This window comes from Coenobita brevimanus, chromosome 68 (assembly GCF_032717465.1).
Source record: "Coenobita brevimanus isolate Jiangsu-jjx chromosome 68, ASM3271746v2, whole genome shotgun sequence".
In the NCBI taxonomy this organism is placed as follows: Eukaryota; Metazoa; Arthropoda; class Malacostraca; order Decapoda; family Coenobitidae; genus Coenobita; species Coenobita brevimanus.
In genome coordinates this window covers 26615165-26687253 of record NC_137021.1, presented here as the reverse complement: position 1 = coordinate 26687253, position 72089 = coordinate 26615165, and positions in this window count along the sequence as shown.

Here is a 72089-nt window from a genome sequence, read left to right as displayed (position 1 = left end):
TCTTGATTCACACTTACTCGGGATATTGGAGTGAGAGAGGGTGATAAACAAGATTTATGGGTAGCGTGGGGGAGGGAGAGAATACCATTAAAACTCCCTTTCACAATATTCCTTCACAGTAATGGGGGTATGTCATTATAGGGGAATCTCCAGGTGGCACAGGCTTACTACTTGGATAAAAGGGGATGTCACTCATAATCATTGTTCATCAGACCTTGTTTCACACTCTCGTCCTTTAGCTTCTCACTGAGATCTTATTTACCCCGATATTCACTATATGAAATCACTGCACAATACTTATATTAGGGGAAGTCACACTTAACCTAAATCACTTGTACTACAGTATCACACGTATTCATCAGGGGGATAGGCAGGAACATGTCGCTCGGCGATCCCTGCTTCGTGGGCCTCAGGGGCAACCGCCAATGCGAGGCGTGCCGAGAGGGCACAGGATAACTCGTAAGGGCGTCCTCTCGCATCCTGGGCTACCTGTAACTTCCGGGCTGGGCTCAGGCTTGTGGCCCTCAGGACTGGGGCCGAATAGCTCCAGGAACCTCTGTGATAAGTCCCACCCTGTCGTGAGGGCCTTACGGCGTCGTGGGGGCATAGGGAGATCATGCCCGGGTGTCCTGGGGAGAACCGAGAGAGACTGCGGGCTGCGGTCTCCAGCGTCTAGGGGCACCGACAGAGGAGAGCTGTGGCAGCGACTTCCACTGGGGTCTGTCACCTGCATCTGCTCTAGAGCCAGACATAGGGAACAGAGACCAGGGGAGGCTTGTAAGGCCTGGGCTCATGGGTCACTTCCTGGGACAGGAAGCCTGGGCTCTAGTCTCCTGCCGTAGGGACGTTCTCTCTCCTTACCTCTCCTCTGCAGCACCCTCGGAGGCCGACAATAGATCGTCTCACGAGGAAGTTGAGCGACAATAGGTCGTCTCTCTGCCAAGACACTCTCTGGAGCGACCATAGATCGCCCTCTTGCAGGAGGATGGGAGCAACCATCCAGATACGCTCTCCTACCGGTGCACTTCTGGAGCGACCATAGATCATCTCACGAGAATGGGAGTGACCATAGATCGTCTCTACCGGAGCACTTCCGGAGCAACCATAGATCGTCTCACAAGGATGGGAGCGACCATAGATAGTCTCTACCAGAGCACTTTCGGAGCGACCATAGATCGTCTCTACCGGAACACTTTCGGAGCGACCATAGATCGTCTCACGAGGATGGGAGCGACCATAGATCGTCTCTCACCGGAGCACTTTCAGAAGTTTCTGACCATAGATCAGCCTTCCCACAAGGATGGGAGCGCCCATAGATCGTCTCTACCAGAGGTGGGCGCCGGCTGGAGTGTCTTTTACAACTCCACCCCGATCTGACTCAACAATTTCACTCCGTGTATGTAGTGTCCTTCTTTTATATATATATATATATATATATATATATATATATATATATATATATATATATGTATAATATATATATATATATATATATATATATATATATAAAAATATACTGAAAGAATAATATATATATATATATGTATAATTATATATATATATATGTATATATATATATATATATGTATAATTATATATATATATATATATATACATATATATATATATATATATTTATATATACTGTATATATATATATATATATATATATATATATATATATATATATATATAACCATTTTGGGTGTTTTTAAAATACACAATCTTGAATGGTTATTGCAATCTCCCCAGACTGATGACTGCTGGTTCTAGAATTGCGAGCTGTTTGCGGAATCGTTTAATCTCACCCAGTTGGTAAAGCAAACCAATCAGAATCACCTGGTAATCCCCTGACCATAATGCCCATCTCTTGGATTTATTCTTGACAAATAATCCAGAGATCAATACAGGATAGATACTGTCACCTACTTGGATCCTCTGACCACAATCTCATCAAAGCCTCATTAGTTAGACCCTCCTAGCACCTCCCCATTCCGAACTCTGTCAGGGTGACCTGATTGCACTTTGACAGGGCAGACTGGGATGGATTTAGAAATTATCTTGCTGATGTTCCATGGCAGTCTTTCTTCTCTAGTGATCCCAATTCTACCCAGTCCCACATTTGCGTCTTAATACTAGCTGGTATGGATTTATTCATACCAAGTCAACAATTCACTAAAATATCAAACTCTCCAAAATTGTTTGATGGCAATTGTGCCAGAGCAACAGCCCAAAAGTCATGAGCATATAACTCTTACTTAAAATCAAAAACATCTGAATCACTCTCCCAATTTAAAATTGCTAGAAATCATGCAAAAGCTGTATTAAATCTATCTAAATCAAACTTTCTTCAAAAGCATACATCAAAACTACTTAACAACCCTAATGACAATAGAATATTCTGGTCAACTCTTAATTCTTTCAATAATAACTTTAACAAGTCATCTTCCATTCCCCCACTAAAATCTTCAGATGGCAATATTACAAATGACCCACGTGGGAAAGCAGATATCTTTGCTAGTACCTTTGCAAGAAACTCTACCATAGATGATACCAGCCAGAATGTCTCAGTACTGGAACTTGATTCTCCCGAAATTGCCACACTTAAAATACAGACAAGATTCGTAAAATCCATCCTAGACAATCACCTACCAACAAAGCTGCAGGCCCAGTTGGAATTCCGCCAATTGTTTTGAAAAAGTGTTCCCCCGAACTTGCCTCTGTCCTAGCTACATTATTCAGACTATGCATACGTACTTCTTTATTCCCAAATTCATGGAAAGAAGCCAATATCCACCCAGTTCCGAAGCAAGGAAGTTCGTCTGACCCCTCCAATTACACACTAATAGCTGTCACATCTTCTCTCGGTAAGGTATTTGAAACTTTAATTAATAATCATATTGTTAAACATCTTGAATCCAACAACTTAATTAGTGATAGACAATACGGTTTTCGCTGTGAAAGATCCACCATTGACATATTCAATCTCTTAACTCATACCATCCATCAATCAATTGATCTTTTAGAGAAACTCATGCAGTAGCTCTTGATATCTCTAAAGCTTTCGACAGAAGATGGCACCGTTCCCTGCTGTCCAAACTCCCTTGCTAAGGACTAACGTCTTTTGTTCCGTTGATTTCTTCTTATCTTAGTGACAGGAAAATTAGAGTAAAAGTAGATGATGTATATTCAAATTTCAACTCAATTAACGCCGGCGTGCCGCAGGGGTCAGTTCTGGCGCCAACCCTATTTCTGATTCATATTAATGATCTCTTATCTGTCACTCACAATCCCATTCACTCATATGCAGATGACTCAACACTACATAGTTCATTCACACTCAGACATACAATTACAAAGTCTAATATCTCTACCTCTCAACTCAGTACAGCCATCTCCATAAATCAAGATCTATCTACAATCAGTGAATGGGGACAAAACAACCTTGTCTCTTTTAATGCTAGTAAAACTAAATATATACAGTTTACTAATAGACAGATATTACCAGATTCGTACATTACCTTCAGTGCTACTAATATTCCCATCTCCAAAAGTATTGAAAGTCTTGGTGTCTCACTTAACAGTGCCTCAGCTGGACCTCTCATGTCAGATCACTTGCTAAAACCGCCTGAAAGAAACTTGGATTATTGTACAGAGTCCGTAACTTCGCCGATGAGCAGTTAGCAATAATTTATAAGAGTCATGTGCGCTCTCAGCTTGAATATTGCTCACCCTTGTGGAATGGTTGTGTAGAGGTTGCATTAAGACAACTACACAAAATTCAGAATAAAGCTGTTAGAATCATTAACAACCCTGCCATTACATATAAACTACCTCCCCTGCAAGTAAGAAGGAATGTTGCCTCCCTTGCATTATTTTACAGATATTTTTTTGGCAAATGCTCAGACGAAGTTGCGTCCATGGTGCCACCTCTCCATGCATTCCCTCGTGCTACACGGGCATCTGGTAGCGCTCATGACTGGAATGTCACTCAACCATATTGCAGAACTTCTGCCTATCAGAATTCTTTCATTCCCCGAACTGCATCTCTCTGGAACTCGCTTCCCCAGAGTTCTTTTCCTCCAAATTTCAACCTACAACTGTTCAAGTCTAACTGTTACTGATATTTTATGAACAGGAGGATCACCAGTAATCTGGTGTATGCAGATTTTTTTTCCCATTTGGTTTTTTCCTTCCCTCCGTTCTGTTAATTAAAATATATATATATATATATATATATATATATATATATATATATATATATATATATATATATATATAATATTTATATATATGTATTATATATATATATATATATATATATATATATATATATATATATATATATATATATAATATATATATATATATATATATATATATATATATATATATATAATATATATATATGTATTATATATATATATATATATATATATATATATATATATATATATATATATATATATATATATATATATATATATATATATTGTAATGCTAGGTGAAATTAGGCTCCACTTCTCGTTCCTATTACACCTAACGTGGAGCGGGGTCCTCTTTCGAGACCGGAGCTTGGCGCAATAAAGAGAGGCAGGACACAAAAACTCTAGGCAACAACCTTTACACTTATATTACCACAATCAGACACAGGACAAATCAGCAGATATTACAGCACCATACATAGGAATATAAAACCTTATCTAGGATATGTGTATCTCGCAGGATACTTGCTTCTCTGATAGTAATGACAACACAATCACTCCTAGTGTATCAAGGGTGCAATAAATATAGGCGTGCGCGGGGGCGCGGGAGGGGGGGTTGAGTCTCACGAGGAGATAGGGGAGGTGCGGGGAGTGACTTGTGACGGCTAGGGGAAAGTTATGGTAATACTGGAGAGTGGCAGATATTAGCCTTGAAGTTTATATGGTTTCCACTAGCCAAGGGACTTTGGTAATTGATTTTATTCTTGATTCACACTTACTCGGGATATTGGAGTGAGAGAGGGTGATAAACAAGATTTATGGGTAGCGTGGGGGAGGGAGAGAATACCATTAAAACTCCCTTTCACAATATTCCTTCACAGTAATGGGGGTATGTCATTATAGGGGAATCTCCAGGCGGCACAGGCTTACTACTTGGATAAAAGGGATGTCACTCATAATCATTGTTCATCAGACCTTGTTTCACACTCTCGTCCTTTAGCTTCTCACTGAGATCTTATTTACCCCGATATTCACTATATGAAATCACTGCACAATACTTATATTAGGGGAAGTCACACTTAACCTAAATCACTCGTACTACAGTATCACACGTATTCATCAGGGGGATAGGCAGGAACATGTCGTCGGCAATCCTGCCGGGGTAGGGGCACCGCCAATGCGAGGCGTGCCGAGAGGGCACAGGATAACTCGTAAGGGCGTCCTCTCGCATCCTGGGCTACCTGTAACTTCCGGGCTGGGCTCAGGCGTGTGGCCCTCGGGACTGGGGCCGAATAGCTCCAGGAACCTCTGTGATAAGTCCCGCCTTGTCGTGAGGGCCTTACGGCGTCGTTGGGGCTTAACGAGATCACACCCGGGTGTCCTGGGGAGAACCGAGAGAGACTGCGGGCTGCGGTCTCCAGCGTCTAGGGGCACTGACAGAGGAGAGCTGTGGCAGCGACTTCCACTGGGGTCTGTCACCTGCGTCTGCTCTAGAGCCAGACATAGGGAACAGAGACCAGGGGAGGCTGTGAGGCCTGTCTGGGTCACTCTGGGACAGGAAGCCTGGGCTCTAGTCTCCTGCCGTAGGGACGTCTCTCTCCTTACCTCTCTCTGCACACCCTCGGAGCCACAATAGATCGTCTCACGAGGAAGGGAGCGACAATAGGTCGTCTCTACCAAGACACTCTCGGAGCGACCATAGATCATCTCAGGAGGATGGGAGCAACCATAGATCGTCTCAGGAGGATGGGAGCAATCATAGATCGTCTCTACCAGAGCACTTCTGGAGCGACCATAGATCGTCTCACGAGAATGGGAGCGACCATAGATCGTCTCTACCGGAGCACTTCCGGAGCAACCATAGATCGTCTCACAAGGATGGGAGCGACCATAGATAGTCTCTACCCGAACACTTTCGGAGCGACCATAGATCGTCTCACGAGGATTGGAGTGACCATAGATCGTCTCTACCGGAGCACTTTCGGAGCGACCATAGATCGTCTCTACTGAAACACTTTCGGAGCGACCATAGATCATCTCACGAGGATGGGAGTGACCATAGATCGTCTCTACCGGAGCACTTTCGGAGCGACCATAGATCGTCTCACGAGGATGGGAGCGACCACAGATCATCTCTACCAGAGGGGCGCCGTCTGGAGTGTCTTTTACAACTCCACCCCTAGCTGACTCAACAATTCCACTCCGTGAAGGTAGTGTCCTTCTTCTACGGCGGCGATGGCGTGGTGGCTGCATGACACAGGGGCGCACGGCCCCGGCTGATATATGTCGCTGTTGCCAGGAGTGGTGGTGACTGGTGGCGGCTACCCCGTGGGGTCCGTGTGGGGGTGTCAGCGCATATATATATATATATATATATATATATATATACAGTATATATATATATATATATATATATATATATATATATATATATATATATATATATATATATGTATATACATACATATATATATATATATATATATATATATATATATATATATATATATATGGTGGAGCCTCTGTGATATGTGCATTTTCGTACATGAAAGAGCTTGGGTTCGTGCCTTGCCAGGGTAACAAACTTTGGGAGCGTTCTTCCGTCCACGTACTGCTTTGGCTGACGTAAGGGGTGCTGTGGTTGAACCAGTGTCATGGACTATAAAGTATGCGTGCACCCAGTCGGCTTGCGTGAGCCGATCTCACTTGGTTCACAGACTACCCACACATCCATAGCCACTCCAACACTACAATCACACTTACCGTACTAGCTCTTCTCACCTTACATACAATCTCTACCAGACAACCTAAGCCACTTAGTAGAGATACACAAGCTGTATTATCCCCACTTTGGTCAGGATAGGCCGATCCTGCAGTGGACACTCAAACGGCTGATGGTGATGATGATGATGATGTATATAAGATAAGAAGAATGTGGAAGGTGATAGGCAGAAAAACATCAGGTGTGAGACGGACATTAATTAGATAACAGTGGTAGCAAAAACAAACATACTCTGACTTCCCACCATCTTGGAGTAACTAATTATGCCACTAACACGCCACTTGAAAGACGTCTGTACAAATTATCGCAATCAACAATCATCACTAAGATAATATCAAATTCTGCTACTGAGTCACTGTTTAATAGCGTTACAAAAAAAAAAAAAAAAACGTGCTCATACCCCATACCCCCCCCTCCGAGACATTATTACCACTAAATCATCTTTTGGAAATACCCCAGTACCATTTCAATTGCAAAACAACCTTACTAGGGTTTAGACTTTAGATGCTGCAGAAGGTGAGGGGAGAGGCAATGAAGCACACAAGGATTCCAGGGCGTTGTGTGAGGCTAAGGGAGACCAGACTGTCGACAGTGATAAGAAAGGTCACAGGCAGGAAAGTGAGGCTGCAGGAGGTATGGGCGAAATGACGTCTGTTTGCAAGTTACTGCATCTGCTTTAGGGTGATTTCTTTCATCTGCAGCCTAGTAGAGCACTCCAAAGGTGTGATGAGGGTAATGAATTCTATATTTAATTCTTCAAATGAAAAAAAAAATCCCCCTTGTCTGAGGAAAGTAAGTAAAAGATCGCAAGAATACACTATACCAGACGTAAGAACATTGATAAAGTTAGCTGATGGATGTTTATAGACCATTAAAAAGACAATGCTAAAGTCCATTTGTTGCCAGCTCACGGAACTGTGTTGAACCTACAACTTGCATACCAAGTCAGGATTGTATTAAATTTTATGAGCCTTAGAAATAAGGTGGGAATGAATTTCCTTGGTTACTTGTCAAAACCACCCAATAAAAAGACTACAATTTGCTATCACCTGAACCAGAACGGGATATGGATAAACGTTTAGGCCAAAAAAAAAAAAAAAGAAAAAAAGAAAAAAATCAACAGTTTGCTTTCTAAAGCAAACTTCCATTTCTGCCTGATGATTAACCCTTCATCAAAATATAGATCAAATCATATGAAAACTTAAATGACCCTCGTATGAGACCATAGCTTTTAATAATAATCAAGGTCAGTACAGGATAGAAGTACTGTCACCACTTGGATACTTCGACCACAATCTCATCAAAGCCTTATTAGTCGGCTCACCCAAACCTCTCCATTCTGAAACTGTCAGGGTCACCCAATGGTACTTTGATAGAGAAAACTGGGATGGATTTATAAATTATCTTGCTGACATTCCATGGCAGTCTTTCTTCTCTAGTGCTGTCAGTTCTACCCAGTCCCACATTAATGACTTAACACTAGCTGGTATGGATTTTTTCATACCAAGTAAACAGTTCACCAAAATATCGAACTTTCCAAAATGGCTTGATAGCAAATGGGCAACAGTAATGGCCCAAGTCATTACCACATAACTCGATTAAAAAAAAAAAAACATCTGAATCATTCTGTCAATGTTAAATTGCTATATACTATTCAAAATCAGTAATAAAATCTCGCTAAATCAAACTTTCTTCAAAACCAAACATCAAGGCTATTTAACAGTCCTAATGACAATAGAATATTCTTTCAATAATAACTTTAACAAGTCATCACCAATTCCCCCACTAAAATCTTCAAATGGTAACATTACAAATGACCCGTATGGCAAAGTGAATATCCCTGCCAGTGCATTTGCCAGAAATTCTTTTGTAGAAGAAGTCAGCCAGAACGTCCTAGTATTAGAACTTCACTCTCCTGAATTTGTTTCACATAAAATACAGACTTGATACGTAAAATCCATCATAGACAATTGACCAACTAACAAAGTTCCAGGCCCAGTTGGAATTCCTCCAATTGTTCTGAAATAGTATTCCCACGAGCTTGCCTCTGTTCTAGCTAAATTATTCGGACTATACTTATGTACATCTCACATCCTAATTCATGGAGAGATGCTAATATCCTCTCAGTTCCAAAGAAAGGAAGTTCCTCTGAACCCTCTGATTACAGACCAATAGCTATCACATCTCTTGGTAATGCATATGAAATTTTAAATTATAAGCACATAGTTAAACATCTTGAATCCAACGACTTAATTAGTGATAAATGATATGGTTTTTGTCATGAAAGTTCCACCATTGATATACTCAATCTCCTGACTCATACCATCCATCGGTTAAGTAACCAACATAGAGAAACTCATGCAGTGTTCCTTGATATTTCTAAAGCTTTTAACAGAGTGTGGCACCGTTAGCTGCTATCCAAACTCCTTAGCTATGGACTAACGTCTTTTGTTCCCCTGGTTTCCTCATATCTCAGCGACAGGAAAAGAAGAGTAAAAGTAGATAATGTATATTCCAATTTCCACTCAACGCCAGCATGCCACAAGGATCAGTTCTGGCACCAACCCTATTCCTAGTTCATATTAATGATCTCTTATTTATCACCCACAATCCCATCCATTCATATACAGATGACTCAACGCTTCACAATTCATTGACACTCAAACACCCATTGACAAAGTTTAACATCTCTAACTCTCAACCCAGTGCAGCCGCTTCCATAAATCAATATTTATGTAATATCAGTGAATGGGGACCAAATAACCTTGTCACATTTAATGACAATAAACCCAAATATATACTAACAGATATTCCCAGATTCGTATATTACCTTCAATACTACTAACATTCCCACCTCCTAAAGCAATGAAATTCTCAGTGTTTCACTTAACAATGCCCTCAGTTGGACATCTTATGTCAGATCATTTGCTAAAACCGCCTCAAAGAAACATGGATTATTGTACAGAGTCCGTAACTTCTTCACTGACGAGCAGTTAGCTATAATTTATAAGTGTCATGAGCACTCTCACCTAGAATATTGCTCACGCTTGTGGAATGGATGAGGAGAGGTTGCACTAAAACAATTGGGCAAAATTCAGAACAAAAGGATTGAAATTAGTAATAACCTTGTTATTACAAATAAACTACCTCCCCTACAAGTAAGAAGGAATGTTGCCTCCCTTGCATTATTTTACAGATACTTTTATGGCAAATGCTCAGACAAAGTTGCTTCATTGTGCCACCTCTTCATGCCTTCCCTCGTGCTACATGGGCATCTGACAGAGCTCATGATTGGAATATCACACAGCCATATTGCAGAACCTGTGCCTACCAGAATCCTTTTATTCCCCAAACTGCATCTCTCTGGAACTCGCTTCCCCAGAGTTGTTTCTCCCCAAGCTTCAACCTACACCTGTTCGAGTCCAACTGTTACCAAGTTTTTATGAATGGAGGATGCCAGTAATCTGGTGTATGGATTATTATTTATTATTCGTTTGTTTTTCTTTCGTATGTTCTGTTATTAAAAAAAAAAAAAAAAACTTTCCATGTGCCCTTGAGCACTGATTGATCTGAAAATCGAATCACCTTTTCCATCCGTTTCCCTCAGCGCATCCACAATTCATATTGTAAATCGGATGAACGGGGTTTAAGTTCATACAGTAGTGCTATGTGATCTTGACCTTTGATTCATTATTCTCAAGAAACATGTGGTCATCCTGGCTTATCACAACCCTTCCAAAAGCTAGGTTCAGTTCAGATAATATGTTTTGTGCTATTGTTGTTCTTGTTCACAAACTGAAATGTAGGCCGAATTTTTCTTGTCCTGGGATATTGACTTTCCACTGATTTTCCTCAAAATTGCGCCCCTTAGTTTTTGCATTAACCTCAATATTTCCACGAAGTTTGGTCTAATGAAATAAATATACTTAAGCCAACTTTTTACATCAACACTTAACCTAGCCTTATAACCTTGACTTTTAACCTAATGTTCCTCAAAGCAATATGACGTCCCCTTCTTCATACCTCTACCTCTCAACTAAGTTTAGTTTAAAAAAAAATATATATATTTGGGTAGTTTTATATATACACACACACACACACACACACACACACACACACACACACACACACACACACACACATACACACGTACACGCGCGCACGTAGGAAACAACTCTGTTCTAGATTTTTCTTGATTGATCAAGGTAAAAATTTTTCAGTATCATTAATGTCGGTAAAGAAATGGAGTGAAAAAGTGTTCTGGTTTCCTTGGGAAACAAAACGTTTACAGCAATAACATCATCCTTTGCACTGCCAGCATCCATATTCCTTCCTTCACAATAAAAATTGAGTTTTCTCCTCGTAGTTCAACAGAAACAAGGAAATGCCAGATACACCTAATCCTGCAGAGAGAGAGAGAGAGAGAGAGAGAGAGAGAGAGACAGAGAGCACCCTCTTCTCATATCAGTAGAGACGCAATGCAAAAGAAACCAATGTATTCTTTACTTCCTAAACTTCTCTTTTTTTACCTTTTTTCCTCTCTCTCTCTCTATCTCTCTCTCTCTCTCTCTTGCCCTTTTTGCCCGTCCCTGCCCCGCAGAGGCTGGGAACGGGTTTAGTTTTCACTCGGTTTGTCTGTCTGTTTGTTAAAAACTTAACGCGAAAGCTACTGGTGCGATTTTGACTAAAATTACAGGGTGATGGGTTATGAGCTTATGATCACCTGATATATTTTGGGCCAAACTGAGCCAAGGCCCAGGCTGTAGGTCCCCCCCTCCCCCCCCCCCAAAAAAAAAAAATGCCATGACTCCTTTCAAATTCGTCATATCGACATGAAACTAAAACCTAAAGGTGCATCTTTCAAACCTGCATCCTACAACATGCCTCATTACATCAGGCGGGTCATCCCCTAGTTAGCGGTAGGGGGGGTCAATGTTAGGTGGGTCGGGCCTAAAATTTCAAATGGGCATAAAATCGTCAGGTTTCACCCCATTCACTCCAAATTTGGCTAGATATCCTGTTTTTAATATACGTCAGCACTAAACTGACTGCCGGGGACCGGTTTGCTGTGTCCGGCACCGTTTTTCGTCTATATATACATTTTGTGTTGTGAGTACCGGCGCTTCTTACTTTCTTGCTCTTGATGTTCGAAGATTCTATGATTTAATCCTTCGTCACCCCCATGCTATCTTACCTGCAAAGGTTGTCCTCACTGGCGCTACTTACCCTTCCCTGCCCTACTACCAACCATCTTCCGAGAACGTTCTTCCCACCTTTATCACTCTGTCACACTAACATTCCTGCAAATCAGAATACTTTTTTTTTTTTTTTAAATGTGTCCGACTCTGGGCAAAGGCTTCAGGGCCTATATCTCGGGGGCAGTAGCCAATTCCAAGGCCAAGTAGTCCTCCTACACCTCCACATGTCACCACTTCGGCGCTAACACCCACCGTCCATATTGAATACATGCTAGGGCTGTCTCATACAGGACTGGTGTATTGGTATTAGCGGGGTATTTTTACGACATGTCGGCGGGTCATCTGGTAGATCAGGAAAGTCTGCTTTTTTATGAAATTCAAATCCTTAAACTCTCCCCTGCCCCAGCCGGGATTCGAACCTGGGTCCATCAGGACTGCAGGCCGCCTCTCTACCGATTCAGCCACCGCCTCTGTGAACTTGATCTTTTACTTTTTATCACTGTGAAATTGGAGTTGCCCGAATGTATCGCCCATTAAGACGAGGACCGCACTTGAAGAGGGTTCATTTATCTTAGTTGTCAAAATCAGTACATAACTACAGCCTGTGATGTGTTTCCAAACGAACGAACAGACGGATGCACAGATAGAAAACTCTCATTCTGGTACAGCTGCCCAGTGTCCTTGTAGTCTTCGAGAATCATTATAACAGTGTAGTAGTTTTAACGAGTTAAAGAAGGGTGTAGACCGAGTGTGAGGTGGAAGGATGAGTGTATATGAGATAAGGAAGTATGTTACAGGAGTAGGAGACGTCACAGTAGGAAGAGAAGGCCTTTATACTGAGAACATCTCAGAGAATGGGGCATTATCTAGCTGGACAGAAAGACAGATGTATCAAGAGAAAACTATGTGAAGGCATGTGAATAGAGATATGGTATACATATGCGTGTATTTGTGCTAGTCAAATTGTTTACTGACCTTAGAGTGTGCTGTTCATTAATTCAGTTCAAACAGTAACATAAATCGCATAAGGAAGCACCCACCTGATGATGAGATTAAGGAATCCGAGGGAAACCGATGTGAAGACTTGAGAACAGTGTTTAGTCTCAAGGAGCGGACGCATCACCTGACGCTTCCTCGTTAAGACATATGCGGCCATTAATAAGTTACATCAGTTACACCTAGAGCAATATTTCCGATGATCTCAAAGGTAGGCAAGTGTTATGACAGTGGAGATAAAAGGGAGGGGAATTAAGGAGGAGGGCGCGGAAGTTAAGAATAGGAATAGGGTGAGAGGGAATGGAATGAACCAAGGGAGGGAGAGAATAGAGTGATGGTATCAACATGGGTGAGAAGAAATATAAAGGTGTGGCGGAAATGAAGATACAAGATGAGCAGGATACAATGAAGTTAAAAAGAGTGAAACTAGGAATCACAGATGAGGAGGGATCAGGGAAATGGAAGGACGATGGTAATGATGAAAGATGTAACATTTACAGAGGGCAGAAAAATGGATGTAAATATATATATATATATATATATATATATATATATATATATATATATATATATATATATATATATATATATAGAAGGGAATATATATATATATAGGAGGAATTCAGATTAGAATGCAGAAATAGGTTTTTTAGTGTTGGAAACGTTGGAAGAGGGGGAGAGAAGTGTAGATGAGATGTGGGAGGATGTGAACCAAGTTTTGCATGAGACTGCTGAATGTACGATTGGAATGAGACATAGATTCAGGAGAAAGAAATGGATATCAGAGGAAACGTGGGATATGATAAAAAAGAGAGGTGAGGCTAAATTGAGGAGTGAGATGCAATGCGTTGATGAACGAGAGATTGAATTAGCAAGAGCTGCGTACTGGAGTTTGAATTCAGAAGTAAGAAGGTTAGCTAGGAGAGATAAAAGAAGATGTGTGGATGAAAAGGTTGCAGAGACTGAAATCTTAATAAACAAAAATGATGGACAGAGTCAAAGAATAGCATATGAATCGATTAGAGAACTGAGTGGTAATGCAGGTAAACGCAAGGAAATACCAGTTAGAGACAGGGAAGGAAATTTATTGACCAAAGATGGAGATATTAAAAATAGATGGAAAGAGCATTTTGAGACAGTTCTTAATAGACCAATACCACCAGAAGAGGATATACCGTCTGCTCAGGAAGATTTAAATATAGAAACAGGAGAGTTGAGGCTTGCAGAAGTGGAGAAAGCAGTAAAACAGTTAAAGAATAATAAGGCACCAGGGGAGGATGGTTTATTTCCGGAAATGTTTAAAGTGAAGGGGGATAGATTAATAATGATCTTGACCAAGCTATTCAATAAGATATGGGTGACGGGGTTACTACCATCAGTTTGGAAGAATGGTGTAATTGTTAAAGTTCCGAAGAAGGGAGACCTGAGTGAATGTGGTAATTGGAGGGGAATCTCTTTGTCACCGATAGCTTTGAAAGTTTTCAGTAGAGTGTTGTTAAATAGGTTGGAGCCGGTGGTTGAGGGTATTCTGAGGGATGAACAGTCTGGTTTTAGAAAGGGACGTGGTTGCAATGATCAGATCTTTATAGTTAGGCATTTGATGCAGCAAGTTAATGAAATGAGAGTACCGTTAAGTCTTTGTTTTGTTGATTTTGAAAAGGCTTTTGATAGTGTTTCGAGAGAGACTATGGGGAAGATCATGAGACATTATGAGGAGTTTGTGAGGGTCATTATGAACATGCATGAGGACACATTTTGTAAAGTGATGGTTGATGGTTGTCTGAGTGATTCGTTTGAAGTCAAGTCCAGAGTAATTCAAGGTGGTGTTCTATCGCCTTTACTATTTATATTGGTCATTGATTACATTATGAAACGCGTTGGAACAGAAACCGGTGCAGGTATACTTTGGGGAGAGAACAGGAAACTTTTGGATTTAGATTATGCAGATGATATAATTTTGATTTGTGATGGGCCAGAAGAGATGCAGAGAGTGTTGGACTGTTTGGTGAGTGAAGGTCGCAAGGTGGGTTTGGTTATTAATTGTGGAAAAACCGAAATAATCAATATGAATATGGAAAATGCGCAGGAATGTGTAATTGGAGGTATGATTGTAAAGCAAGTTGATAGGTTTAAATATTTAGGTACTTATTTATCCAAGGATGGTTCTTTGAACTTTGAATTCGAGGAAAGTTTAAAGAAGGCTAATCAGGCAATGGGAATGCTTAAAAATATTTGGAATAATAACAATTTCTCTGTGCATACAAAAATCAAACTTTATAAGGTAATGGTTAGGAGTATCTTAATTTATGGACACGAGTCTTGGTACAGCACAGTGACTATGGAAAATAAATTCTTGGTGTTTGAAAATAAAGCACTTAGAAGAATATTAGGAGTTAAGTGGTGGGAAAGGATACCAAATAGTAGAATTAGAGAAATAACGGGAGTGCAGCTGATCGATGAATATGTTAGATTCTCACGATGGAAGTGGCTAGGACATGTGTATAGGAGACAGGGAATAGTATGAGGTACACCAGGATGGGTGGCACTTGGTAGGAGAGGTAGAGGAAGGCCAAAAGAGAAGTGGGTGAGGACAATGAGACGGGAAGCTGGAGATGAGTGTTGGAGAGATCTTGAGGAGTTAGCACAAGATAGGATGTGGTGGTGTGAGTTCATCGAGGCCCTATGCATCCCCGAGGGTGCCACAGGAAATGATTTATATATATATATATATATATATATATATATATATATATATATATATATATATATATATATTCTCGGGCATGGAAGTATCCATTCCTTTCTCATATCCTTTGACCAATGCAAGAAACCCTTGGTTAAATCACGCTTGTTCTAATGCTCTCCGCAACAAGGAGAGCGCCTCTAAAGGTACCGAAGCCAGGCCATCCCTGAATCACATCTTTTATACGTTTCTGCCCGGACTCGTGCTAAGTCTGTTCTTAATTTCATCCGTACTAAATGCTCTCAACTCTTCAACTCGAATTCTTCTCGCTTCTTCTGGCACCTTGCCATAAACCTTTCCAACAACTTTACCTCATCATCCTTCTCTCCTCTTTTCTACTCTGATGGCTCTGTAGATAAAACAAGGCATATGGGCCTGATGGGTCCCTCCCGTTGTTCTCAAGAACTGTGCTTCTGTGCTTACACCCTGCCTAGGCAAACTCGTTCGCCTTTGTCTATCAACTTGTACCGTTCCTTCTTGCTGCAAGTTTGCTCTCATTCAGCCAGTCCCAAAGAAGGGACTCTAACTATCGTCCAATTGCTTTAACATCCTGTTTCTCAAAAGTTTTCAAGTCAATTCTTAATAGAAGAATATTAAGGCATCTTTCCTATCACAACCTTCTTTCTGATCGCCAGTATGATTTCCGTCAGGGACGCATCCACTGGCGATCTTCTCACCTACCTTTCAGACTCCTGGTCATCCTCCTTTCGAGACTTTGGCGAAAGCTTTGCTATTACACTTGACATCTCAAAGGCTTTCGATCGAGTCTGGCATAAATCTTTAATTTCCAACTGCCCTCTTACGGTTTCTATCCTTCTATCTGTGCCTTCATCTCTAGCTTCCTTTCTGGTCGTTCTATAGCCACTGTTGTAGAAGGCCATCGTTCTTCTCCTAGATCTATCAACAGTGGTGTTCCTCAGGGCTCTATCCTATCACCAACTCTCTTCCTTTTATTCATCAATGACCTTCTAAGCTGTACATCTAACCCTATCCACTCATACGCTGATGACTCCACCCTTCACCTTTCCATTCGGTTCCTGCAACGCCCATCTCAGCATTTACTTCAACAAACAAAGGATGAGGCTTTCGCACACCTAATGGCTGACTTGGCTTCGTATCTCCGACTGGGGTAAAAATAATCTTGTTTTTAATGCATCAAAGACTCAGTTCTTACACCTATCAACCCAACAAAATCTTCCACAGGTATACCCACTAATGTTTAATAATATTCAGCTTAATCCTGCATCATCCTTGAATATACTTGGGGTTTCATTCACTCAGGACTTATTATCGAAAGATCATATTACATCTCTTGTAAAATCTGCTTCCAAGAGATTAGGTGTGCGAAGCCGACTCCATTCCTTCTTTACACTTGCACAATTGTTGACTCTGCACACAGGTTTTATCCGCCCCTGTGTGGAGTACAACTCTCATGTGTGAGGAGGTTCCCCACATACACCTCTTCTCAATAGGGTGGAGTGAAAGGCTTTTCGTCTCATTAACTCTCCTCCTCTTACTGGTTCCTTTCAACCGCTCTCTTCGCTGCACTGTTTCATCCTTATCTCTTTTCTATCGCTACTTCAATGGTCATTGCTCCTCTGAATTGTGCTTGCATCCCTCCACCTCTACGACGGGCACGAAGCACCCATCTAGCAGCAAACTCTCATCCCTTTTCTGTCCAACTCTTTAATGCAAGAGTTAACCGTTACTCCCAGTCCTTCATTTGTGCAACGGGTCAACTCTGGAACTGTCTCTCTCTGTCTGTATTTCCTGCTTCCTATGATCTCCAGTCTTTCAAACACAGTGTGTCCAGGCATCTAGAAATGATTGGATCTTGAATTTGGCTGTCTCTTGTATTTTGTTTTTCTCTTGGATGGAACAGTTATTGCAGGCTCGTGGCCTTTGGTTCCTTTTTCCTCACATTTTATATATATATATATATATATATATATATATATATATATATATATATATATATATATATACATAGATAGATAGATAGATAGATAGATAGATAGACAGATAGATAGATAGATAGATAGATAGATAGATTTGAGAGAGAGAGAGAGAGAGAGAGAGAGAGAGAGAGAGAGAGAGAGAGAGAGAGAGAGGTATCTTCGAGGGTAGGTGGACTGAGGAAACAGAGCTATCAGGAAGAAAATAATAAAAAAAAAGGGACAGACGGAAGAAAGAGGAGGTAAGAGGGATTCGTGAATTTGAACTGCAAGGCATGAGGTGTACGGCATGAAAGACTTAATAAATGGAAATATTTTGTTAGCAGTAAAGCAACCCCGGTTTGCATCACCCCTGCAATGCCATCCCGTGCAATAATGCCATGTCCCTTGCGGTGGACGTCGCTTTGCCACAGTGAGGAGCAAGGAAGGGTGTTAAGGCTTGGTTCCTGGATGAATGCTCCATTTGTTTCTCTTCATACAGTTTGCAGGGATACCAAATAATAGGTTTGACATTACCCTCCTATTTCGCTACATGGTTTTCACTTAGTACCGTAAGTGGTTTCATGGGTTACAAGAAACCGCTGGGCCTGTTATGTAGTGTCACCATCGGAAGAACTAAGTATCAATACATCAAGTAGGTGGGTGATGGGTCGCCACCACTTACCACTGGAAACAAGTAAAGAAGAGGAATAGAATACAGTGAGTCTGTGTCAGAGAAAGGACTGTATGGGGAATGGTCGACGGTTAACGGAAGGATGGGTAAAAGGGAGTGAGTAAATGTGGTCGTCACTTTGTTTTGCTTTACTCCAATGAAGACATCTGCAGATAGGAAAAATTTATTCTAACTTCCTTGCATACAGTATGAATGTATGTAACCTGAATAACATGAAGCATACCTGTGTGGCCAGAAAATAGATTCAGACAAACAAGAAGCGGTGGCAAGGCACAGCAAACACGTCTCCGGCAATTATTTTAATGCTGACGTGCAAACACAAAAGGGAACCTAGTCAAAGACGTCACATACCAGATATTGATTAAATCCAGAGACGATTTTATCTATCTATCTATTGCCAGACGCCTGAATCCCGTTTGGGGTGGCCACAAAGATATCGCCTCCAAGTCGCCCTGTCCCCCGCCATTTCGCTGCCCTGCTCCCAACTCACACCCCCCTCTCTCATATACCCCTCCACCCCATCCCTCCATCTCATCCTCGGCCTCCCCCTCCCTCTTCCCCCCTCCATCTCACTCACATACACTCTCTTCGTCAGTCTTTCACCCTCCATCCTCTCCACGTGGCCATACCACCTCAGTGTGTTCCTCATAACGCTTCCTATCACATCCACATCCACACCACAACGCTCCTTTATATCCTCATTCGTCAGCCTGTCTTTCCATATGACTCCACAGGCTCCTCTTAAATAACTCATTTCCACTGCTCTCACTCTTGACTTGTGTCCTTCCAACAACGTCCAAGCTTCACTTCCATATGTTAGATTTGGTATCACAATACTGTCATGTAGTAAATTTTTCACTTCCATACTCACTCCCTGTTTCTTATCACTGCTTTCAAAGAACCAGCAACCATTCTTCCCTGCTGTACCCTTTCAAGCACTTCACCCTCCAAACCTCCATCCTTACTCATCACACTACCCAAATACTTAAACGTACTCACATTTTCCAATTCCTCACCATCCAACCTCGCTGTACGTTCACTGACTTCACCTCTCTCAAAGACCATCACTTTACTCTTCCCTACATTCACCTTTAGATTCCATTTCTTACACACTCTCCCAAACTCATTCACCAAGCCTTGCAGCTCCCCTTCGTCTTCACTCAACAACACAGTATCATCTGCAAACAACAGTACAGGGAGTTTCCAAACACTATCCCCTCTCACCAGGGCCACTCCAACATCCACTACCCTACCTTGTACCTCTTTTATTCCATGTACAAATTGAACAACCATGGAGACATGACACATCCCTGTTTCAACCCAACTTTCAAAGAGAAAAATTCACTTAGTTCACCATCCACACGCACTGCAGCCTTCGCACCATCGTACATACTCTTCACAGCATTCAACAACTTCCCATCTACTCCATATATTCTTAATACTTTCCACAATCCTTGTCTATCCACCCTGTCATATGCTTTCTCCAAATCCATGAAAGCCGCATGCAACTTCTTTCTCTTCTCTAGAAACTTTTCCACTAAAGATCTAAGAATGAATATCTGATCTACACAACCTCTTCCCTTCCTAAAGCCTCCCTGTTCTTCTCCAACTAATTTCTCTGTTTTTTCTCTAACTCTGTCAATAAGTATCCTACCATACACTTTTCCTACTGTACTAAGAAGACAAATGTCTCTATGATTACCACACACTTCTTTTTCCCCTTTTCCTTTGCACAAGGGAATAATTATACCTGACTTCCAATCCTCCGGGACTCTACCTTCCTCCCAGGCCACTCTGCACATCTTCCACATCCATTCTACTACTATCTCTCCCCCATGCTTCAGCATTTCACCACACAATCCATCAATTCCTGGGGCTTTCCCCGATTTAACTTTCTTCATTGCTTCCACAACTTCTATCCTACTGATTTCTTCCTGTCGTCTCACCTCCCTCCTTCTCCCAGCCATTCCCCAGCCACTTATACTCGCATTACTTCCATCCTCTATGTTCAACAATTCCTTAAAGTGTTCTCTCCATCTGCTCACTTTTTCTCCCTTCTCCACTAGTAATCTACCATTTTTATCTTTCACTCCCCTGCTAACTTCGCTTCCACCCTGTCTTACTCTTTTCACCTCTTTCCAGAACATTTTCTTACAGTCCCTCCACTTTACACTCAAATTCCTTCCAAATTCCTCATCCACTCTCTTCTTACTCTCTCTTACTAATCTTTTCACCTCTCTCTTTCTTTCTACATATAACTCTCTCTTCCGCCTCTCAACTTCTTCCACGCCCCTATTTCTCATCCATTCATTGTATGCTTTCTTCTTTTGTGCCACAGCCTGTCTCACCTCTTCAGTTCACCACGCTGTTCCTTGCACCCCCCTCCGTCTTCTCTTCCTTCCACACACCACATCACATGCTGCACATATTTCTTCTGTAAATATCCTACACACACCTTCCACGTCTCCCATCTGCTCCAATTCATATTTACCCAATCGTTCCTCCACTTCTCTCTTATACTCTGCCTTTTTCTCATCCTCTTGTAACCTTTCCACTCTCCTTGCAACTACTCCTTCCTCTCGTCTTTCCCTTCTTCTATTCCTCCATCTTACGTGAATCCTAATTCTGGCCACCACCAAGTAGTGGTCAGAAAGTCCACTCCCCCAATCTCTATACACTCTTGCATCCATTACATATCTTCACATCCTTTCATCCACACACACATAAGCGAACACGTCTCCGGCAATTATTTTAATGCTGACGTGCAAACTAAACAGAGAACCTAGTCAAAGATGTCACATACCAGATTTTGATTAAATCCGGAGACGATTTTATGCCCATGTGAAATTTTACACCCGACCCACCTGACATTGATCCCCCTACCGTTAACTGGGAGGTGACGCCCCTGATGTAATGAGACATGTTATAGGATGCATATTTGATAGATGCACTTTTGTTTTTGGTTTCATGTCGATACGACGAATTTGAAAGGAGATATGGCGAAAATAAGATTTTATAACTTTTGTTTTACATTTTTTGAGCCTACAGCCTGGGCCTGGGCCCATTTTGGCCCCAGATTTAATCAGGAGATCAGAAGGTCATAGCCCACCATCCCTGTAATTTTAGTCTAAATCGCGCCAGTAGTTTTCACGTAATGTTGTGAAGTCAGACAGACAAACAAACAACCAGACAAAGCCAGTGAAAACAAACCCGTAATTAAAATAATATTAACGGAAGTGCCATAAGATGCACAGCTGAATAAACTATATGATATGACTCTCACATATTGGTTGACCTCGACAGTCTTAGGCTACCCCCATATACTGTTTATATATATATATATATATATTGTTACATAGCCTATGATTTCATCATCCTTTGTGTAATTTTAACGCACAGTGTGCTGCATGTTTGATCACGAGCATGTTCTGCCTTAGTCCCCCCCTTCTACCGTTTTAGTAGAGTAAGTCGTTCTTTCTGTTGTTCAGAGCGGGATTGTCAACTCTTTGTCCCCATGGCTTCATTTGCGCGTCCTTCTTACAAGTTGTGTCAAGCTCTGCTGGCCCCTATATAATGAGCTCAGTCTCTACATCATTGCCACTAAGATCTACTCCTCATTTTGTTCACATCTCTGTCCTCCCCTGTACCGTTATTATTGTTGTGAGTGCTCCGGAAGTCTCCAACCATCTAGCAGCTGTGTAATTTGAGTATAACTGTTGTTGCATTTTTTCTTGTGCTGTGTAGCATAGGGTTAATTTTTAGGCCTAGTGAGTTTTTTTTGTAATTTATGTAGGATTCATTTTGTCAGCCATAATTAATAATATTTCGTATCTGTAATAATTTATCTTGCATTAACTGAGCATTACCCAGTGTATTTTCATTTTATCAGGGCTGACTCAGGTAAATTTACTCTTGCTAATTTCATGTTAATAGAGGCTATTGCAGTTGACCATATATTTAACCTGTTTTTGGCCATTACATTATCCTTATGAGTCCTGAATGTTTTGTTGTTAGTTTGAGCATTAAACTTTAACTTGTAATTTTACCTAACTCTTTTGTTTTGAACCTGGAACTTTACGGGACAGTAGTGATTTTTAGTATTCTCTCTTAACCCTTTAACCGCGGGTATTGTTTTGGTCTGACTGTCCTCTCCCGCGGGGATTTCAGCCAAATGTAAACAAACCTTTAAACCTTAATAACTCTGCACAGAATAAAGCTAGAGAAAAAAATAAGGTACCATTAGAAAGTACTAACCTTCAGCTTTCCATTGATGTAGGTTTCATGACTTTGTTGACTTTCACAGGACGGGGAGAGCCGTTAGAAGTGAGGGGTGTGAAATCACTATTTTACGCCCCACACACCAGTACCAAATGCCAACCACTTTCTCATAATAGTAATATAAACATATATGAACACTGTACATACGATAAACACCCACTCTGTGTTCACTTGAGGTAGGTAAAAGGCACTTCCCTGCGGCTGCGCCCGCTCTTCACTGCGGCTGCGCCTCACTTCACTGCGGCGGCACCCGCTCGCTGACGTTTCATGCGATCTTTTCATTCTTTCTAACTTCTAATATTATTTTACATATAATATGGGCAATGTACATTATATTTACAATGCACTTATTACTATATTGCGTCACTGGCGGATCACAGAATTACATAAGTGCCGCAGAATTCCACAAGTGCCGCAGATTTTCTTATTACAATATCACTTATTATACTGGCCAATATTTCCTTTTTTTTCTAGGCAAAATATCCCTTATTACTACATTATCCATTATACAATTATTGGCAAAGCACGTCACTGTCGCATCACTATATATCACTGTCACTTTCAGTATTTACTCAGAGAGTGGTACTCGGCAAGGCACGGAGTTACACATAGAGAGACTTGGCATTCAAGGCACTGGTGTGTGCTCATTTTTCTCGTCCTAGGCCTCCGTGTGGTGGTAGAACATACTCTGCAGCGGCCCTGTGACAACCTGCCGCCTGCTGTAGGAGGCAATTTCACAAGCTGGTGCCGGCTCATGTAATTGCGGCACTCAAGACGGTCAGGTTGTGTGTCACAGTGTCGCCTCGGTATCAATGCCGTCACCTGACCAAATCGTGCAAGTAGCTGCTGCACGACAGTCTTGGAAAACTGTCTCAGTGATGGTTGCCTTATGCCCCCGACTTGTGTCTTGTAGAGAATGAAGGCGTTGAGCATGCACATATCGAGCATGTGCAGGCAAGCCTTCCTGTACCATCGGGTGTTTCTCCTGAGACAGTCGATTTCGCCAATCATCATATCAGACTTATCAACAAGTCTCATATTTACATTATAATCAATGACGGCATCAGGCTTCATGATTGGCTCTCCCGTCCTGTAGCTGACCTTCCCAGTTCTCTTCAATTCCCCCTTGTGGATGGTGCTGATCATATTCACGACCTTCTTGTCATGCCACCTGATTGCAAGAAGCTTGTCTGACTTCTTCAGGTGAACATCTCCCCTGGATGATGATGATGCTTCGGGGAAACTAGGCCACTCTTTCCTATAGCTCCGTACAGTGCCAACAGTGCCAATGCCGTGTTCAGCAAGGTATTTGGAGAGTTTCGGTGCTGTGTAATAATTGTCTGTGTACAGCACATGATTACCACCAAAATACCTCTCCATCAGCACTTTTACAACGGAGCCAGAGAAGCCAAGGGGGTCTTTCCTGTTCACATCCATTGTGCTAGCCGAGTAAATGACAAAATCAAGGATATACCCCGTCTCACAGTCACACAGCACAAAGAACTTTATCCCAAAGCGGTGGCGTTTGCTGGGGATGTACTGCATGAATTTGAGACGTCCTCTGAACAATACCAGGGATTCGTCTATGACGACTTTCTGCATAGGCCGGAAAAATCACATAAATCGATCCCTAATCCTGTTGAGAAAATCCCTCACTTTCCACAAAGGGTCAGTTTGGGACGGGTTGTCATTGTCAGCGAAGTGCAGGTATCCTAGCAGCTGTCGGAACCGATCCCGTGACATATACTTCCCGAATATTGGGATAGTAGTTATGACATCCACGAGCCAGTACTCCTCCAACTCATGTCTCTTGATATGGGGCATCAGAAACATTAGTGCAAAAAACACATACAGCTCTCTGATCCCGACAGGCAACCACGACACTTGCTTTGGTGAGCTAATAGGTCCCAGCCCTTCTGCTGCACACTGAGCTGCATACCTATTGGTCTCATCGCTGACATGCTGCACAATTTCATCATCAAGGAAGGCCAGGAAGTAATCAACAAACTCATCACCTGCGTTGCATGGGAAGGCTGGCTGTATTCCAGCATTTGTCATATCAAACAGTGGATTGTGTGGCTGGAAATCTCCAACGTCAGACCAAACAAATGCATCCACTTGCCCTGTGCGTGGTTCAGTGGCAGGGGCAGGTTGCATTCCACTCCTTTCCCCGTGAGAAGGAGCTGATGTGGAGGCAATGGGTGAGGCAGGAGGTGAGGCAGGAGGCAAGCAGGAGGTGGGTGAGGCAGGAGGCAACGGGGAGGGGGGTGAGTGCGGGGGCGGTGAGTGCGGGGGTGGCGCGGGTGAGGGAACTGAGCGGGGGGCAGGCGGGGGGGTTTCTGACCTCGTGCGTGGTGAAACTTGACCCTTTCTACCCCGCTTATCACCTCGCTTATCACCTCGCTTATCGCCCAGCTTTGCCCTCCAACTGCCATGCATCCCCTTTGTTGTAGGCCTGCCTGCACGGCCTGCACGGCCTGCCTTCCCTTGCTTTGCAGGCTTTGGTAATTCGTACTCCTCAGATGATGTAGACTGAGGAGAGGGCACGACAGATGATGATGATGATGATGTGAGGGCAATAGGGCTAGGGGAACGGGAAATTGATGGGAAATGCGTACTAGGGCCTGGTGTGGGAGACGTGAGCCTGCGCTTCACTCCCTTCCCACGTGCAATACCAGATTTGCCCATAGGAGCCTTTCCTTTCCCAGAGTAAGTTGGGGGTGATGGGGGGGAATCAACACGATCACTTTCATCACTGTCACTATCAATGGAAAATGGTTCACCACCAATCACTCCCAAATCATCACTGCTTGCTGTGAGTGTGTCACTTTCACTGGCACAATCAAGAGTAGTACTTACAGTTTTGTCCAGCTCAGTTCTAATTTCAGGAGTGCTCAACCACTTCTGCCTCGCCGTTGGCAGTTCCTTTACCGGTGTAGAGGTAGAGGGAACACTAGCACTAATCATTGTAGAGGAGGAAGCGAGCGACGATGAGTCAGGACGGAGCGCCATTATCACGCACAGAGCTGGACAGATACTGACTGATGCGGGTCAGGGCAGGGGTGGGGGGGGCCCCCTCGGGGTTGGAGGAGGGAGGTGTGGGATGGCTGGCGTGAAAGAACTCGACAGCTACTCTTGCGTGAGACAATTTGCGCGCCGGGAAAACGCGCGGTGTTCAAAATATTCATGATCATTCCAGAATGACACCCGCGGTTTGGTCCAGTTTTGTCACTGTCATTCTGGAATGACACCCGCGGTTAAATGGTTAAAGTGTACATTATCTTTCTCTGTTCCATAACAAATTTGGCGACCTCATATCAGGATATTCAGGATATTATCATAAGGATATTGTTTGATATTTTGTGATTGTTACTTATTCATGATGTCTACTATTACTACACTTGATGAAGCCAAAGATTTTTTGTCAAATGTGCAAACAGTGTTGGATGTAGAAAACAGAACAAAGAATGAACTTAAGCTTGTTGCTCAACAATTGGGAATTGCTGTTCGCTCTCATCATTCTAAAGATCAAATTGTTGACATGATTAATGAGAGCTTGTTTAACCCGTCACGTCCCGAGCCTTTCCTCACCTATGACATCCCCCAGTCCCGAGCCTTTTTGGAAAAAATTTTTTTCTTCTAAAACTTCCGCTTAGGTCGAGAAACGATGGAAAATCATGAAGAAAGTGGTCTCTGCGGTCTATAAGTGGTCTGTACAGGTGCGGTTTCCCCCCGCAGGTATCGTATTCTGTAATGGGCTGGATATGCGTTTACGTTTTCTATGGTAAGGAATAATGGGGCAAACAACACACAACACCTCTACATTTATTGAATTTGAACTAATAAACAATAACAGTAACAATATAATGGATTTCAGACACATATATAGGAAAAATAAGCATTGTACCATCGCGCGAGCATAGCGAGTTAGGTCCGAGTCGTAACATGCTATATGCTAAGTTTCTGGTATGAGTCAACCTATAATTTTTTCTACTTGTATACTTCTGTTTCAATGACAATTTACCAATTGCAATTGTTTGTAAGTGTTTTCAGATGTTTTCATTCATTATGATGACATGCAGCATAAGTTTAGCGCACATCAGCTTAGTAAGCGCACTCGCTATGACTCGTATTTCAACATACCAAATTGTTTTATCACTTTCCAATTATTTTCCCATTTACATAGAACCTTTCCTCCACCACTGTGAAGGTTTTCAATTATTTTCATTCATTACGAGGCCATTTAGCGATATGCTAGCGCCTATTCACGTAGCAACCACGATCTCAAACAATCGTGTTTCATCATCTACTTTATTTATTCACTCAAATTATATTTTCCCACTTACATTACACACGTTTACACCCCTAGAATGCACTGTACATACTTACTGCCATTATTTATTCAAGTGAGCGTGAGAATATCGCCTGAAAATACCTTCGCAAGGAATGTTTCGTCATACATAATACTCACACACTTATATACTAATTCACTCACACACTTATATACTAATTATTCACTTTATCACTTGCTGACTTTTATTTTGACTAATACGTGCCTTATTCATTCGACTAAGCGTCAGGAAATCTTATCTTTATTGACACGCTATGAATATTTGACTTAGAATATACATCATCATATACAATAATTTGAACTTATATTATACCCGTAAGAATGTCACATAATAAGAAATATATAATAAGGGGCCGTATTTATTGCACTGAGCGACAGAATATCGCATCAAACAACCCTCTCTACGTAAGTTTCAACTTAGGGCAGATTTATATACTTACACCCAATGTTTTCACTTATGTTCTACCCGTAGGCACTTTATACTAATATTTGGCGATCCACATGACTGATATTTTCACAGAGCGTCTGTCTGTCGCATTTACCTCATAATTTCAGCGTCCTTTCGCATTCACACCATGCTAAAAGTGCAGCAACGTGTGATATTCACTAAAACATGGGTGAATACACAGACCCACGTCACACTGCACGCACTCATAGCGGGTGTCCTTCCTCTGTGTCGTGAGTCTCACCTGGGAATTACTGCACACGTGACACCTGCGCTGGGGCCTAGGTCTGTTGGGCTGGGGAGGGATAGGAGTGGGGAAATGGCGGCCGGATATTCTCTGGGGAGTCTGGGTAATAGGGGCAGTGCGGGGGCGCTGTTGGGGCCTTTCAACAGCATACTTAGCAAAGATTTCTCGTGTGAGCTCCCTCACAAACCCTTCAAAGGTTTCCTGAACTCCTGTGGTCATGGCGTGAAGGTGGTGGCAATTCAGAGCAGTGATATCTAGCAAGTGAAAGAACAGTTTTATACCACTTCATCGTGGTCCTGGCACACTCTACCGTCGATATCATGGAGTCAGACTGGTCCACGAGGCGCATGTTTATATTGTAATCCATTACACACTCAGGTTTCCAAACACGACGCCTGCTCTCACTATGGTAATCAACAGAATCAGTACGGTGCATCAAGGGGCGGTGAACCGTGGACAAGAGGCTTACTTCTCTGTTGTGGTTCCACATTGTTGCAAGGATGTTGTTTGCTTTGAAGAAGACAACCTCACTCCTTGCAAGTTTCCGCCCTACCTTGACCATGTGACGCCGGTTCACCTTTACGGTTCCACAGACTCCCGTTTCATGTCTGTGAAGATAACGAGCGAGAAGAGGGCTAGTGTACCAGTTGTTGAGGTAGAGAACGTGACCACGATGAAGGTAGTCTTGTATCATCGTCTTTACCACTGCTCCCGAAAGTCCTATACTTCGATCTTCTATTATGTCTGTCTGTGCACCGGTGTACAAGACTATGTCTTGCACGTATCCAGTCCTACAGTCACACATAACAAAGATCTTGAACCCAAAACGGTGCCTTTTGCTGGGTATATACTGTCTGAATGAAATATTGCCTCTCCACAACACGAGACTCTCGTCCATGACGAGATCTCTATAGGGATAGAATGAGGATCGAAAGGTTTGCCTGAGGTGATCAAAGACCAGCCTAATTCGCCTCATTTTGTCAGTGTTATTTGCATTTGCAGGGTCATTAGCATCATAAAAATGGAGGCGACTTAGAATTTGTTGAAACCGATTACGGCTCATCACTTGACCAAATATGGGGGTAAACATAACAGGGTCCCTAGTCCAGTAAGCAGGAATTCTATTTTTTCTTATTATACCCATCAAAAGGACAAGGGCAAAAAATAAGAACATTTCTGGAATGGAGACAGGGTAATCATAAATCACAGAATGCCTACTCCTTGTTCCCAATCTTTCACTTTCTAGGCGCTGGGCGCTTGCAAACAGGTTTGTTTGAAAAACGATCTGATCTACGAAGGCCTCACTGAAAAACAGGTGGAAAAAATCCAACCTGCTTGAATTACAGTGAATACCTGGTGCAATGCGGCCAGATTGCCCTTGCTCAGTGAAGAGGTGAATGAGGGGAGAAAAATCACTCCCATCCTCCCAATCCCACGACACAAATCCCTCCTCCCCATCACCGCCTTCGTCTGGGTGGGGAGGAGATCCTGGTTGGGGAGGTTGGGGAGAAGGAGTACGGAGGGCTTCCCCACTGTCACTCCTCTTCCCTCTGCCTTTACCCTTTCCCTTTCCCTTACCCTTACGGCCTTGAGGATTATTAGGGGGCTGTGGGGATGAAATGGTTGAATATTGGGGAGCAGAAGACGTGCTGGGGAATGGTTCCTCCCCACCTTCCCCCTCCATTACCACACCACGTGCTCTTTCACGCAACCTTGCTCGACCACGTGTTAGGGGATATTGGGGAGCATAAGACGTGCTTTGGAGTGGTTCCTCCCCACCTTCCCCCTCCCTCACAACCCCAAGTGATAAGGAACGCTCCCGCACTGGCCCACGTGATCCACTCTGCCGCCTCACACTGCGTAGGGAGAGCAATGACTCACCCACCTCACTCTCACTTTCCCTAATCCCAGGAATGTTCATTTCACTCCCCACTCCCTCCACTTCACTTCCTACCTCCCCAAACAGAATGCTAGGCTCATACCTGCTTAGACGACGTGGTGTGCGCTCTGGGCCACGATGGGTAATCACCTCCCGTCCATACCACGTGGCAGCACGTCCCACGGCTCCGTCCTTGTCCTCGTCCTCGACCTCGAATTCTGCTTCCAAGGCACGCTGGGGATAGGGATATGATATACCACGTGCCTTCTTTGCCTCCTGCCCCTCTCTAGCAGCACGGTAAGTCACGTACTGCCGCTTCCTGGGTGACGGAACTTCCTCGTCACTGCTGGTGGTTTCTTCCTCCTCTGGCTGCACATAATCCTTGTCCATCTCCTCGTCATCCAGTGGGGAATCACTGTCGCTGGTAAAGGTGTCCAGGGCGACTTGAATTTCGCTCTCTGAGAGACCTCTCTTAGCCATGTCTGAGCAGGACCGTGGCTACCAGGTGAGTGGACGAGTGGCGGGCTAGCGCGGGTCGCGCGGGGTCGCCGAGTGTCCCCGCCTAGTGGCAGGTAGGGGAAGGTCAGGCGAGGGTACGTACCGCAAATCGAGCGCGAAATTTGAAAATTGTCGAAATTATGCACATTGCAATTGCACGACGTACTGGTACGTCGCCGGGACTGGCAAATGCAATTCGTTGCAATGTACCCATACATCGTCGGGACGGGGCAGGTTAATGTAACTCCTCCAAATGAGCAAACGCAGATTGAATTAGCTAAGTTACAGCTAGCCCTGCAGGAGGCTCGTGTGAAGGAAGCTGAATTTCAAGCACGTGCTAAGGAGGCTGAGTCTCAGGCTAAGGAGGCTTGTGTTAAGGAGGCTGAGTTTCCCGCACAAGTTGAGCTTGCTAGGATTCAGACACACCATGAGTATCGCATGAAACAAGGTGGAACTGGATCATCTAGCTCTGATGATTTTGATGTGGCTAAAAATGTTAAACTTGTCCCTCCTTTTAATGAATCTGATTTAACAAAGTATTTTCAGTTGTTTGAGAGGGTAGCTACAGGTTTTAATTGGCCTAAGGAGTATTGGTCAGTACTCCTTCAAACTGTTCTCACCGGTAAAGCTCAAGTAACTTATGCATCTTTGCCTCAGGATCAATCTGATAATTATGATGTAGTTAAGAGCTTGAATCTTAAGGCCTATGAGCTTGTTCCTGAAGCTTATTGAGTAAAATTTAGGACAACTTACAAGCAAGATAAGCAATCCCATGTTGAGTATGCAAAAATCAAAGAAGATCTGTTAGAGCAGTGGTTAAATTCTAAGAATGTGGATTCTGATTTTGGTAAATTTAAGCAGATGATTTTGCTGGAGGACTTCAAGAGGTGTGTTAATAAAGATGTAAGCCTATATCTTGATGAGAAAAGATTAGATAATTTGTCTGATGCTGCAGTTTTAGCTGATGAATATGTTCTCACTCACAAGAGATATTCTAAAGAAAAAAGGAAAGCTGAGAGTAAGTACGTTGCCTCTACTCAGAGTACAGGTAACAGGAAAGAGAATAAAGATGATGTTTCTCAGGAAGTAAATACCAGCTTCACCTCTAGATTTCAGAAACGTAAATGTACTTATTGTAGTAAGCTTGGTCATACTACGGAGAAATGTTTCAGGAGACAGCGTGATGTGAACAAAAAGGAGTCTTTAAATATTCAGTCAATTGGTCTAGTGTCCACTCTTGAGAGTTCCCAGAATTCTTTAACCGAGTTAACTGAACCTGCTTTGAGGGGTAACTTAAATTCTCATGAAGGAGCTCCTGTTTTGAGCAGTAATGTGGGTGACACTCTCAAGAGTTCATGTGCTAATTTCCTGTCTGAGGTTTTGTCAGTCCTCTGGACAGTAATGGCAGGAAATCAGTTAAAATATATCGTGATACAGGTGCTTGCCAATCCCTTATGCTGACCAGTGTTCTAGGCTCTAATGTTAATTCCTCTGATGAAACTGTAATCTTGCAGGGTGTAGGGAATAATTACTTCTCTGTCCCTCTGTGCAGAGTGAAATTAGAGTCTGGTTTTGTTAATGGTTCCGTTATGGTTGGGTTGGTTGAGACACTCCCAATGTCAGGTGTAACTTTCTTACTTGGAAATGATATTGGTGGAAGTCAAGTGTGTCCAGCTCCTCAGTTGTCTAGTGAGCCAGTGGCTGCGACCCAGGATTGTGATGTCCCTGATGTGTTCCATGCATGTGCTGTCACTAGGGCTAAGTCTAAAGTTACTGGTGATTTAGAGGATAATGATGATGATGATGATGTTATCCTAGCTGACACTTTTCTTGCTAGTTTGGATCACTCACCAGATGAGGCAGTACCCCGTAGTGTTGATAATTTGTCTCGTCAAGAGTTGGTTGAGTTGCAGGTTGCTGACCCTGAGTTGAAAGGTCTAGCTAACTCTGCTTACAGTGAAGAAGAGTCAGCCGGTGCTTCTACTTGTTATTATGTAAAGTCAGGAGTACTTATGAGGAAGTGGAGACCCCCAACAGCATCAGCCGACTGTGAATGGGAGGTTGTACATCAAGTTGTCATCCCTCGTGTTTGTAGGCAGGATATCATTAGAGTGGCTCATGATTCCAGTTTGGCAGGACACCTTGGAGTGAGGAAGACTGTGGCACACATTTTGAAACACTTCTACTGGCCAGGTATCTTCAGGGATGTTTCCTGGTATTGTAAGTCTTGTCACACCTGTCAAGTTGTGGGGAAGTGTAATCAGACCGAAAAGGTTGCACCTCTAGTTCCCATTCCTCCTTTTGAGGCGCCATTCACCCGTGTGTTGGTGGATATTGTGGGCCCTCTTCCTAAGACTTCTTCAGGATTTTCTTATGTGTTGACCCTGATTGATATGGCTACTCGTTATCCTGAAGCCCTTCCACTTAGAAATATCTCAGCAAAGAACGTACTTAAGGAAATGCTAGGGTTCTTCACAAAGTTTGGTCTGCCCAAAGAGGTACAATCAGACCGGGGAAGTAATTTCATGTCGAATGTTTTCAAGCAGTCTCTGAAAGAGTTGGGCATCACCCAGATCACGTCTTCAGCTTACCATCCCCAGACCCAAGGAGCGTTGGAGAGATATCATCAAACACTCAAATCGATGCTCAAGAAATACTGTTTGGAACATCAGAAAGACTGGGATAAAGGTCTTCCATTCGTTGTGTTTGCCGCAAGAGAATCTCCAAATGAATCACTGGGCTGCTCACCTTTTGAACTACTGTTTGGCCATGAAGTAAGAGGACCCCTTAAGCTACTCAAGGAATGCTGGCTGTCGGAGGAAGATGACGTCAACCTGCTGGAGTATGTGATGAAGTTCAAAGAACGGCTGTCCACTGCTTTACAGCTGGCGAGAAAGAATTTAGGAGCTGCTCAGGAGAAGATGAAGACTTGGTATGATAAGAAGTCCAGGTTACGCCACTTTCAGCCAGGAGATCAGGTTTTGATTCTGCTACCAGTGCATGGGCAACCTCTTCAAGCCAAGTTTAGTGGTCCTTATTTCGTGGAGAAGAAACTCAGTGATGTCAACTATGTCATCGCCACACCAGATCGTGGAAAGAACAAGCAACTTTGTCACATCAACATGATAAAGTTATATCACAGGCGGGACGAAAATAATCCAGTCTGCACTGTAGCTGTTCCACCCGAGTCTGCAAGTGAAGCTCTCCCATGCAGTATGAGCCAGAGTGATAGTTTGGGGAAGAATCCTGATATCATGAATGATCTCCAGACTAAGCTTTCTCATCTACCTCCCGAGGAAAGGCATGAGTTTTCGGCATTACTGCAGGAGTACCCGCAAGTGTTCCGTGCTACTCCAGGAAGAACCACTGTGCTGATGCATGATGTCGATGTTGGAGACGCAAAGCCAATTAAATTGCCTCCTTACCGTGTGAACCCAGTGAAAGTTCCTCTCATCCAGAAGGAGCTTGGCTACCTGTTGGACCACAAGATGATTGAGCCCTGTCAGAGCGAGTGGAGCTCTCCTGTCACTTTAGTCCCTAAGCCAGGTGGGTCACAGCGGCTTTGCATTGACTACAGACGTGTTAATCAGATAACCAAAACAGACACTTACCCTCTCCCTCGTGTGGAAGATTGCATAGACAAGATCGGAAAGGCTAGGTACATAAGTAAGTTTGATTTGTTAAAGTGATACTGGGAAGTACCTATGACTGAACGTGCTAGGGAGATCTCATGTTTTGTAACACTAGGAAAGACTTTTGCATGTTCCGTAATGCCATATGGTATGAAGAATGCACCAGCCACATTTCAGAAGCTCATGAATGTTGTAACAGAGGGTTTGGCAGGGTGTGTTGTTTATATTGATGATGTATTAATCTTCAGTGACAACTGGAAAGATCACCTATGCCATGTCAGTAAATTTCTTGAGCGTTTAGTTCAGGCTAATCTTGTAGCTAATTTATCAAAGTGTGAGTTTGGTCAAGCTAAAGTTCAGTACCTTGGGTATGTAATTGGTGATGGACATGTTGCACCACCAGGAGCTAAGGTTCAGGTTATAAGTGATCTTCCCAGACCTAAAAGTAGGAAAGAGCTACAAAGATTTTTGGGAATGGTAGGTTATTACCGGAGATTTGTTCTTAACTTTTCTATTCTTGTATCACCACTTACAGACCTACTGAAAAAGGGAGTTAAATTTGTCTGGACCGATAACTGTGAATCCTCTTTCAACAAACTTAAAGCTATCCTATTAAGTCAGCCAGCGCTCGCTACTCCAAATTTTGCTAAGCCTTTTAAGATGGCTGTTGACGCAAGTGATACAGGAGCTGGGGCTGTTTTGCTGCAAGAGGATGATCAGGGTATTGAACACCTTGTATCTTATTACAGTAAGAAGTTCACTCCACCTCAAAATAACTACTCAACTATTGAGAAAGAGCTTTAGGCCTTGATTTTGGGTTTACAGCATTTTTCATTTTATTTGTGTTCTGGTTTTGACCCCTTAGTCATTTATACCGATCACAACCCACTGAAATTCCTTAGCAAGTTTAAAGATAAAAATCAGAGATTGACAAGATGGAGTCTACTTCTTCAGGAGTATTCATTAGACATACAACATGTCAAGGGGAAAGAAAATGTCATTGCAGATTGCTTATCTAGACTTTAGACAGATTGTTTTAGAGTAATAAGAAATTTCCTTTGTAAATTTCTTTTTCTTTATGGGGAGGTGTTACATAGCCTATGATTTCATCATCCTTTGTGTAATTTTAACGCACAGTGTGCTGCATGTTTGATCACGAGCGTGTTCTGCCTCAGTCCCCCCCTTCTACCGTTATAGTAGAGTAAGTCGTTCTTTCTGTTGTTCAGAGCGGGATTGTCAACTCTTTGTCCCCATGGCTTCATTTGCGCGTCCTTCTTACAAGTTGTGTCAAGCTCTGCTGGCCCCTATATAATGAGCTCAGTCTCTGCATCATTGCCACTAAGATCTACTCCTCATTTTGTTCACATATCTGTCCTCCCCTGTACCGTTATTATTGTTGTGAGTGCTCCAGAAGTCTCCAACCATCTAGCAGCTGTGTAATTTGAGTATAACTGTTGTTGCATTTTTTCTTGTGCTGTGTAGCATAGGGTTAATTTTTAGGCCTAGTGAATTTTTTTTGTAATTTATGTAGGATTCATTTTGTCAGCCATAATTAATAATATTTCGTATCTGTAATAATTTATCTTGCATTAACTGAGCATTACCCAGTGTATTTTCATTTTTTCAGGGCTGACTCAGGTAAATTTACTCTTGCTAATTTCATGTTAATAGAGGCTATTGCAGTTAACCATATATTTAACCTGTTTTTGGCCATTACATTATGCTTATGAGTCCTGAATGTTTTGTTGTTAGTTTGAGCATTAAACTTTAACTTGTAATTTTACCTAACTCTTTTGTTTTGAACCTGGAACTTTACGGGACAGTAGTGATTTTTAGTATTCTCACTTAAAGTATACATTATCTTTCTCTGTTCCGTAACAATATATATATATATATATATATATATATATATATATATATATATATATATATATATATATATATATATATATATATATATATATATATATCATCCATAACTAGTCCACTGCTGAATAAAGGCCTCCCCCAATCTTTTCCACGAATTCCTTGACTGAGCCAATCTTTGCCACGTTTTCCCTGCAAATTTCTCTATCTCATCTCTCCTTCTCATGTCTGGCCTTTATCTGCTACGCTTACATTCTTTTGGTGTCCAGTCAGTAACCCTCTTGATCCATCGGTTATCCCTTATTCTTGCTATATGGCCTGCCCACCTCCATTTCTGTTCCTTTATAACCCCCACAATATCTTTGAATTTAGTCTGCTCTCTCACCCAAGTTGATCTTTTCCTGTCTCTTAAATATATTCCCAACATTGACGTTTCCATTGCTCTCTAAGAACGGATTAATTTATTTTCCATTGATTTTGTCAGTTTTCAGGTCTCACAACCATACGTCATAGCTGGAATTATGCATTCGTTATTTACTTTTCGTTTCATACAAACCGGCAATCTACTTTTCATAATGTCTCTATGTTTACCGAAAGCTTTCCATCCAATTGTAATGCGTCTTTTTATTTCGCTATCAAGATCTTTCGTTAATTTTTGTACTTGTCCCAAGTAGTTGTACTCCTCAACTTCTTCAAGAATTTCATCGCTTATTCTAATGACGCTCTTTGGTGTTTGTGGATTAAACATTACTTTAGTTTTACTTCGGTTCATCTTCAGTTCTACTTTTAGACTTTCTCTGTTCAGGTCATTTAACATTTCTTGCAATGCCTCCGCTGTTTCTGAGATTAGGACAATGTCATCTGCAAATCTTAAATGGTTTAGCTTTTCTCCATCAATGTTCACTCTGTTTTCCCAGTCTAGCTTTCTGAAAATACTTTCTAGGCATGCTGTAAATAATTTTGGTGAAATTGTATCTCCCTGACGCACGCCTTTCTCAATCTTAATTATTTCTGAGTCCTTATGTAATTTAACTGTGGCAGTTCCCTCTTTATATATGTTTTCGAGCAGGTTTACAATGTTCTCATTCACTCCTTGTTCTCGCAATGAATTAATAATTGCTATGTGCTCCACTGAGTCGAAAGCCTTTTCGTAGTCAACAAAACCTAAGCACAGTGGTTTATTATATTCTGTAGTTTTCTCAATTAGCTGGTTCATTGTATATAGATTATCAATGGTCGAATACCCGCTTCGGAATCCTGCCTGTTCACGAGGTTGGTTTTCCTCCAATATTGTTGTTCTGTTCGTATATATAAATGGAAATAAAAATACATATTTGTAAAACTGTGAATACTTTGTAAGAAGTTTAGTTACATTTCAAGCATTCTGGGAAAAAATAGAGCTACAATGAATTATAATGAAGTACATATTCCCATGTCAAACAGTATCCCAAATTCATTCAGATGGATGTGAATAAACCATGCAGCATAACTTTATTTAAATTTTCACTGGTTCCCAATAAAAGAGGAAGTGGGAGAGGTGGGTGAAGATGGTGGTAGTGAAAGATATATCTTCTGTCTAGCTATGACTAGACGCCTTACTCCCGTAAGTGGTGAACACAAGCGAATTGCCTGTCACCCAGTTCCCCACAAATAGGCTGCCCTCTCTCAAACTCACACACACATCTCTCATATATTCCTCCACCCTAACCTTCGTCTAATAATTAGTCTCCCCCTCCCCTCCACCTCCACCGTACATATATACACTCTTTCAGACAGGTTCTCATTCTTCATCCTCTCCACATGGCCAAAATCATATCACAATATTTACCCTAATGTATTATGCGTGTTCACTTCAAGACCACAAAACATTTTTTCGTTTCTTCAATTGCCTGGCTGCCTCTCCACACAACTGAACATGCCTCTCTCTCTCTCTCTCTCTCTCTCTCTCTGGTTTAACCCTGAGTATATTCAAAGATGATGCAGAATTTGGTTGGAGAATGTTAAAAATTGTAGGATACTTCTGCGGAACATTTTGACGTCAAAACATGTACGAATTGAGTTTTTGATACATTATAAACAACACAGTTTTTTTTTACTCCAATATGAGATATGAGCCAAATGAGACATTACGTGTGCATTAGCATAATCCCTTGTTTGTTGAAATAACTGCTGAGATGTACGTTGTGAGAATCGAATGGAAAGGTGAAGGAAGGAGTCATCAGCGTACAAGTGGATAAGGTTAGATATAGAGCTTAGAAGGTCATTGATGAATTGTAGAGAGTTGGTGATAGGACAGATACCTGAGGAACGCATCTACTGATAGTTCCAGAAGAAGAACGGTGGCCGTCTACAAAAGCAGCTATAGAACGACCATAAAGGAAGTCCGAGATGAAGGCACTGCTAGAAGAACAGAAACTGGAAGAGAACAATTTGAAAATTAAAATATTTATGTCAGACTCGATCGAAAGTCTTTGATATGTCAAATGCAATGGCAATGCTTTCGCCAAAGATCCAAAAGGAGGATGACCAAGAGTTTCAAAGAAAGGTGAGAAGATTACCATTGGAACGTCCCTGGCAGAACGTATACCGATGACTAGAATGAAGGTTCTGAGAGGAAAGGTTGATGGATTAATTGATTGGTCGATTAGCTTCTTGGCCCCGCAAGAGCGAGGTCATATGGCGCCATATGAAATGTGCAAATGAAAAAAAAGGGATACATTATGACCTATAGCATATGGAGGTCAGCTTTCTCTATAAAGAGAAGTACCTCATGTCCCAGGGAGGGACACATCTCTCCCAGGATCAAGGAGAGACTGAACGTTCTGTCTTCCTCCCAACACCGGGACAGGTATGGCCCTCGCAAGCCCCTGAAAATATGGCACTTGACCAGCAAGTGTCGTACAGTTGGGAGACCAAGCAGTCATCAAAATAAGGCTGTACTTCCCTGGACATGTGGTAAGCATGTGTTAGACACGTATGTCCCATCCACAGATGTGTTATAGCTGTTTCGTTGTTGTGGCCTCGCACACAGATGTATGACCATAACTCTGGCTGTGATCTCCTCTATCTTGGTGGTGGCCATTAAAACCTCCCATCTTTATTGCCAAGCAACGTGAATGGCAGAGTGGACTGAGGGAAAAAGGTCTCTAAAGGGGAGAGGACAAACAGAAGCAGGACTAGAAGAGGCAGCTTTAGCCACCCAATCTGCCCACTCATTTCCCTCAGCAGAGACGTGTGCAGGAACCCGGCAAAATTGGAATATATGGCCACGTCTATGACATAAAATGATCCATATAAATAAATTTGTGACAGGTGGGTGAAGAAAATAAATGTTCTCAAGTGCAGAGAGAGCCACAGTGAAATCACAATAAATAACATACATTCCCACCTGTAGGGGATACAGCATATGAAGAGCTAGCAAGATGGCAGACAGCTCAGCGGCAGTTAACTCAGCGGTAAAAGTTGAGACTGCCACAGTTGGTGACACATCCTAGAAACTCAGCCCTAGGTGCTGATAGCAACTGACAGAAGTCCACTGCCGGGAACTGCACCTGCGCCATGGACAGGAGTTTCGTGCTGCAATGGAAGCTCGAGGAAGGGACAGTTGACCAAGAGGCAACCTTACTCAAAAACTGGGAGGTTGCAGAAACCCTATGCAGGCAGAAAAAACATGGTCAAGAGAGGTGTTTGATAGGGTGGGACAAATTGGATTACCTGGAGGCACTGTGCCCTGTACCAAAATCAGGCAGTCAAAGACTGTGTAAGTCAAGCAGCAATACTCCTGCATCAACAAAGAGACTGGGAATGGGGCATGATAGAAAAGCTTCCACTACCAACTGGACTTCAGCATGGTGGATGGAATCAATAATCTGGAGGCTAGGTGGAGTTGCAGTGGAATTCAATTGGCAGCCATAATCCAACTTAGACAGTGTCAGAGACCGATGTAACCGGAGAAGAACCATATGATCCACTCCCTAAGAGCAAGAGAAAGCACACGAAGAAGAGACAGGCATTTTGTGCGGTGACCTTCAGGTTTCTTCGATGAGGAACCCGTGTGTGATGACAGTCAAAAACTATGGCCAGAAAGAAAGTCTGCTCAACTACTGGAAGTCTTCTTACTATAGAGGGAAAAGTCTGGATCACAAGAGGAACCCCTCACCCACGGAAAGTGCATAGAACAGTTTTCATGAGAGGAAAGCGAAATATGTGAGAGTCCGCCTATCAAATGATGTGAGCAAATGCTAATTGGATGTGATGCTCAGGAACATCAAGGTGAAGAAAAGCATAGGATAAAGAGAAATCATCCACATAAAGTGTGCAGTGGATAGCCCTGGGAAGACTGTTTGCTATGTCATTAATGGCCAGGCCAAACAGAGTGATGCTGAGAATACTGCCTTGCAGGACACCCTCTTCTTGTGAAAAGGGATGTGATAGGGCACTACTCACTCTGACCCTGAGGGTGCAGTCTCGGAGGAAGGAACGGATGGAAAGGGGAAGTTTACCTTTAAGGCCAAGTGAGTGGAAAGCACGATGTATGCCAAACCTCGATGTTGTGTCATCAACCTTTCCAAGGTCGAAGAAGACAAGTACCATGTGCTGGCTCTTTGCAAAAGCTTGACAGATGGTGGCTTCCATCTGTGCCAGAGTGTCAACGGCAGAATGTGAACATCGAAAGCCTCATTGAGTAGGGGAAAGATAACCCCCTTTTTGAGAAACCAGACTAGGTAGGCATTGACCATCTTTTCAAATAACTTCATCATGCACATCATTAGAGCAATGAAGGGGTCCTTACCAGGCTTAAGGACAGTTATATTTTGAGTGAGGGAAAAGGCAATGCACAGATCCTTCATGGTAAAAGGCACATTATAGTCTTCGGTACCAAAGGACATAAAGTCCACTTTGTTACACTCTTGCAGTTCCAGTACATGCTGAACAGCAAGGGGACTTCTAGGCATGTCTAGAGACTCCTCTGAATGTCTTTGCATTGCTGTTGGCAACGGCAGTACTATCAGCTACAGTATCCTCATTTTCGCCAAGAACAGGTGGGGGAGTAGAGGTGTAGGTCCCTGATATCTTGCGGACACGCTTCCATACCTGCAAAATGGGTGGCTGGGCATTAAGGGAGGACATGTAGGATGCAAATGACGTGCGTCATGCCTCCCTAAGGACTTGCGTGCCTGAATCCTGGGTCACTTATACTCACCTCTATAAAAGCCCATCTTGTGATGACAGTATCATCCAAAGACCCAGTGTCATTCTCCTACAGCTTGACTGCATTCCTCGGACCATCAGGAGACCAGCCAGCGGTTAAGAATCCTAGCAGTCTGAGGAATCGAATGCTCAGCAGACCACTGTATGAGGGTAAAATTGGCAACGGCTTCCTCTACTCCCTCAAACTCCTCTTTGCTGTGCTCTACCCTAGAAAGACTACGATATAAATCCCAGTCTGCACTGTCCACTTGCCAGTCAGGGACATGAGGTGATGGAATAGCTTCTGAAGAAACCATGAAATGAGGTAGTGGTCACTCCAACACAAATCTTCCACATCTCTCCAAATAAAGTTCATAAATGCATCTGATGACCATACAGACAAGTCCAATACAGAAGGCAAATTAATAGGTGAGTGGTAGTGCATCACTTCACCACTATTAAGATTGCAGAGGTCCAAGTCTTCAACAGCAGCTGCCAGCATACTCCCTCTGTGGTTAGTCAAAAGGTCACCCCACAGAGGGTGCCATCAATTAAAATCACCCAGAACTAAGAAAGGAGAGGGAAGCTGGTGGAAAAGAGCATTGATATCCCCCTCTCTCAATAGACTAGTTACGAGGAAAATAGACAGAGAACAGTATGAGAGCAGTGAAGGTGGGTACGACCAGTGATCACTTCCAAAGGGGCGTTAACACTGAAAGGTTAAAGAGCACGCCTTGTGAGGTAGAAATAAAAATTGTAGACCCCCAGTGACGACCCTCGGCAGGATCATGGCGGGAATAAAAGGTACAGTAACTTGTAGGAGGACTGGAGAGTCCTACCATCGTCTCCTTCTAGCACACACATGTTGGCTGGAACCTCCATGTGAGGAATGATAATTCCTCCAAAATGGCTTGCAGAACTCTGCAATTCTACTGCAAGATGGTGAAGGTGACTTTCTTAGGAAAGGTTCTTCCCAGCACCTGCAGCACCTTCAGTGACAGGAGGGGCACGTTACTGTCACTTTTTCCTTATGTACCCTCATATAGCAGCCAACCACTGTGGCTTAATGCTCAGAGGTAAAGAATACTGGGAAGTGCTCCCAGTCCTCCTCACAGAATTGTACACCAGCCTCTTTTCCTAGGCATTATGATTCCGGGGGGAGGATGGTGTGGACTCCGGCAGGCTGCCAACCACAACTGAGGTCACAGAGGGTATCAGCCACTGTAAGGTCAAGGTCTCTGGGAGAGTGGTGATGCCCAAAGCTGACACCTCTGGAACCTCCAAGGGTCCTTCAAGAGGGCCCTGAGGGCTGAACTTCAGGAGGAAGACTCTCATTGAGGGATTTCTTGCTGCGAGTGTGCTTCTGCCTAGTAGCAGAAGTCTCCTTAACCTCTGGTTGTGTTATTGATGATGAAAAAGAGGAGGGAGGATGTATAGAAGCAATAGTACATTCAAACCTCTGCGATGGATTTCAGTGAGTAATAAATTTTGACTGGACCAATGTGTAAGTAGTCCCTGGTTGAAGAGATTTAGTCATCACTTGCTTTTCGGCCTCAGGAAAGGAGACTCTCCCGAGAGTGCATCAGGAGAATCTTCTTTTTATAATTATATCTAACACAGCCATTGGCAGTTTGTTACTGAATCCAATGGAAGAACCTCTCAAGATCACCGAAAATGTACATTCAGAGGTGTAGATGGGTTCTTGTGAGTTATAAAGCAGCTGTTGGATTAGTGGAGCATTTGTCTGTTCCAGGTGTGACTCTATCGTTAGCGAATGATGTAGCTGGAGCAAAGATCATTCTTAACCCTTTTTGTATCTGAGGTTCTGTGAGTGTAAATGGTACAGCTGAGTTGGAGGGTAGGCACCCAGAAGTGATTACGGTGTGTGCGGTAACTAGGTCTATGAAACAGGCAGCTGAGTGTGATTCTGATGTAATCAGTAATGTAAATTAGAGCATGAAGAGTAAAAAGGTTCTCTCTGTTAAGAGAAAGCAAAAGGCTAATGTTGAAACTGACCCCCTAGTTCTTGAAGGTGCCTTTATGGCTTACTTGTGTAATGATGACCCCTTGCCTTCCTTTGGTGAGATTTGACCAGAAAGACTAAAGCAATTACTGGAAAATGATCCTATTGTCAGCTCATTTCAAAAGGTTGCAGTGTCAGTGATCGAGAGTTAAAAGAAGTGTGAATCTTCTGTATGAAGGATGGAATATTGTGGAGAATATGGGGACCCTTATAAGATACTGTTGAGGATGAGACATGGCACTTTCAACAGATTGTTGTACCTGATCAGTGTTGTCAACAGATTATCCAGATGGCCCGTGATGTACAAATGGCTGGTCACCTGGGAGTACGCAAGATCCTGCACTGGCCTTGCATGGCGCAGATGTGGCATCAGCCATTAGCACATGTCACTTGTGTCAAGTCGCTCTGAAACCCAGCCATGCCATCACCATGAGTGCTCTTGTGCCCATATCAGTCTTTACCTTCCCCATCAAGAGGATCATCACTGACCTCTTCCTAAGACTTCCACAGGGTGTAGTTACATTATGACCCTGATGGACACAGCCACACATTACCCCTAGGCAATTCCCCTCCGAAAGATCCATGAAAAAGCAGTAGTGGAGGAACTGCTGCCTTTCTTCATGAAGTTTGGTCTCCCCTGTGAAGTGCAAATCAACCAAGGCTGCAATTTCCAGTCTAAGATCTTTGAGCAGAGTTTGAAGAAGTTAGGCATCATTCAAATCACTTCTAGTGCCTACCACCCCCAGTCCCAAGGCACACTTGAATGTTACCATCAGACTCTGAGGAGTATGCTCCTAAAGTACTATGAAGAAACTGGTCAAGACTGGGACAGAGGTATACCGTTCCCGCTCTTTGTAACACGATAATTTCAAACAGGGTTGCTTGGATTCTCCCCAGATGAGTTGGTGTTTGGACATCAAGTGAGAGGACTCCTGATGTTGGTAAAGAATCTATCTATAGTGCAAGCCCCTAATCCTGCAAAGCATGGCCACAATCAAAACGCCTCCAAGTCATTCTGTCATCAACCGTTTGGCTGCCCTCCCCCCAACTCACTCCTCCCTCCCTCATATACCTCTTAACTACATCCCTTCACCTCATCTTCGGTCTCCCCCTCCCTCTCCCTCCATCCACTTCACCTACATACACCTTCATAGTCAGTCTTTCATTCTCCATTCTCTCCACATGTCCAAACCACCTCAGTGCATTTCTCCTAATTTTCTCAGTCACATCCACATCCACCCCACAGCATTCTTTCACTTCTTCATTCGTCAACCTGTCCCTCCATGTCACTCCACAGGTATCTCATTTCCATTGCTCTCACTCTTGATTTGTTCCCCTCTTGCAAGGTCCATGCCTCGCTTCTATACATCAGGGTATGGATCACAGTACTATCATGCAGTGACATCTTAACTTCCATGCTCACCTCCCTGTTTCTCATCACCACTTCCAGTGAACTAACAACCTTCCTTCCCTACTGTACCCTTCCAAGCACCGCTTCCTCAAAACTTCCATCCTGACTCATCACTCTACCCAAGTAATTGAATGTAAACATACCCCTATGGATATACTGTGCTGTGTCATGGAGATCAAGGAGAGACTTTCCCGCTGCATGCAAATTGCCCAGAAGCTTAAGGAGACCCAGTGTTCTATGAAGGAGTGGTATGACAAGGACGCCCAGGAGAGAACTAGCAGAAGATGATGAAGTTCTGGTACTCTTGCCCTTACCCAGCCACCCTCTTTCTGCCAAGTTTTTGGGTTGTTACTGAGTTTGCAGAAAGACCAACTCCACTGACTACTTGATCGAGGCGCCAGATCGACACAAGAGACATCAACTCTGTCATGTGTACATGTTGGAGCCCTATTATCGACCCTAGCCCCTGCCCAGTGTTGTTTGCAGCCTGGTTGCGGAGCCTGGTGCTGCTGAACCTGCTGAACAGCCCATTTGTCCTATCAGCTTGTAGACTGCAGTGCAGTAGCAGAGCAATCTGAAGGCCAGGAAGGAGCTCCCAAGTAAGTTTTCTCATCCAATTTCGCACACGCATAAGTTTAATAAGTTTTGTGTTCTGTGACACATCAGCGTTTCTCCCCTCCCCCCCATGCCTGCCACGTGCTCAAAAAAATCGTATTCTCGGCTTATTTTCACCACACAAACATATTTATTTTGCCACAAAACCCACATATTCCTATTCGTCGATGTTTGTTCTAAACAATAAGAAAAAAAAAAAACACACACAATATACGAACATTATGTACCCGAGAACAAACATTCATGAGCAAACATCTCACTTCCCAACATCACAAGTCGAATGTTTACTAATCAATCTCTACATGTTATACCATTATTAGAAAGAGGATTTTATTAGCTTTCGAAAGCTGGAAGTCCCAGTTTGATACGAGGTATGGTGTTCGAGTAATAAGCGAAAAACTAAATCCCATTTCTGACAGGCAACGGCTTTTTTGGGGGGGAGCTCTACTGAAAAACTTTTCTCGCATCTGTTATGTTTTTATTATATCATCCTATGCAGAATTTCATTGGTTTCATTTGAGCTAAAATGGTGAATCTAGGCCTCATAGTTTTCGAGAAAAATGCGAAAAACTATGGTGTACCCACATCGTGTCGTGACTAGGGCGGTTTCCTGCCTTCCTCTGAGCTCCTTTCAGGTATTTCACCAGTTCCTTGTACACTAGATATGCACACTACATTCTCATTATTCACTGTCATTATTATTATAGTTGAATACTCATATTTGGTGCAAGGTAGAGGCAGTGTAATTGATTAGAAACAGTAGCACAATCTTTGTTGGGCCAATGGCTGATAACGACCAGGAACACCAAATTTCCTGTCGCAAACACCAAATCTAATCACAACAGTGGCCAACAACTATACATAAGTATTATTGGTACAGTGAAATATGTTGCACGGCCGGGATGTGGGTAAGAGTGGCATTTTAAAGTGCCAAACTGCACAGTACCTCCCCCACTCACAGCTCATTTGGTACTGAATAACCTGTCTGCTCTCTTCCCGGCATCAGGACCCACTGTTGCCAATTTAATACTTTTAAAAAGCACTAATCAAGCAATGAAGCCTCCAGAAATGATGCTGATCGGCTGAAAACTTTTTCCCTGATGAAAGTTTTTACACTTTACAGACGACAAATGCATCAACGAGTTGGGGTCACCCCCATACCCAAAAGAAGACAAGTGTGTTAACGCGGGTGAAGGGGTTAATCCAGAACAGAAGGAGGAGCAACTGAATTTAATGCAGTCGTTCCCCAGTGTATTCAGTGATTGTCCAAGGCATTCAACCGTCATGTGCCACGACACTGACATCGGAAATGCTTCCTCTATTAAACTACCCTCATATCGTGTCTACCCAAGACGACAAACAGTACTGCAGCAGGAACTAGATTGCTTGTTAGAAAAGAAAATAATTAGTCCATGTATTAGTGAAAGCAGTTCCCCAGTAACTCTAGTGCCGAAATCTGATAATACCTATAGGTTTTTTGTTGACTATAGGAATGTGAATGCCTTCAGTAAGTCAGACGCTTATCCACTTCCCTGTATAGATGCATGTATTGATAGTACTGGAAACTTAAAATTTATCACTAAACTTGACATGCCTCGTGGTTAATGACAAGTACCTCTGACTGAGCGAGCCAGAGACATCTCTAAATTTGTAACAGCTGAGGGTACGTTCCAATTTGAAATAATGGCTTTCATGATGAAGAATGCCCCAGTTAGCTACCACAGACTCATGAACTACGTAATGAGTGGTGAAGCTGGTGTTACAGTTTACACTGATGACATCGTCATATACAGTACTACCTGGCATGAACATGCATCACAGTTGAAGGTCGAGTTGACCAGATTATCTGAAGCCTCTCTTGTTCATAATTTGGCCACATGTGAGTTTCTTAGAGCCCATGATCAGTGCCTTGGACATAATGTTGGTCATGCCAAGGTTTGCCTTCCTTTCAGTAACGTAGAGGCTATCTGAAAATTTGCACAGCCGACAAATATAAGAGGGGTTCAGAGATTTCTTGGTATGATGGGATGCTACAGGAGATTAGTGTTAAATTCTTCTCATGTGGTAGCACCCCTTACTGATCTTTTGAAGAGGGATTGTAAATATGTTTGGTCGCAATAGTGCCAAGATTCCATTGAGACCATTAGGCAGCTTTTAATTACCTAACGAATTTTCGTTGCACTCAATTTTGACCTTCCTTTCAAGTTACCTGTCGATGAAAGCAATCTTGGCACTGGTACTGTACAAAGATAATGCAGACCGATTAAGATGGTATAGATAATCCAGTCAGTTATATCAGTGAGAAATTTAATTCTGCTCAGTGCAACTACTCAGCCATTTAAAAGGAACATTTAGCCCTGATCATTGCTCTCCAGTTCATCTCTGTGTATTTGCCACAGTCTGGCACAGTTGTAGTCATTTATACTGATCATCACCCTTGGAAGTTTCTTGATAAATTTAAGAATAAGAACCGGCGACTAACTTACTGGAGTCTGTTTTTGAAAGGGTATGACTTGTCAGTCCAGATTATCAATGGTGTTTACAGTGTATTGATAGATGGATTATCCAGAACGCAGTCAGAATTTCCGTAGAAGTTCTGTTTTTCTGGGTGGCCGTGTTACGAGAGGTGAAGGATAATGGTGATATTTGTCTCTATGTCTGATTGTATGATGCTCGCTCGCCTAGCTAACCGCGCATCAGTGTGTTTGTTCAGCAATGAGCTGTTTCTTTACTTTTCCGTTCCTACATGAGCCGTGCGTTGAATTTAGTGTCCATATGATGTTCTTACTATATTATACTCTCGCGTATTTCTCACGTGTATTGCCGTAAGTTGCGTAATAACCACTTATTACACCATGCTATGTTTCCCTACGACCATCCCACACCATTTCATCATTTAGTATTTATAACAGTTGCTTCATTATATCATGTTGCGTCACCCCGTCACTCGCAAATAAGCCGTCAGAAAGTGCGTTCCCCACACTGCTCCCGACTGGAACTAGACACTCCGTCCTGTCCCCCTCCCTCACCCCTTGAATTTCGGTATGTTCTGAGCAGAACTGACTCCCTTAGCGTTCTGAAAACTGGACATTGTAGACCTTTGGCATAAGTAGACCATCTGGCTTTTTCTCTCCTTGTGTATTAATATGCTATTGGTAATATCACCCTTGTGAATTGGAATAATACCCTCAGTGTCCTTTCCTCAGTATTTTGCCTTGTCCTGTGGCTTGGTATTAATCTCTGCAGTGTGATTCCCCCAGTATTTTATTCCAGTGCATTACAAGCATTATCCAATGAACCCCAGTGTTGAGGTTGGAGCTTACTTCTGTTTGTTTGCTTATAACATTTTTAGTTTTAAAATTAGAGTACTTATCATATCCATCACATCCATCACCCCTCGCCTCCTTTTTGAACCTGCACAGTGTATTAACTGGTGTTTTTCTCCACCATATGCATTGCCTTGTAATGTGGCATTCCATTTCCCTCCCCTGTGATCATAATTCCCCTGATTTTGTCCTCGTTTATGACTCTGACGGTACTTGTGCGCACGGTCAATTGCTTAGTTGTGTGTTGTACTTTTCTGAATTATAACCATATATATATATATATATATATATATATATATATATATATATATATATATATATATATATATATATATATATATATATATATATATATATATATATATATATATATATATATATATAAAGATAGATAGATAGATATTATATATATATATATATATATATATATATATATATGTATAAGTATATTTAGCCAGAATGTTTTCTTTTATACAAAAATCATTAAAGACCAAGGCGTAGTCATTGTTCACTATTTTTCTGTTGATCTTTTCGAGTTTTCTTACACATTGTTTTACACTATGATTCAGGTTGTAGATAATATGTCCAAGATCCATGTCGTAACTATATTTTATTAATTATTTATTTTCATTTTTCGTAGGACGTTTCGTGTGTCCTTACACATCATCAGCGACTGTAATATAGATACAATACACTATAAAACATGACATATACAACATAAACCTATACAATATATATACTGAAATGTACAACAACGACTAATAAAAGTGTAGAGTTACAAGAGTATGGATAAAAGAGACAAACCCTTTAGGTGAAGTCAAGTATGAGCTACAGTTAAAAGTGTATGGATAAAAGAGACAAACCTTATAGGTGTAGTCAGCTATGAGCTACGTGGTTGACTGCGAAGGTTGTATGGGTGAGTGGGTGTTTGTGGCTGTGTAGTGTTGCCAGTTGTGTTATTGTGTGTGTAATGTTCATTTGTAATTGTCGCTGCTTGTGGTCGGGCCTTTGTGTATTTAAACAGTTTGAGGGTACGATCTAGTCCGGTAGTTTGGTTGTTTATGGCCGGCGTGTTTTCACGTATGAGAAGTGCTTCTGCCAGTTGTAGTCTAATGTGGTCATGACATTTTTTTATTATATTAGTATTTTCTATTAGAACTTGTCTGTTTATTGATGTGTGATGTTGAGTCATATGATCTTTTATAGAACCGGATTGTAGGTGCATGGTTAAACGTCTGCTTAGTGTGGTTGTGATCATACCAATATATTTCATGTGACGAAGTTTACAACCTTCGTGTGGGCAAGTGAATTCATAAACTACATTGGTATGTTGAAGTTTGTTGGTTTGTTGAGCTGTGTTGTTTTTCATAATCATGTTGCTAACTTTCCTGTTTTTATAGTAAATAATTAAACTGAGCTTGTCTGAGGGGATAACACATGATGTGTTAGGTGTCACAATCTCTCTAAGTACACGTTCATCCGTTTTATAAGCAGGGGACATCTGATTACCATAATACACATTGTGGGTAACAGTATGGGGAAGCGGTTGGACATTTGTGGTTGAGACTTGTTTTGAAATAAATTGACATATTTCTCTGTCAACTATTTGATTGGAATAACCATTGTTAATTAAGATCTGCTTTAATTTAGTTACTTCTGAGTGGAAGAGTTCCCACGATGAGCAGTTCCTATGAGCACGACGTAAGTATGACCTGATAACTGACAATTGGTACCGCTGCGGACACTCACTCACAGCATTAAGGCATCTACCCTGCGGACACTCACTCACAGCATCAGATGTCCCCTGCTTATAAAACGGATGAACGTGTACTTAGAGAGATTGTGACACGTAACACATCATGTGTTATCCCCTCAGACAAGCTCAGTTTAATTATTTACTATAAAAACAGGAAAGTTAGCAACATGATTATGAAAAACAACACAGCTCAACAAACCAACAAACTTCAACATACCAATGTAGTTTATGAATTCACTTGCCCACACGAAGGTTGTAAACTTCGTCACATGAAATATATTGGTATGACCACAACCACACTAAGCAGACGTTTAACCATGCACCTACAATCCGGTTCTATAAAAGATCATATGACTCAACATCACACATCAATAAACAGACAAGTTCTAATAGAAAATACTAATATAATAAAAAAAATGTCATGACCACATTAGACTACAACTGGCAGAAGCACTTCTCATACGTGAAAACACGCCGGCCATAAACAACCAAACTACCGGACTAGATCGTACCCTCAAACTGTTTAAATACACAAAGGCCCAACCACAAGCAGCGACAATTACAAATGAACATTACACACACAGTAACACAACTGGCAACACCACACAGCCACAAACACCCACTCACCCATACAACCTTCGCAGTCAACCACGTAGCTCATAGCTGACTACACCTATAAGGTTTGTCTCTTTTATCCATACACTTTTAACTGTAGCTCATACTTGACTTCACCTAAAGGGTTTGTCTCTTTTATCCATACTCTTGTAACTCTACACTTTTATTAGTCGTTGTTGTACATTTCAGTATATATATTGTATAGGTTTATGTTGTATATGTCATGTTTTATAGTGTATTGTATCTATATTACAGTCGCTGATGATGTGTAAGGATACACGAAACGTCCTACGAAAAATGAAAATAAATAATTAATAAAATATAGTTACGACATGGATCTTGGACATATTATCTACAACCTGAATCATAGTGTAAAACAATGTGTAAGAAAACTCGAAAAGATCAACAGAAAAATAGTGAACAATGACTACTCCTTGGGGGTAGGGGGGTTTGTCAAGAATACTCCCCCAGTATCCCTGCTTGTCGTAAAAGGCGACTAAAAGGGTTGGCGGAGGGTTAGTGCCCCTCCCCAGAAAACAACTAACTAAAAAAAACAAACAATAAGCCTCGGACAAGGACTGACCAAACGTTGACGACCAAGGACCGGACAAAGGACATTGCAATTGGAACGTGGAATATAAGGGGAGCAAATGATGAGGTGAAAGAGAGAGAGATTGTCCAGGTGCTTGAGGATGCGAAAGTGGATGTATGTGGAATAACTGAAACAAAATGGAGAGGAGAAAGTGTGAGAGAATGGGAGTATGGATGGGGTATATGTGCAGGAGTAGGTGAGAATGAGAGGGCAAAGGAAGGAGTATGTATAGTTGTGAGTAAAAGATGGAAGAGGAGCATAAGACAGTATGGATCAATTGGATCAAGGATTGTGTGGGTAAAGTTGAAAGTTGGAATACAAATGTGGGCGATTGTGTGTGTGTATGCGCCAACGCAAGATCGTGCTAGAAGAGTGAGAGAAGAGTTCTGGACAAATGTAGAAGTGTGCATGGAAAAGTTTGGAAGGAATGATAGAGTGTTTTTGATTGGTGATATGAATGGTAAAGTTGGGAATGTGAAGGTGGATGGAATAGTTGGTGAGTGGGGTGTGCCTGCTGAGATAGATGAGAATGGGAGTGCGTTAGTGGACATTTGTGCTGGGAGGGGGTTGGTGATAGCCAATACCATCTTCAGGCATAAAATGATCCACAGGTATACATGGCGAGTGTTGAGAAGGGTGGGTGGTGAATTGAATGAAAGGAAGGCAATGATTGATTATGTGTGTGTGGATGAAAGGATGCGAAGATGTATATTGGATGCAAGAGTTTATAGAGGTTGGGGGAGTGGACTTTCTGACCACTACTTGGTGGTGGCCAGAGTTAAAGTTCAAGTAAGATGGAGGAATAGAAGAAGGGAAAGACGAGAGGAAGGAGTAGTTGCAAGGAGAGTGGAAAGGTTACAAGAGGATGAGAAAAAGGCAGAGTATAAGAGAGAAGTGGAGGAACGATTGGGCAAATATGAGTTGGAGCAGATGGGGGACGTGGAAGGTGTGTGTAGAATATTTACAGAAGAAATATGTGCAGCATGTGATGTGGTGTGTGGAAGGAAGAGAAGACGGAGGGGGGTGCAAGGAACAGCGTGGTGGACTGAAGAGGTGAAACGGGCTGTGGCACAAAAGAAGAAAGCATACAATGAATGGATGAGAAATAGGGGGGTGGAAGAAGTTGAGAGGCGGAAGAGAGAGTTATATGTAGAAAGAAAGAGAGAGGTGAAAAGATTAGTAAGAGAGAGTAAGAAGAGAGTGGATGAGGAATTTGGAAGGAATTTGAGTGTAAAGTGGAGGGACTGTAAGAAAATGTTCTGGAAAGAGGTGAAAAGAGTAAGACAGGGTGGAAGTGGAGTTAGCAGGGGAGTGAAAGATAAAAATGGTAGATTACTAGTGGAGAAGGGAGAAAAAGTGAGCAGATGGAGAGAACACTTTAAGGAATTGTTGAACGAGGAGGATGGAAGTAATGCGAGTATAAGTGGCTGGGGAATGGCTGGAAGAAGGAGGGAGGTGAGAAGACAGGAAGAAATCAGTAGGATAGAAGTTGTGGAAGCAATGAAGAAAGTTAAATCAGGGAAAGCCCCAGGAATTGATGCAGTGTGTGGTGAAATGCTGAAGCATGGGGGACAGATAGTAGTAGAATGGATGTGGAAGATGTGCAGATTGGCCTGGGAGGAAGGTAGAGTCCCGGAGGATTGGAAGTCAGGTACAATTATTCCCTTGTACAAAGGAAAAGGGGAAAAAGAAGTGTGTGGTAATCATAGGGGCATTTGTCTTCTTAGTATAATAGGAAAAGTATATGGTAGGATACTTATTGACAGAGTTAGAGAAAGAACAGAGAAATTAGTTGGAGAAGAACAGGGAGGCTTTAGAAAGGGAAGAGGTTGTGTAGATCAGATATTCATTCTCAGATCTTTAGTGGAAAAGTTTCTAGAGAAGGGAAAGAAGTTGTATGCGGCTTTCATGGATTTGGAGAAAGCATATGACAGGGTGGATAGACTAGGATTGTGGAAAGTGTTAAGAATATATGGAATAGATGGGAAGTTGTTGAATGCTGTGAAGAGTATGTACGATGGTGCGAAGGCTGCAGTGCGTGTGGATGGTGAACTACAGTAAGTGAATTTTTCTCTTTGAAAGTTGGGTTGAAACAGGGATGTGTCATGTCTTCATGGTTGTTCAATCTGTACATGGATGGGGTAATAAAAGAGGTACAAGGTAGGGTAGTGGATGTTGGAGTGGCCCTGGTGAGAGAGGATAGTGTTTGGAAACTCCCTGTACTGTTGTTTGCAGATGATACCGTGTTGTTGAGTGAAGACGAAGGGGAGCTGCAAGGCTTGGTGGATGAGTTTGAGAGAGTGTGTAAGAAACGGAATCTAAAGGTGAATGTAGGGAAGAGTAAAGTGATGGTCTTTGAGAGAGGTGAAGTCAGTGAATGTACAGCGAGGTTGGATGGTGAGGAATTGGAAAATGTGAGTACGTTAAAGTACTTGGGTAGTGTGATGAGTAAGGATGGAGGTTTGGAGGGTGAAGTGCTTGAAAGGGTACAGCAGGGAAGAAAGGTTGCTGGTTCTTTGAAAGCAGTGATAAGAAACAGGGAAGTGAGCATGGAAGTGAAAAAGTTACTACATGACAGTATTGTGATACCAAGTCTAACGTACGGAAGTGAAGCTTGGACGTTGTTGGAAGGACACAAGTCAAGAGTGAGAGCCGTGGAAATGAGTTATTTAAGAGGAGCCTGTGGAGTCACATGGAGAGACAGGCTGACGAATGAGGATATAAAGGAGCGTTGTGGTGTTGATGTGGATGTGATAGGAAGTGTTATGAGGAACACACTGAGGTGGTTTGGCCATGTGGAGAGGATGGAGGGTGAAAGACTGACGAAGAGAGTGTATGTGAGTGAGGTGGAGGGGGAAAGAGGGAGCGGGAGGCCGAGGATGAGATGGAGAGATGGGGTGGAGAGGTATATGAGAGAGGGGGGTGTGAGTTGGGAGCAGGGGAGTGAAATGGCGGGGGACAGGGCGACTTGGAGGCGATTTGTTTGTGGCCACCCCAAACGGGATTGAGGCGTCTGGCAATAGATAGATAGATAGATATAGATAGATAGATAGATATACAACTGCTTGCTTACAAAAGTTGGCAGGACAAACTAGTAGCCTGTCCATCACAAAATGTTTCCAAATACCATCATCATTGTTTCCATACAGTTATTGATCCTGCAGTGGCCAGATTCTGACCAAAAAATTGAAAAAGGTATTTATGCATATTTTCGTGTGTCGCGACTCTCAACAATTTTGCGCCCTCTCATTGCGCACTATTCCAAAAAATTTTCTTTGACATATTTCTGACAGTCCCTGGACTTACTTCGGGCTAATCTAAAAAGAATTAATATCTACTACCATTCTCATGAAAGAAACGAAGAAACGGACAGATCGACATTATCGCGTGTCGCAGTTTCCAACAATTTAGCGCAGTCGCCCCGAGCTCAATCAACAAACTTTATTTCGCATTCTTCTGAGTCTTCCTGGACCTACTCCGACCTAATGCAGAAAGAATTCGGCCGATACAAACGGACAGACAAGCACACACATATACAACTTGTTTTATTTTCTATCTATCTATCTATCTATCTATCTACTGGTAGATATATCCACAGACATATACTTATAAATAGTTATAGCTCAGTCGGCTCCCGCCGAAAGAATAATGTGGTCTCGGTCAACCTGCCATCAGATTGGTCTTAAAATGTTTCCAGGAAGGAGCGAGACGTTACCAATGCGCCACCATCTGGACGGCAACTAAGAAGTCTAAATGAAAATCAGTATAGTTTAGCCTGACGCATAAGAAGCATTGAGCAGAAATTAAGTAATGGACAAGCAGCAGTTGCATTCAGCCTCGCTGACTTACACACACACACACACACACACACACATAGTTCTTCCTTAGCTTTTATCATTCTTTTTCTGTGCCTGCCCTCCTCTCTTCCTATTTCTCCCATCTTTCTTGTCACTTCTTATTGCTTTTCTTTCCTTTACCGGTGGCTTTACACTGAGTGACAAGCCAAATGGTTTCCTGTAAGCCAAGAAACCATTTACAACACTAGGTGGTAACCATATTACCAAACCATACGTGCTCCCTACGTGTCAAGTGGGTTGGTGGAGGGTTAGTGCCCCTCCCCATAAAACAACTAACTCAAAGTCAAATGGCCACCCCTTACGGGATTATGGCGTCTGTATATATATATATATATATATATATATATATATATATATACCTAGGCTGCTTCCCCTAAGGAAAGGGAGGTAGCCGAGACAGGACGACACACTCCCCATTTACTCATCCATTCAAACACATTCATTCGCATCTTAGCCCCAAAGGGGAGAACGGACAGATCCTCACCGCACCACACCGCACAAGGGTCAACTGCGCACTGCAATATATATATATATATATATATATATATATATATATATATATATATATATATATATATAGATAGATAGATAGATAGATAGATAGATAAATAGATATAAAACTGTGTGCGTGTGTGTGTGTGTGTGTTTGTGCTTCCCGCTGAGATTAAGTACAGAAAACGGCGCCAGATTGACGGGATTACAACACATAGGAAATAATGAAAAAGAACAGGCTAAATAAAGAAGACATTTGCCCCATACAATTTTACCAAACTTCGCGCCTTAGTGACTGGCATCTAGTTTAAGCTGTTTTGGATGACCTTATATTACAAGGAATGACTAGGTTACTCTCTTATTAATGTTTAAAATCTGAATCGATATGATTTGAGCCAAATATACATTTCAGCTGGGTATGTCGAGCTATAGCATGCAACTATTTTCGAAACCCCTTTTAGTTTAATTATGTCGTTGACTGTGAATAACAGAACACAAAATATGTCACTAAACTGCAGGAGTTATGATGGGGAAAATGGGAACGTATAAACAAGGGCAGCAGTGTTCAAGATATCATTATTAAGCTACATTTCTCGTAGCCAGTCATGTGGCGAAATCATGGCATATTTCTCCTGTTTTTCTTCTGACGGTTGTAAATGCTGAAGCTTTGTTTGGCTGAATTATGCTGGCATGACGCAGATGAGCAATTGACCCACGAATTCTCTTCCTCCTCCTCCTCCTCCTCCTCCTCCTCCCTTTCTTCTTCTTCTTCTTCTTCCTTTCTTTGTAAGACCAGGTTCTTGATAAGGTTTGGACACCCATCACCACACTAGGTCATTCAGTTTAAGTGAGATACCATACCTGGTGATACTTTAACTAGGTAGCCAGTTTGTACAGCTTCCAGAAAATTATTCGAAGACTGTACCTTATTTGCTGTAGCGGCCATTTCCGGCGTACTTGTATTATATCTTGCCGCCTAAAGAATTATTTGTTCACACCCAAATCAAGCTTCAGATTCTGAATCGATCGTATACGAGTCAAACTGCCGATGCATCTTTTCATGTCGTCCTCATTTTACACTAAGCAAACACATTGGTAAACTCGGCTAAACAGCTGTGACAGATATTCGAAGGCCTCATATGCACCACGCTTAAATGTATATCTGGAAGCGTTTGCAGATGCATACTAGTAGGTTATCACCGTGCAGATGCGAGAGCAATAAATACAGGCATTATGTCCAGCTTCATTGGTGTATGTTTGTAGACTGTATTCAAAGTGGCTTTGAGAATTTCATAGCTTATCTTCTTAGCGATTTATTGTGGGCATCGCGTGTTTATATAGTCTTCAGTTTAGTTGGTGCAAACTATGTCTATATACAAGTTACATAATTTACGTACAAGAGATTGTTAAGGTGCAACAAGTTAGATTTATCACTAAAGACGAGGTTTTATTTATGCTTGCTCGAGTCAGTGACAGAAACTGAGAAGGTTTGGTGACTTATATAATAATGGTGTAAATCTGACTTATAACTAAACTACACCCTACATTTGCAATTAATACATAGAACGAAAATAGATATTGCACTGGTTTAATTATCACCAGGAAACAAGCAATTAAAGGTTGATGTTCAGCAAATATTACGAAAGAAAAAATATAGTTTCCTGGGTTTAATAATTATGAAAAGTCTAACTTCTTCCTTGATTTATTGAAAACAGTACCGATGACTGAAAGAATTGGATTTGCGGCTAATATTATGGGTGGTACTGTTTTCTGATGACACACAGAATGCAGATGGGTATTAGGATGGTGGTAGGAAAATGCATGGGAGGAAAGTGGTAATGTGATGGGACAGAAGGGATAAAATGATCAGGAAGCAATAGTGAGGTGGTAGAGTGGTGTTTGGAAAGTGGACGGGGAAAGAAAGTGGTAAGGAGATGGTAGGACTGTGGTAAGGTGTGCTGTAAGTTATGCTTGGATGGTAGTAAGACGGTGGTGTGGTGTTGGTGGGGTGGGAGTAAGATGGCAGGAAGGAACTGTAAGTGGTTTATTGTAAGATGGTGGCAGGATGGTGTTAGAGTAGTTTTGAGGTGGTGGAGATGGCAGGAAGGTGATAGAGTAATGGTAGGTTGGTAGGTGCAATGTTAAAATATTGCTTCAGATGGTTAAAATAATGAGTGCTAAAATATTTAACTGAAAGGAGTATATAAATGTTTGCGTGGTGAAAAGTTACACAAACACTTGCAAATGATTCAAACAAACAGTACTGCAACATACCAACATAGTGTACTGAAAATGGTGGTGGGATGGTGACAAGTTGTTGTTATTGTTGATTTTGTTGTTGTTCCAAAACCCAAACTCATCTGAATGTGAACGCTGCATGAAATCGGATACTTCAACTAGTTGGTCGAAGAGATCTTTAACTGAGGCTAAGTAGATGGATTGTCATTGTTCTGTGGGGGGCTTCATTACGATGTAATCGTGAGTGTCATTTTTTGATGGACATGTGTGTGTGTGTGTGTGTGTGTGTGTGTGTGTGTGTGTGTGTGTGTGTGTGTGTGTGTGTGTGTGTGTGTGTGTGTGTGTGTGTGTGTGTGTGTCTGTGTGTGATCAAAATACATCAAAGAGTTTTATCAGCTTTTAACCAAAGTTGAAGACTCGAAAATCATGACTATATCTAGTTATTTTAATACCAATAGTTTCAAGGTTAAGGCCAAAAGTCTAGGTCGAAAGCTTAACGAAAATCGACATAGACAGCTCCATTTCAGTCTAAAGCAGTCGTGGGGGCAGGCGGCAGGGTTCAAGGTAAACCAATAATGAAGTGATGTAATTTTGAAAACAGTCAAATCCTAAGTTCACAGGACGATTGCAAAGTTCGCTCCATGAGTGTGGGAGTTAACAAACCACCTCGAGCAGTTTTTATGCGATTTTAACCAAACGTGAAGGAGAAGTTGCCAGGTCTTTTAAAACAGTTTTTATCCGATTCAGACCCAACATTGTGGAAGGGTTGAGGGTAATGCAAAATTAAAATGATCTGACTTTGAGAACAATCAACCAAGGTACGTTCTCTCTCTCTCTCTCTCTCTCTCTCTCTCTCTCTCTCTCTCTCTCTCTCTCTCTCTCTCACACACACAATCACACACACACACACACATATACACACACACACATGGACACACACCCGCACATGCATGCATACACACACATAGTAACTCAGCCATACATTCACACACTCAAATTCACTCAATCAATCACTCACATATGCTTACATTCACACTCCTAGTTACTCACACACACATTCACTAAAACACACACACACACACACACACACACACACACACACACACACACATACTCTCTCAGGCACTCACATTCACTCACTCATTCACCCTCGCACACACTCACTCATTCCCTCACTCACATTTACTCCACCACTGACTTCTTCACTCACACCCTAACTCACTCTCTCAGTTACCCTCTCACCCCTATTCACTCAGACGCTCTTTTTGACTAGGGAGATAGATGACACTCCTTCTCGGCCTGTTCCACATTCACATTCTGGTTCCTATAATTCTCTCTTATCTGAATACGTCACTAGAGTTATCCCAGTCATGATATAATTAGTTGTGACAATACCCTCCTGTCGGTTACTCCTGGCTAGATAAGGCTGTCTGGTTTTACAACGGTAACTATAGCTGTCCTCTGACTCTTTCTCTTGCATACAATGATGATATTGAAAAGATCAGTAGCATATAAGAAATTGATGAGTGTAATATGCGAAATAAAGCGCTAGGAAAGAATTGCTACCATGTCTTCTGTACCGAGGCTAATGCATGTTACTGACCATGATTGATGTAACTTAACAAAGGCCTTTATTATCCTTATGTTCTGTTATTGTAATACATTTTACTTAGTCATATGGCTTAAACGGACTTGTATACCTCTGAGAACTTTGAGTCTCTCTTTGTGCAGTGTTCATGGCTTTTACTTTTGTCTGTTCGGACACTAACTGTAACTGACCTAATTGCCCCTGTTCGCCAATTCCTTTCCCCCACAAAAAATATTCATGCTTTGTGTTTCTGTTCATTCACACCCAGTGGTTCTAATACCTCCTAACTCTTTGAATATGATACTTTTATTTTGCTAACTTCACACGCTGCTAAGCAGTATAGAGAAGACTTCTCGATTTGCAGAGGTTAAGTACAGCCATCTTGAACTTGAATGTAGTCGACTGAAAGTAGAAAGAATAAAATGTATAAATATGTCCCCGTACTGAAAGAGTTCAGTAAGTGACAAGAGAACTGAAACTTGTCGAATTGCAATATGCCTCATAATCCATTACATTCCCAGTCAGGTTATTCGTTCTTCGAATCATGGTCCTTGTTTCACTGAACATTTAGACAATGACGATATGTCGATCAGTAAAATTTGCAGCCTATAACCTGGACTCCACTGTAAATATAATATATAAAATGAAGTATAAGTTGATATATGTGTTGATATAAGTAAGGATAATGGTGAAGGCTGTGGTAGATGATATGAGGCGCTTAGCTGCACTGTTCATCTCCTTAACTTAGTATTTTGAGCCTGTGACTAGTTTTCACACACAATTCTCGGGAAAAAAGCTAGTGCATCATTCAGGTGACCATATTTACCTCTTCTAGGTGCTATCCTAGGTACACATTCATCTACTAATTTATAAAGAGTGGTCTCAGATGCTCGCTCCATGATTCGAATCCTGTCGCTATTAAGCTAGCTGTTGCTTAGCTAGCAACGTTAACCTCTCGGCTACTATGACAGAAAAAGGGGACCGGATATAACGTGCTGGCGGTCAGCTGGTTGGGCATCCCTTGGTTAGGAGGTATTGCGCCCTCCGTTCTTAGGTACTTATTTTGCATTTTGCCTGTTAATATTTGATTATCTTTTATTTTTGTTTCTTTCATTAAAAATTACTTTGCATAAAAACATAGAAAAGAGTATTAGCGTTCCGTATGTGTAAAAAAGAGGGAAAGTGTAGGTGCTTGGGAGACAACTTTTCCGGCCGAGAATGATCTTTTCATTTGATTCTTGCCATCCAGATAATTTCATTCAAGTTAGGAAGGACTTGCAGTAAGTATGTGGTATGATGCTTGCATTTATCTTCTCTCGATCGAAATGCCTCGCTAAATTGAATGAAATCATATGGAGGTGTCAGGAATTAGCTTAAAAGTGCAGTGCCGTATTCACAGGGTTAATTACACCACTTCCACTTTAACTTAGCCTAAAACTACCATCCTTTCATCGCCATTACTAAGATGCAACAGTTGTTTATCACTATAATAGGCTGCTAATCGCGACGAAGTGCTATGGAAGTGAGTCAAAGCCATAGTTCTGTACTATTTTTCGTTGCCATTGAGCTGCGTGAAATACTCTGCATACGGCCAATTTAAGGTGAAAAGGGTATGATCAAGTGTATGACCCAGAGAGCGGTATTTTCGCTGTAAATTTGGTAGACTTTTGCTGAACTTTTTCAGTGTCTCAGTAACACAGAGAGTAGACCACCATGCTCTCAAATACAAGTTTCTCTAACTATCAACACCAAACTACATGCACAGTACACACTTCACTTCCTTTCCCAAAATTTAAAAAATCATTGCAGCATTACACGTGGCCTCGGAGTTCCCAGGGGGGGGAGACCATAAATGCCCCTACATTCCGCCCCTTTCCCGGTGACGACTCGAGCTGCCTGGAACCACTGTCTGACTCGCTTCTTCTTCATTTCTGCAACATGCACGGCCTTTCCTCAAATTTTCGCTCTGTTGAGCACCACCTCTCCATCTCTAAACCTCACTGTCTTTTTCTAACTGAGACTCGCTGTCTGAGGCAACTGAGAGCAAACCCTTTTCTGTATCCTCCTACTTTCTTTATACTCATTTCAAAGCCAAAGTGGATGTTGCGTATTTGTACACAACAACCTATCTTGTTTTCGTGTTCCTGAACTCGATTCTTCTGAATTCTCTACACTCTGGCTTCGGCTTTCCTGTCACTCTGTGACTAAATATATCTGCACTGTTTACTTATCTCCTAATTCTACTGACTATCAAAAATTCTTTGACTATCTTACTTTTCCGATGGAACACATTCTATCCATTTCTCCTTTCTCTGAAATCTCCATTCTAGGAGATTTCAATGTTCACCACCATCTTTGGCTCTCCTCTCCTTTCACTGATCCACCTGGTGAACTAGCCTACACCTTTTCTATCCTTAATGAACTAGAGCAGCTTGTACAGCACCCTACCCGTATCCCTCACCGTCATGGAGAGAGCTCCAACACACTTAACTTCTTCCTTACTACAAATCCCTCTGCTTACACTGTTAATCTTTTCTCTCCGTTGGGCTCCTCTGATCACAACCTTATCACTTTAACCTGTCCTATCGCTCCGGTACGGCCTGTGGACCCTCCAAAGAAACGTCGTCTGTGGCACTTTGGAGCTGCAGACTGGGAGGCCCTCAGGCAATACTTCTTTGATTTTCCCTGGAATGATTATTGCTTCCATGGCCGAGAACCATCTGAGTGTGCCTTGCGCATTATGGAGGTTATTCTCTCGGGCATGGATGCATACATTCCCTTCTCATATCCTCTGACTAATGCAAGAAAGCCTTGGTAAAATCACGCTTGTTCTAATGCTGTCTGCAACAAGGAGAGGGCCAATGAAAGGTACCAGAGCCAACCCACCAGTGAATCACATCTTTTATACGTTTCTGCCCAGAATCGTGCTAAGACTGTTCTTCACTCTGCTAAAAATACTTTCATCTGTACTAAATGCTCTCAACTTTCCTACTTGAATTCTTCCCGCTCCTTCTGGCACCTTGCCAAAGACCTTTCTAACAACTTTATCTCATCATCTTCCCTCCTCTTTTCTACTCTGATGGCTCTGTAGCTATTTCTTATACTAATAAAGGAGATCTCTTCGCTCAGACTTTCTCCTCCAATTCCACCTTAGATGATTCCGGTGCTGTTTCTCCATCACTTCCGCCCTCTGACTTCCTCATGGCTGACATTAAAATTTCTTCAGCTGATGTATTTTCTACCATCGCTGGCCTCAATACTAATAAGGCATATGGGCCTGATGGAGTCCCTCCTGTTGTTCCCAAGAACTCTGCTTCTGTGCTTACACCCTGCCTAGGCAAACTCTTTCGCCTTTGTCTATCAACTTGTACCTTTCTTGCTGGAAGTTTGCTCTCATTCAGCCAGCCCCAATGAAAGGTGACCATTCCCAACCCTCTAACTATCGTCCAACTGCTTTAACATCCTCTACCTCAAAAGTTTTCAAGTCAATTCTTAATACAAAAATTTTAAAGCATCTTTCCTGCCACAACCTTCTTTCTGATCGTCAGTATGGGTTCCGTCAGGGATGCTCCACTGGCGATCTTCTCACCTACCTTTCAGACTCATGGTCATCCTCCTTTCGGGACATTGGCGAAAGCTTTGTTATTGCACTTGACATCTCAAAGGTTTTCGATCAAGTCTGGCATAAATCTTTTATTTCCAAAGTGCCCTCTTACGGTTTCTATCCTTCTATCTGTGCCTTCATCTCTAGCTTCCTTTCTGGTCGTTCTATAGCCGCTGTTGTAGACGGCCATCGTCTTCTCCTAGATCTATCAATAGTGGTGTTCCTCAGAGCTCTGTCCTATCACCAACTCTCTTCCTTTTATTCATCAATGCCCTTCTAAGCAGTACATCTAACCCTATCCACTGTTATGCTGATGACTCCACCCTTCACCTTTCCATTCGGTTTCTGCAACGTCCATCTCAGCAGTTACTTCAACAAACAAGGGATGAGGCTATGGCACACCTAATGTCTGACTTGGCTCGTATCTCTGACTGGGGTAAAAATAATCTGGTTGTTTTTAATGCATCAAAGACTCGGTTTTTACACCTATCAACCCGACAAAATCTTCCACATGTATACCCACTAATGCTTAATAATATTCAGCTTAATTCTGCATCATCCTTGAACATTCTTGGGGTTTCATTTACTCAGAACTTATCTTGGAAAGATCATATTACAGCTCTCGTAAAATCTGCTTCCAAGAGATTGGATGTGCAAAGCCGACTCCGTTCCTTCTTTACCCCTGCACAGTTGTTGACTCTATACAGAAGTTTTATCCGCCCCTGTGTGGAGTACAACTCTTATGTGTAGGGAGGCTCCCCACATACCGCTCTTCCCAATAGAGTGGAGTCAAAGGCTTTTCTTCTCATTAACTCCCCTTCTCTTACTGACTCCCTTCAACCTCTGTCTCTTCGTCGCACTGTTGCATCTTTATCTCTTTTCTATCGCTACATAAATGGTCACTGCTCCTCTGAACTGTCTGCATGCATTCCTCCACCTCTACGACGGGCACGTAGCACCCGTCTAGCAGCAAACTCTCATCCCTTTTCTGTCCAACTCTCTAATGCAAGAGTTAACCGTTACTCCCGGTCCTTCATTTATGCAACAGGTCAACTCTGGAGCCGTTTCCCTCTGTCTGTATTTCCTGCTTCCTATGATCTCCAGTCTTTCAAACGCAGTGTGTCCAGGCATCTCGAAATGATCGGATCTTGAATTTGGCTCTCTCTTGTATTTTGTTTTTCTCTTGGAAGGAACAACAATTGCGGGCTCGCGGCCTTTGGTTCCTTCTTCCTCGCACTGAAAAAAGAAGAAGACCCTTTTCACCTTAACCTGTCTCAGATTTGTGTCATTCAGCAGCTTTCACGTGGCCCAGTGGCAGAAAAGTTAATAATATAGCTCTACATCTTTCCCGTGTCACATATTTCGTGAGAAGCACCATATTTTAATCTCAATATCTCCTAAAACCTCAGCATTCAAGACTGAAAAGTAAAATGGGTAGAATACAGCAACTGCCTCCTGGTGAATAAATTTGCATATTATTATTCGTTGTTGTTCTCTTGTATGATATTCTTTGCTTCATCATTATAGACACAGTTCTTGTACTTTAGTAACATTAAGGTTGATATGTAAGTTTAGTGAGAAAAATAAATAACTGAGGAGGAACTGTTAACACTTTCATATTCGCTTCTTTTCGTAATTTATTGGAGTTAGAGTAAGCCATCTGCGTCTGCATAGTACTGTGTTCCTTTTATTTTAACTGGGCCTAAAATTGCCACATCTCCATCTCGAATGCTGAGTTACAACAGTTAATGAACAGTGGAATATGGTGCTAGTCACGAAGAGTGCTACGGAAAGGATATATAGGCAGAGTATTTCCATTTCTGCCATTGAGCTGCGTGGGGAAAGTTGCGATAGGACGAAAAGCTTGGCCAGATTAAGGTAAGAGAATGGTATCGTTAACCCGCTCATGCATCGTATAGAAAACTCTAGTATTCTGTTTCCCCAACGACTTTATTCATCCTTATTTTTGTTGCAGGGATTATGGCGAGCTTTTTTCATTTGGTTAGTTGTTCCCTGCACAAAAACAGTGCTTCACTGGAGCCTGAGTGGCAATCCTTTGTCTCCGTTGCATCATTACGAGTTGAATAAAATGCCTCGTGGTAAGCTGAAACAAAAAACGATCTTTTTTGTTTGTTTGTTTAATTTTCGGCCAGGACGTTAATCGTAGAAATTGTTAATATTTTTCTGCCTTAGTTTTCTTTTGAACATGGTCTGTTGTCAGCCGAGTTAGGCATAAAAAAGGGTTTATAAATTCCCCATGCCCGACGAGAATATCACCGATTAGGCCTCGCATGTGTGTGAGTGTGTGTGTGTGTGTGTGTGTGTGTGTGAGAGAGAGAGAGAGAGAGAGAAAGAGAGAGACAGTGATTGTGTGTGTGCGTGTGTGTGTAATTAATTCACCGGGTCGGTCAGGATCACTTGATGGTCGTGATGGTCAGCTTTTACCCTCCCGAAAGGGAGCTGAGAGCTCATATAGTCCGATCTAAGGGCAAGGCTGTGGCCTTCACACACCCACACACCCGTCCCCTTGCTCAAGGGGGACAGTAACCACCCACTTCTTCAGTGAAACTTTTCGCAACCTGAGCGAGGCGCGAACTCCCGTCTACCAGATGGCAAGCGAGAACGTTACCACTGCGCCAGCGAGCGTGTGTGTGTGTGTGTGTGTGTGTGTGTGTGTGTGTGTGTGTGTGTGTGTGTGTGTGTGTGTGTGTGTGTGTGTGTGTGTGTGTGTGTGTGTGTGTGTGTGTGTGAGAGAGAGAGAGAGAGAGAGAGAGAGAGAGAAAGGTGAATGGATAGATATATAATGATAGAGATAACTCTCCTTGTCCTGAAGCATGAGTAACAAGAGTTAAAATAATTCATTTTTTCCTTATATTCATTATCATTCTGATTATCATTGTGTGTTCCCGCCTCCGGAAATAATTTCAGTCAGTTTAGGGAGCCGTTTTCTAGGCCAAACAGAATCTTAAGTTTAGAAAATCCTTTGGAGGCCGCAACAAAAGTATATGAAATAAGTGATCGTACTGAAGTGGTTAATAACTCAGTGGTTGTAGAGGAAAGTACTGCAAATTTTTTTAGCCAAATATTTATGAAATAAACGCAACTCACGAAAGTTTACTGGTCTCTGAAAAACTCATTACTGCTTTTTGGAAATGACTTTTCACTGTCTCATTAATTATCGTTATGAAGTGTGCCCATACATATGTCCACAACTGTAGGTAGAGCTGTGTACAGAAGGACAGAGTTTACTGACCACAGTGTATACTAAAATTATTGCTTTGGAAACGACGAGTACATGTGAATGCAGAATATCACTCTATAAATATTAACTCTAGACAGGGAACCTGTGGTCCATTGGAACTGAGTCAAAATCTTTTTACAGTTTTCATATATCAGAAATAGTCTAGGGACCTGACCCACTTAGTAGCTTCCTGACTAGTAAGAAGATGATGGGGTAATTCTTGAGTCTGGCAATGATTTGGCACTAGAGGGTCACTGGGGTCCACTGGACCCCGGGTTCCCTTACGTGTATACAAAAATATTGTTTGCAAAAGTGTTTGTTATATGTATATAGTTGGTTCCTAATGATGATTGTTGCTGTTTTTCTTCCTTTTCTTTCCTTTCTTTTTCTTTTTACTTTTTTACAGATCAGAACATAAACGTGGTTAGACTTTGAGTGACTGAATTTTTATTTATTGTAAATAGATTCTTCTTTGTTCAACTTTTTTCCCAATTTTCAGTCTAAGTTCTAAATACGTTGTGATACGTTTATAGACCTATATGGAGCCCTCATATGATTTAAGGATTATGTAAAATATATTAATCTATTTCCTTTGAAAACTCCCGGTACGTAAAAAAAAAAGTATATCAGTTTTTACTTTCTCATTTGCAACTATGTTTCATTTTCCCTTTTTCTCCTTTTGTTAACAGAAAGTCTCATCCATGGCCTGAAAGGAGGGGCAAAGAAAAGATTTTACCCAAAAAATTATCAACAAAGCAGCTCAGAAAAGAATATTAAGGCTTTTCCAATGTGTTTTTTTTTTTCCCTCTCATTTATTTAGACATATTTTTTGCTGAAATATTCTTGCTTTAAGGGTTAAATGAATAATGACTGATGAAATCACACATACACCAAAGGATATTTCGATACAACAAAAAGTTTTTTTTTTTTTTTCTAACTATGGGGTCCAGTGGACCTCGGGTTACCTGTACTGCACCAAAATGTAAAAGAGGTACCTGTCTAGGGTTAAAAGTAATATATTCCTGTAGTCCAAAAGATAATCCTTCAGGCATAATTAACAACACAAATCTGGTGTGAGCATCAGGTGAACAAAGAACATTGTTTATACAGCCATAAAATTACCCAAATAATTGTGTACGCAACATTGTTTGTGAACCTGGAATACAGATTATGTATGGAATTTATGTCACAAAGTTTTAAAAAATACTGTTAGGACAAAACAAAAAAGAATGACCCATGATATAGAAGTATGGCATACCAGTACCATTAACTTTAAATGAAATATTAATAACTCTTACCGTAATCTTAATTTTAAACTTTTTTTTTTTTTTTGCATGTATGCATTTCACTACAATAACCCATGTATATACTGTATTACAATTAAATAGTTTACCTTTAGTGCATTTATTCAAATATGTATACAACTTGTTTAAAATGTAATATTACTGAATCATTGCAATTTACAATGAATATTATATGTATACAATATTATAATCAATATTATGTACTAATAGATTAGCATATGTCAATGATGATTGCTGTCGGAGGACCTTCAGCAGCGTGGCCAAGCAATGTTATGAGTCCATATTATAATTACAAATCATAATAGATAGATAGATAAATAGATAGATAGACAGCTCCATGCAAGCCTGGGAAAGGGAAATGATCTTGCAAGTTAACTGAGGAAATGTTGACAATACATAGGAAGTAGCAAAGTCAGGGGATGATGTAGGTAGTGTGTCATTGAGATAGCAGGCGAACAAAGCCTAGTGACATACACATATACTTACACACAGGTTTCTGGAACTTTCCAACCACAGTGTAACACACGTGACACGACCCCTGTTTCACCAGAATTTAGGAAGCAGAGCTCAGAAGGAGACAGGCCATAGAACCGGCAGGTAGTAGGGAGAAGGGCTTAGCAACATGGAAGAGAGAGAGAGAGAGAGAGAGAGAGAGAGAGAGAGAGAGAGAGAGAGAGGAGGTAGCTTGCGGGACTCCACTTAACTTCACTTGTGTGTGAGACTGTTAATATTCCAAGACAAATAAAAATAGTCCCATACTATTCTTTACCTCTCCTGTCATTGCATGACAAATGGGAACGAAGATTATCTACTTACAAGCTACTCACGTATAACAACCGCTCGTCCACAAGTTCAATATATATATATATATATATATATATATATATATATATATATATATCTATATATATATATATATATATATATATATATATATATATAACCAATCCACAAAACTCCACTACAAGAAGCTACTTCCTATGTATCGTCAACATTTCCTCAGTTAACTTGCAAGATCATTTCCCTTTCCCAGGCTTGCATGGAGCTGTCTATCTATCTATTTATCTATCTATCTATTATGATTTGTAATTATAATATGGACTCATAACATCAACACTTTTCTCAGTATGCACGAGCCTCCTCCCCCCCCCCACACAGAGAGAGAGAGAGAGAGAGAGAGAGAGAGAGAGAGAGAGAGAGAGAGAGAGAGAGAGAGAGAGAGAGAGAGAGAGAGAGAGAGAGTTTGCAAAGCAGCACTTTCCCCCGTCCTGTCTCCACTGCCAAAATGTACTCCAACATTTAACAACGCAAAAAGGATATTCTTTGCAAATCATTAATAGCATGTTTGTTGATGTAAACATAAAACAGAGTAAAGTCGAGATTTATGTCTACATTTGCAATGCAACTCTATGTGTTTAGTTAGCAATGGTATTCTTTACAATTCTGATTAACATAGGCGTATTTGGAGCATGAAGCGAACGATTTTTCAGACAAGACATCTCTCAGAACACATCTTATGAAAGACTTTGTGTTGTCTATGTTCCATTTATGTCAGGCAATAAAGGATAGTCCAACTCAGCTTAGCGTACTTAGTTGGGCATTGTTCTACTCACTTCTAACAACTCTGTCATGGCCCAGCTGTAGAATTTGAATGCATGTTTAACGTCTATCCATACCCACGATTCGTACTCATACAAAAGAGATGACATAATGGTTTCATTGAACACCCAGTGCCTACCAATAAATGACACATTAGGTTCTTCCCTATACATAAGGCAAATTTTATTAGACGACATAGTTTGTCTCTGCATGTTCTTTAACAGATAATGACTCTGTTCCATCACATGTGAATGGTGAGTTAATATATAAGTAACCTTTACTGTGTTCAATGAGTAACCTATCCACACGCAGCGGCTCAGTGTTATGTGCTTCACCAAAAAAAAAAAAAAAAAAAAAAAAAAAGACTAGGTATTCCCAGCATTTATCTTCACTAAAAATTCTTGTTGTACACTGACTTCTAGTCATATTTTCTCGTGCAGTGGACGATAATACTGCACCGTGTACAAATATCAATATATGGATTCATTCTAAAAATAGCTCCTGATGTCTTTTTTTATATATATCTTTAATAAGCTCATTCACAAACATTATGAGCTGAAAGAATCAGGTGAACAGACATTCCCTAATGTCTAAGTCATCTGTTAGAATTGCGGTTCCTACAAATTAATATGCTCTATACGAAAGTTCGAAAGCATTACCATACCGCATCAAATTCGCTAATAGATGGTGAATATTTTGTGCCTATGTAATAAGTCATAAGCTTTCTGAAATGCTATGAGAGTAAGAAAAAATTTAAATTTACTTCTTCTGGCAGCATCTTTAATGAGTTGCAAAATTACATTATGCCGCATACATTCACTTTTCTTTTGTGACCAAGCCTGCTCCTTATAATGATTAAACCAATGATATGTTTTTCACATACAAGAAAAATCTCACGGTTTGGTAGAAAAATTAGTGAACTGATGGCACGATAATTACGTGGATCAGATTTGTCTCGCTTTTAAATATTGTAAACACGTGCATGGTAAGTGTGTTCTTAGTGGAGAGCTTCACTGGACATGAGAGAGGTGTGTCTGTGTTTCGTTGATGCCTGCTGAATTACATTAGAGTCTGACTGTCTTCAGTATCCTTACTATTAGCATTGTTGGCCCTCTGTCGGACAAGCTGTTTTGAGCTCCAGAATAAAGGAAATAGTTTGCCTGAGTTCGAAGGCTTCCCTAATAATTCACCTCTTCTACTTCTCGCTTTTGTCAGCTAGCTGAGAGATGCCGGTATGTTTCTCTGTTCATAGGTGTTCTGCATAGATATGAAGCAGTTGCGAGAAGTGAAACAAAAATGTGCTCCGTGCAATGTAGATACAATGGCATAGCAAGCGGGTATTGGTCCATTGTTTTACAAAAAAAAAGTATGTAGTATTGTGGGGAAATATATATATATATATATATATATATATATATTTGAGCCTCGGTGGTACAGTGGTAAAATGTGCGTTTTCGTACACTGAACAACGAGGATTCGTGCCCCGCCAGGGTAATAAACTGTGGGAGCGTTCTTCTGGCCACCTACTGCTTGGCGGACATAAGGGGTGCTGTGATTGAACCAGTGTCGCATACCGTAAAGTACCCTTGCACCCAGTCGGCTTGCACGGGCCGATTACACTTGGTTCACAGACTACGCACACATCCAAAGCCACTCCAACACTACAGTTACACTTACAAGCACTTCTCACCCTACATACAATCTCTACCAGACAGCCTAAGCCATTTGGTAGAGATACTGTACATTGGATGTATCGTCCCCACCTCGGTCGGGCTAGGCCGGTCCTGCAGTGGACACTCAAACGGCTGATGAGCTGAGATGATATATATATATATATATATATATATATATATATATATATATATAATATATATATAGATAAAGATATAGATATAGATAGATAGATAGATATAGATAGATATAGATAGATAGATAGATAGATATAGATAGATAGATATAGATATAGATATATAGATAGATAGATATAGATAGATAGATTCCCTATAACATACAATGTGGGGCTGATGGTGGTTGAACGCTTCATATAAAGTAAAGATAGACATATTCTTCATTTGCAACAGTGAAAGCAAAAAAGAGATACTAAAGACAAAGACAGAAATGATGCTGGTAACAACAATGAATGCATGCAGCAGTATTCATCTCTTGTGGATGAGTGTAGGAGGGATGTGACTGGAGAAAGTTGTCAATGTGTTTGGCTGATGGATGTGGTAGTGGGTGTGTCTGGTAGACGAATATGTGAAGTGGACGTGTGTGGTGAATGAAAAGAGTATAAATCGTGGCTGCTGTTCCACAACTAATTTGTCGAATGCGTATTACATAGAATTGTCATTCACTCTAGGCTTTAATAATTGTAACGTGACTAACTTTAGGTCTCTCTCTCTCTCTCTCTCTCTCTCTCCTTCCGGTGAACTGTTTAACAAATATTGCAGAATGTTTTCAGTGTCAGTGTATTTGGATAAAAATTGGCACAGATGTGTTTTACATGCTGTGCATGATTTTATGTACAAGCACATAAATCCCTCTTCGACTACAACCCATAGGTGTCAACGTCCACCCACCTATTTTTCTCCAGGGAAGTTACCGCATTAACAAATTCCCCTCATGATACTATTTCACCCTGTGGTCATATTTTCCCTTACGGGCCTATGCAGTGGTCTTCATGGACCAATTTTCCCAAATTCTCCATGGGCCAGTTATTCTATAGTCTCCACGAACCTATTTTCCTATATTCTTCATGGACCAATTACCGTATAATCTCCATGGACCTATTTTCCTATACTCCATAGACCTATTTTCCTATACTCTCCATGAACCTATTTTCCAACACTTTCCATAGACCTATTTTCCTATATTCTCCATAAACCTATTT